The sequence below is a fragment of the Mobula hypostoma genome, chromosome 21 (genome assembly GCF_963921235.1).
Source record: "Mobula hypostoma chromosome 21, sMobHyp1.1, whole genome shotgun sequence".
NCBI lineage: Eukaryota > Metazoa > Chordata > Chondrichthyes > Myliobatiformes > Myliobatidae > Mobula > Mobula hypostoma.
In genome coordinates this window covers 27,062,427-27,134,293 of record NC_086117.1, presented here as the reverse complement: position 1 = coordinate 27,134,293, position 71,867 = coordinate 27,062,427, and the positions used below count along the sequence as shown (strand labels likewise).

General features: G+C 44.2%; 3 protein-coding genes across 3 annotated transcripts in view; 1 reads left to right on the top strand and 2 right to left on the bottom strand.

Annotated features, from left to right (window-relative positions):
• Positions 1–4,153, bottom strand: part of LOC134359645 (serine/threonine kinase-like domain-containing protein STKLD1) — a 48,044-nt gene extending 43,891 nt beyond the window's left edge. The window contains exons 1-4 of the mRNA XM_063073140.1: positions 4,139–4,153; positions 3,891–3,977; positions 2,957–3,001; positions 108–182 (exon numbers count right to left, since the gene is read on the bottom strand). Of these exons, the coding sequence (XP_062929210.1) occupies positions 108–182; positions 2,957–3,001; positions 3,891–3,977; positions 4,139–4,153 (222 nt within the window). The remainder of the gene's footprint in view (positions 1–107; positions 183–2,956; positions 3,002–3,890; positions 3,978–4,138) is intronic.
• A 7,799-nt stretch (positions 4,154–11,952) lies between these two features.
• surf4 (surfeit 4) lies at positions 11,953–31,108 on the top strand. Its single transcript, XM_063073739.1, has 6 exons — positions 11,953–12,113; positions 22,140–22,326; positions 22,413–22,489; positions 24,510–24,553; positions 26,469–26,655; positions 28,835–31,108. Exons 1-6 carry the CDS (start codon positions 12,066–12,068, stop codon positions 29,099–29,101), a joined length of 810 nt encoding a protein of 269 aa, XP_062929809.1. The 5' UTR covers positions 11,953–12,065; the 3' UTR covers positions 29,102–31,108.
• A 145-nt stretch (positions 31,109–31,253) lies between these two features.
• surf2 (surfeit 2) lies at positions 31,254–40,531 on the bottom strand. Its single transcript, XM_063073740.1, has 6 exons — positions 40,387–40,531; positions 37,791–37,942; positions 36,970–37,073; positions 35,395–35,574; positions 33,510–33,616; positions 31,254–31,861 (listed from the first exon to the last, which is right to left on the bottom strand). Exons 1-6 carry the CDS (start codon positions 40,489–40,491, stop codon positions 31,784–31,786), a joined length of 726 nt encoding a protein of 241 aa, XP_062929810.1. The 5' UTR covers positions 40,492–40,531; the 3' UTR covers positions 31,254–31,783.
• Between the last annotated feature and the right edge of the window lie 31,336 nt (positions 40,532–71,867).

Genomic DNA, 71,867 nt, shown 5'->3' with positions numbered 1-71,867 from the left:
CTTTTCCTGACAAAAAGTATGATTACAACTTTTGTTTCTGTTTCAGATACCCATTACCTACACATTTTTGATTTTTATGTTTACAAGTGAGGCATTACATTCCATACCTCTTTATTCCAGGCAACAAAGATCTCCTTGTATTTACAAATATTTGCATGCTGCAGGTCCAACAGGAACATGGCCTGAAAGGAGAAGAAGTTACAAGTAAAGAAGTCAAAAACGTATCAAAGTTGTATTAAAGTTCTTATTGTCAACTGGATTTTGGCCATGATTTCCATTTGGCTCACACGCTTGTCATCATCACTGACGAAACCCACCAGCAACTCGAACCCAACTGCCCCCCAACTGAACAAGTTAGTTACTAGAATCTTTTCCACACGGACAATATAAAGGAGAAGCATCACACCCAAGTATCAAATTCCTCCACAGGACAGCGTTCCCTCTACAATAGCAACACAACAGACTGTAGATGCTGAAAAAAACTCAGCATGTCAGGCAGCATCTGTGGAGGGAAATGGTTTGGGTGGAGACCCTTTCATCTGGGCTAATATCAAAACCATCCAGGTGAAAGATCTTGACGCAAAACGTCCACTGTCTATTCCCAACATAAATGTTACCTGACCCACTTTCGGCTAGCTCTGCTCTGTCCCATCAACCTGGCATGTGCCCAACATGCAGTGCTCCGACACGTGGCTAGAATTTGCTGCCTAAAACGAATTTGCTCTTGAAAAGGTAGTGTGCTGCTTCCTTGAATCCTCATGTACCCCTCACCAACTGCTATTGCATATTATCTACTGAATGCTGTACTGTTGTACTGCAGTCTATCAAACAAATACCACTGACTGTAAAAGAATGACTGCTGCACTATCTGCCAAACACTGAATGTAATAGTAGTCACCCAGCACTGAGCACCACTCCATCACTAACGTGTTGCACGTTGCCACTGCAGGTGTCATGTGTTGATCACTGTGTAATACACTACCCACCCTGCCATTAACTCCTGGGTGCTCTGCAGATTACAGAGCAGATACAACCATCGTTGGGCGATAACCTCGAGTGAAATGCCGGGAAGATCACCCATCACAATACATGGCTTTTCTTAACCACACTAAAGCCCTTGACTTCAAAAAGAGGGACACCGAAGCACACGCCTCAAAGTCAGCTGTCCACAGAAACTCTAACCAAAGAGCCCAACTCAGACCAGTCTCAAACGAGGCTGCGTCCATGCCCGATATTTTCAACTTCTGCCATCACAATGCTGCACCTCATTTCCAATAAGCTTCCCAGAGGACTGGAGTAAAGGGAAACCACCCAGCTTATGGCTGATTCCCAGCACCAGGATCACGCAGCCCCAGCAGGTGAGCTGACGTAGGCAGCCGGTACTTGTGTTTGTGCACACTTGGAGGCCAAACTCCAACCAGAGTGACTGGGTTCCACTCAGTCTGGACTTGTTTACTGCAGCATATGAAAGGACAGGGCTTACACTCAACAACAGCAAGACAAAAGCTCCCCTCCCAACTTTCCTCTAACCTTGAACATTCACAGCAGGACCCCAGAAAAAGAACTGAACATCTTCTTTCGTCTCAGGAGCCGCCTGGCAACAATGATATACTTCAATAATGAAGTTCATCACCACCTTCAAAGCACCAGCACAGCCTTTGGACGATGAACGAAAAAGGGTGTCTGAAGATTCAGACCTCTGACCAGGTGCAAAGCACCAGTGACCCCTGCTTTCCTGTATGCTTCTGATCCCTGCACTGCCTGCAGCAGGTGGTTCAAGGCACTGGGAATACACCGCCAATGGTGTCCCTACAAACTGCTCCAGATCCGCTGGAAAGACCGGTGAACCGACATCAGCGTCCTCTCCCTGGCTAACATTCCCAGCATTCCGCCAGGGCAGTGTAGCAGTTAACGTGATGCTATTACATCTCGGGGGGGGGGGGTTGGAGTTCAGAGCTTAATCCCGACGTCCTCTGCGAGGAGTCTGTACGTCCTCCTCGTGGAACACATGGGTTTTCCCCAGGAGCTCTGGTTTCCTCCCACAGTCCAATGACGTGTCGTACTGGGCAGGTCAATGGTCATTGTACATTGTCCCACGATGAGGTTAGTGTTAAATCGGGGTTGTCAGGGGTTGCTGGGGTGGTGCTGTCTGAAGGGCTGGAAGGGCTTACTCCGCACTGTATCAATCAATCAATCAATCAATAACATTTAGTCATTCCATTCATCAAAGATCCAATACCAGAGATTCCATCTGCACAGACAGAGCTTTCCAGGTAAACAGCAGAGAACGTTAGAGAATGTGCTCAGAGCTTCCTTGAAAGAAAAGCAACATTTCCACTGACTCCTGGGAATCACAGGAGTAATGGAAGAGCAGTTGGCATGGTATAGGGAATGCCTGATCCGTTAGCCAGGAGCGCACAGAAGCCCAGCACCAACTGGTAGAAAGAATGATTCACTCCTTAATCTGCTCACCCAGCACCCCATCAGAACCTGCCAGTCTGTCTGCAGTTCCCACAGTGGCTTCAATTGTTAATAAACTCGGGAACTGTGTAGCTCGGGTGGTTGGTGGTTGGGTTGAGTTGTTCTCTGATCCAGGTAATCCAATTGCAAATGTCTCATCGCCATACCAGGAGACTTCATCAATGCGCTGTTTACTTGCGGCAACCACAAATTAACACAACGCACCACTGATGTCCCCTCGTATGGCGACGAAATGCTTGCAAATGACTTTGCAAAGGTCGGAGAACAACTCAACCCAACCAGTGGCTGCAATAGTCACCTCGCAGCCCACAGAAATGGAATGGAAGCAAATCATCTTGAATCCTGAGGGAATGCCCATGAAGAACAGAGGGAGACCAGACCACTGTAGCTTGCTCCATTATGCAATATACTATGCCTGTGGCAAATCATACACTAACTGTTGCATCCTATTGTACAATAACTGTTGTGTACTTACTTCCCTTACGGTTTTGTTGGCCATTGCCTCATCCATGCATTCAACCTGTTTTCACAAGGTGAGTAAAAAAAAAGGTAAATGGTGAAGGCCAGGTACCTGAGACTGTATCAAGCAATAAAATTATTTGAGATGAACAAGAATTTTCCTTTAATGAAGCAAATCGTATCCATTCCTGCTGCTCTCATTATCTGCTAGGAAGCCCAAATCCAGCTTCAATAAACAATGGAAATGGAGTTCAAATATCCAGTTTGAGCATCTAGCTTCACAAAGCAAGAAGGAAGAAAGGGCCAAATCCCACATGGCAGGATATGGGGAGAAGTTCTTTCCCATAGGTAACACCATCAGAAGAAAAGCACAGTGCAGAACGTCAAGATAAGGAAAATCTTTGTTTTGCTAAGATTGTAGAGAGATTTTTGAGAGACCTCGTTTACCTAATGATGCGTGCACTGGTCTTGGAGTTAGTGCGTCATAGATTCACTCTGTTAATTCCTGGGATGAGGAGCTGCCCCGTGATTAAGGAAGATCAGCCATATTTGGTGCAGTCAGAGGAAGAGGTACTGACAAAGTAAATGTTGAGAATCTGTCCTGTGTAGAAAGTGTAGAACTAGAGGGCATGTTTTCAAGATAAGTAGTCAGCTGTTTAGGACTGAGATGAAGAGTTTTTTTTTATACGCACAAAGTTTTAAATCTTTAGAAAACTCTATCTCAAATTGGTGCTCGATCAATACAAAGTAGAGTGATATTCAAAGACAATTAGGGAACATTGGCGAGGAAGGGAACGTGACCGATCGTGATGCTCAAACCAACAGTTTACAAGGGAAAGGATTGGTCTTTCTTAATGATATTGGCTCAAAGAGCTTCATGAGGTGATGCCTGTTCTAATCTTTCCATACAGACCAAAGCCTCGGCGTTACCACGGGAAAACAAGGCTTACCATCTTGACAAGCACTTTCGTGTTATCTTTCGTGTGTTTCATCATTTGCAGAGCCCCATGAGCGTCCTGCGAAACTATTTCCAGAAACTAGAATTAACGTGGGCGGAGGGAAACAATAGACAAAAAAGGTGGAATTATTAATGACTAATTGGAATTTATTGAATAAACCGTTAACATCACATACTAAAAAGTTGAATAAGACAAGAAATCAGAGAAAAAAAAACAATGTGAAGTGCAGGCTAAATTACCTTGTAGTTCTCCATCGGGTCCAAAGCGAGCACCAACGCCCCCCGCCCCCAGCCCCACCTTGTTTACTCGTCGCCCGGGAAACCGGTGGGGCGCCCTAAACAGGTTTAAAAAATACTTAAAACCACTCTCATCCAAATCATTCCCCCCTCTCCCCCCAACGGGATTCGAGAATATTATAACATAAACAAGTTTCCGAAGATCGGCGTGTGGTTGTTACTGCACATGGTGGGGACAGAGGGGTGTGATCCCGGGCGGGCTGAAGTTTTTGTGGGGGTCTTTGCAAGAGTTAATACGTACCCAACTTGGCATGATACGCGATTTAGAGTGGCAACTGGGAGCGTACGTGATCTCGCTCCCGCTCCTGTACCTTACTTCGAGTTGTCATGGGAGAGAAATGATTTTTGAATGCTGAAGAAGCACTTTTGGCTTGAATGCAGTTTCTCTTAACGTTATCTTACAGACTTCGCAATTTAATACACTGCTCGTTTTTGTATATTGTGGACAGTTTTAATTAAATAAATTTTAAATGATATTTTAAAACTGACATCTGGAGGTTTATATTTAGTCGATAATGTTTTATAAGGATAGATTTAAAAAAAAACATATGGGGTGCACTATGTTAGTTGACTGTGCCTTTAAGAAATACTGTATTATATTTTGTGATAGTTTAAGGCAAATACTCAACACAGGCGGCATCTGGGGAATGAGGAAAATATTACTAGTTCCATAAAAATATTAACAGTTTGTTATTCCCTCAAGCCCATTCCATTCTTGGAACATTGCTGACTTGGACATTCTCATTTATCTGCCTTTATTGCATGTTCTTTTATTACAGTTGCCCAACACTTGCCAACTTAAGTTTTAAAACTTTGAATTTATTCCCAAAGAACAAAATGTTGGCGGTTAAACTTGCTAATTAAACCCATCCATTGTATAGAGAAAAGAGTTATTTTATGGAGAAATTGAAACTAGCTTGTACTTTCAGAACTTTAGAAAGCTAAATTTAATTTCTAAGGCAGTTACAATAAAATTTATACACTTGGTCTCTGAATTACTGGTTCAGTAATATTTTCCACTCCTATATGAAAGCAATAGGAAAACTTGCATTGAGATACAGTAGGGAATAGGCCCTTTGAACTGCACCATCCAACAACCCCAATTTAACCCTAACCTAATCACGGGACAGTTTACAATGACCAATTAACCTACCAACCGGTACATCTTTGGACTGTGGGAGGAAACCGGAGAACCTGGAGGAGACCCATAAGGTCACAGCGAGGACGTACAAACTCTTTACAGACAGCAGCGGGTCACTGGTACTAAAGTGTTGTGCTAACCACCATGCTACTGTGCCACCCCACCATGGAAATTGATCTGTACCCACCTTTTAAATGCTATTAATATCTCAGATCACCCAATACACACCTAGCTAATGTAAATTGATATCATCTTTCCAGCTCCTGCTTTAGAGCAGGAAGACAGCGTGAGTGCAGCAGGAGAGGGTAACAATTTTATACAGAATGACAGAGAAGCAGGGACAGATTTTTCTGTTTTGTCATTCAATGAGGTGACAGCTAAACTCATCATCACCCCAATACCACATTACTGTCTACCCGTGTTAACCTTTCACCCCCTCGGTTATCAAGAACTTGTCTTTCATTGCCTTAAAATATTTGAAGACTCGGCTTCCAATGTTCTTCAAAAGAAGAATTCCAACACCTCATAACTGAGTAGGGAGGGAGGGGGGAGAGGAGAAAAAAAGCCTCATTTCTGTTCTGAATGATTAATTGTTTATTTTTTAATAATGACTCTGGTTCAGGATTCCTCCACAAAATGAAACGTTGTCTCCACCATCAATGTGTCAAGAAACTTTGGACAACACACACAAAAAATGCTGGTGAACGCAGCAGGCCAGGCAGCATCTATAGGAAGAGGTACAGTCGACGTTTCAGGCCAAGACCCTTCGTCGGGACTAACTGAAGGAAGGGTTAGTAAGAGATTACTAACTCTTACTAACTCTTCCTTCATTCAGTTAGTCCTGATGAAGGGTCTCGGCCTGAAACGTCGACTGTACCTCTTCCTATAGATGCTGCCTGGCCTGCTGCGTTCACCAGCAACTTTGATGTGTGTTGCTTGAATTTCCAGCATCTGCAGATTTCCTCGTGTTTGCGTTTTAAGAAACTTTGGACTTTGTTTATTTCAGTCTAGTCCTTCTCGTTTGGAGTCCTCCCCCTCCTCCCTGTCTTCCTGCAATTGTGGTGTGCCTTCATCACAACGCTCTCTCACTCAATGTCAGCAAGACCAAGGTGCTCTTTGTTGACTACAGGAGAAGGAAACCAGAGGTCCATGAGCCAGTCCTCACCAGAGGATCTGAGATGGAGAGGATTGGCAACTTTAAATTCCTCAGTGTTATCATTTCAGAGGACCCTCCCTGGGCCCAGCACATAAGTGCAATTACCAAGGAAGCACGGCACTGCATATACTTCCTTAGGAGTTTGCAAAGATTTGGCATGACATCTAAAACTTTGACAAACTTCTAGAGATGTGTGGTGGAGAGCATATGGACTGGCTACATCACAGCCTGATATGGAAACATCAATGCCCTTGAACAGAAAGTCCTACAAAAAAGAGTGGGTATGGCCCAGTTCATCACGGGTAAAGCCCTCCCCACCTGTGCACACATGTATAGGGCACTGCCGCAGGAAGGCAGCAGCCATTATCAAGAACCCCTACCAACCTGGTCATGCTCTCTTCTCACTGCTGCCAACAAGAAGGTGGTACAGGAGCCTCAGGACTGTCACTACCTGGTTCAGGAACGGTTGTTACTCCTTAACCTTCAGGCTCTTGAACCACTTGCCCCATCAGTGAAATGTTCCAACAACATTCATGAGGGAGGGGCAGGAGCATTGTTGGACAAGATTGCAAACCCAGCCTGGGCTACCAGGCAGTGGCAGGCTACCACTATCACCCTGCCCTATCACCCAGATCCCTTATTCAGAAATAAGTTGAAAATCATCTACTTCCCTTCAACCACTCAGTTCTTGAACCAACCGGCAAAACCCTAATCACTAAAGTTTAGCAACACTATAACCACTTTGCACTGAAATGGACTTTTTCTTTGCTCCAATTTTGTTTTCTTGTATATAAAATCATGTAAAATTTACGCTTAGTTTATGTTTTCCTTCTGAATGCTTCTTATCTGATGCAATGTGCTTGTGAAGCTGTACATTCAATGCACCTGTATATATATGACAAAAAAAAACTGGACTTTGACTTTGGTTGTTAGACATGGAAGTGGGAAGTAACAGTGTGAACATGTTTCAAAACCAGCATGGATTTGTTTGAATACCATCTAGTTCAATATTGGACAGTTGCAAGAGTGGTCTAGTGTTGGTGGTCAGGGAGTTCTCTTTGAGGTGGGACAGAAGTTGTTCTCCCAATAACATGTTGACCTGTTTCTGTGCTGTACTTTTCTATGTCTCTATGGCTCAATATTTAATTGAATTGACTTTATTACTTACATGTACATGAGGAGTAAAATTCTTTACGTTACGTCTCTGTCTAAATGTGCAATGTGCAATTTATAGTAATTTATAATAAATACTATGTACAACAGGATAGTTAATTTAACATAGAAATACAATTATATCAGCATGAATTAATCAGACTGACGGTCTGGTGGAAGAAGCTGTCCTGGTTCCTGTTTGTCCTGGCTTTTATGCTGCGGTACCGTTTCCCAGATGGTAGCAGCTGGAACAGTTTGTGGTTGGGGTAACTCAGGTCCCCAGTGATCCTTCGGGCCCTTTTTGAACACCTGTCGCTATAAATGTCTTGAATAGTGGGAAATTCACCTCTACAGATGCGCTGGGCTGTCCGCACCACTCTCTGCAGAGTCCTGTGATTGAGGGAAGTACAGTTCCCATACCAGGCAGTGATGCAGCCAGTCAGGATGCTCTCAATTGTGCCCCTGTAGAAAGTTCTTAGGATTTGGGGTCCCATGACAAACTTCCTCAGCCGTCTGAGGTGAAAGAGGCCCTGTTGTGCCTTTTTCACCATACAGCCGGTATGTACAGACCACGTGGTAATGATGCTAACTAGAGCAAGCTTGGTGACGTGTGCAGGAGTAAGAATCTGTTTAGAGAGTTTCAAGCAAGGAGCACGTTGGCTCTGTATCTTCTAAGCAATCACTCATAACTGAGGACCATTTGCTTCCACTCCATTTCTGTGGCTCCAGAGGCACTGATGAGGCCGACATGGAACCCGTGGACTCAGCCACAGGAGAAGGAGGTGCATAAGAGGATAGGTGGGTGGGTAAGTGCTTAGTGAAGTGATGCACTCCTTAAGCTGGGCATCTGTATCCTCACAGAGAATGAACCTGAGGCCCTCAATGCCAGTTTGCCCCACTTGAGTGGTGTGCACCAGGGATTCCTTTCAGTTTGTGCAAATGTTGCCGTTTTTCCGAAGAGGTTCTGAGAACAACCTTGAATCGCTTCGTGGATCCAAAATGTTCTTCCGGTCCAAGTGCTTGGGACAGGATGTCAGCTTCTAGAGGAGAGAGGGATCTCGGCTTGGTGAACTTTCTGGCCTGCTGTTGGAAACAATTTAACGTAAGTGGAACCCCATCGCTGGTGTTGTTGCTCTTGGAGAGGATGCTGTTGTTGGTCTCTGTATCCCGCCAGCAGATTTGGAAAATTTTGCAGAAAGAGGATTGCTGATATGTCTTCCATGGCTTGAGGTGGGCGATGGGGACAGGCCCAGTCTCAGAGGCAAGTAGGAGGGCAAAAGGAACCTCTGGTAGAGGTTTGAGATGTCACTGTTTTACTCAGTGGCTGTGCTGATGGTGAATCTTAACATCTATGTATACCTTGGCTTTGCTCCTTAAGCATGGGAAGTAGCTCATGACTTTCAGGGTTTTATTGTGTACTTTTATTGTCAGAGAGTGGTGTTGGCCAGAGGGGCAGGCTGGCTGAGGACCTTCGATTTGCAGATATTGTCTAATGGTCATCTCAAAATGGAGCACAACTATTGAAGTTCAAAATGGCTTTGGCTTTGGACAGTTCTATAGATTGGTTCTGATATACAATTGCTGCTGTAAAAGAGAGCATGTGGGTGGCTCAGCATGAAGGGTATGCTTGTATTTGGTTCGTCACTGTGTTTACAGGACCATGACCAATACACTGAGACTTGATTCTTTTCTCCTATTTATTAAACTCAGAACTGAACAGTGTGTTTAACTTCTGCCGCCCCCAATACCAATGCATAACAAATGTATCTGTGGTGGATGGGAGTCCTTGTGTCTTTTTTAAAGAGATACAGCATGGCAACAGGTCCTCCCAGCCCAACGAGCCCAATTACACCTTCTTTCTATCTCTCTCTCGCCTTCCCTCCCTCCATCTATCTCTATCTCTCTCCCTCTGTCTCTCTATCACCCCCTCTCTCTCCTTCCTTCTATCTCTCCCTCCCTCTATCTTTCCCTCCCTCTGTCTCTCTACCTCTCTTATCTCCCTCGCTGTCTCTCTCTCTCTATCTATCTCTTTTTCCATCTATCTATTTATTCCTCTCTCTCTATCTCTTGTGGAATAGGCCTTTCGGGCCTTTTGAGCCACACTGCCCTGTAACCCCGATTTATTCCCAACCTAATCATGGGACAATTTACAGTGACCAATTAACCTACTACCCCTTTGGAACATGGGAGGAGACTGAAGCAGCAGGGGGAAATATGTGTGGTCACGGGGAGAACGTACAAACTGCTTCCAGGCGGCGGTGGGATCTGAACTTGGGTAGCTGGTGCTGTAATGGTGTTACACTAACAGCTCCACTGCCATGCCACACATTTCTTTAAGGGCAGTGTTTCCGTGCCATGTGCGGAATGGGGCACTCAAGGCCAGCGACACACAAAGGTGCTGGAGGAACCCAATAGGCCAGGCGGCATCAAAGGAGGGAAATGGCCAGCTGCTGTGTCGGGGCCAGACCCCTCATCCATCCCTGTTGTGCCTTTGTGTGTTCCAGCATCTGCGATCTCTTCTGTGTCCAGTATGCAGGGCAGTTCCTGTCTTGTGTGTCCAGTATGCAGGGCAGTTCCTGTCTGTGTTCCTGTCTTCTGTGTCCAGTATGCAGGGCAGTTCCTGTCTTGTGTGTCCAGTATGCAGGGCAGTTCCTGTCTATGAATGTGCAGTGTGTGTATACTTAATTTCAAAAATGAACTTTAATCACAACTATATAAACAAGAACAAAAAACTGCAAAACTCTTTACATTTTTACTGTCATTTGATCAGTGCATTCAACAGCGTTACTTCAAAGTTCAAAGTGAATTTATTATCAAAGTACAAGTATGTCATCATATACAACCCTGAGATTTATTTTCTTGCAGGCATACTCAATAATTGCCTAATTGAATAATAACCATAATAGAATCAATGAAAGACCACACCAACTTGGGCATACAAGCAGTGTGCAAAAGACAACTAACTGTACAAACACACAAAAAGAAATAATAATAATAATAAATAAATAAGCTATAAATATTGAGAACATGAGTTGAAAGTGAAGTGGTATTTTAATGATGGGGCAAGGGAAGCTAAGTGAAGTTATCTCCACTGGTTCAAGAGCCTGATGGTTGAGGGGTAATAACTGTTCCTGACCTGGTGGTGTGGGTCCTGAGGCTCCTGTACCTTCTTCCTGATGGCAGCAATGAGAAGGGAGCATGGCCTGGGTGCTGGGGGTCCGCGGTGATGGATGCTGCTTTCCTGCGACAATGATCCGTGAAGATGTGCTCAGTGGTGGGAAGGGCTTACCTGTGATAGACCGAGATAGATGCACTATTTTTGTAGGCTTTTCCATTCAAGGACATTGGTGTTTCCCTATCAGGCTGTGATGCAGCCGGCCAATATACCCTCCACTATACATCTACAGAAGTTTGTCAATGTTTTAGATGTCATGTTGAATCTTTGGAAATAGATGCAGCGCAGTGCTTTCTTGCTAATTGCACTTGTGTTCTGGGCCTAGGGAAGGTCCTTTGAAATGATAACACAGAGGAATTTAAAGTTGCTGACCCTCTCCACCTCTGATGAGGTCTGGCTCATGGACCTCTGGTTTCCTCCTCATGAAGTCGATACTCAGCTCCTTGGTCTTGCTGATGTTGAGTGAGAGGTTGTTGTTGTGGGACCACTCAGCTAGATTTTCCAGCTCCCTCCCGTATGCTGATTTGTGACCTAAGGCGGTGCTTTTGTCAGCAAACTTGGATATGGCATTGGAGCTGTGCTGAGCCACACAGTCTCAAGTGTCAAGTCAGTAGAGCAGGAGCCACACACTTGAGGTGCACCTGTGCTGATGCAGACTGTGAAGGAAATGCGAGTGACTGGGGTCTGCAAGTGAGAAGATCAGGGATCCAATTGCACAAGGAGGTAGTGAGGCCAAGCTCTTGAAGCTTATCGATTAGTTTTGGGGGGATGGTGGTATTGAATGCCGAACTGTAGTCAATAAAGAGCACCCTGATGTATGCATCTTTGCAGTCCAGATTGTTCCAGGGTTGAGTGAAGGGCCAATGAGATGTCATCTGCTGTAGATTTCAATCGCTTCTTTAAAAAGCCATGGTACCATTGCCGTTCATGCAGCCCCTACAGAGAGACATCCTTCCCCTCTTCCAGGTGGGCGCCGATACCGTAGTGCGCCTGCGCACTGTTCCCAGGACAACCGGTGCCCTGAGTGACAGCTGGCAACGCGGCGCGCGTGGGCGGACGCATGAGTGCGTCACCCGCTCACGCCCCGCCCCCACCGGTTCGCACAGCCCCGACGTGGCACCTGCGTGGCGCCGCTGTGTGTTCTGGGAGACAGACGGACTCCGCCCCGCCTCCCCAATCGGTGGGAGCGGGGATCACTTCCGGTGGGGAGCCCGAGCGGCGGGAGCGCGGCATCGGCAGCGGCGCCATGGGTCACACCGATATCATGGGAGCGGCGGAGGACATCGCCGACCAGGTACCGGCCGGAGCCCCCGACTCTCCCCGAGATCGAGCCCCAGCCCGGTGGGAGGCTCGTCGGTTACCCCCCCCACCTCTCCTCCCTCAGCTTTAGCGGAACTCCTAATTTAGTCAAAATAACGACCCCAGGCCTCTCCGTGGCCCAGCGTCCCGGCTCCCACCGCTCCGAGCCTCTGCTCTCTCTCCCCGGCCCAGGTTCCCCTCCCTCGACCCTCTCCTCCGGAATGCCGGCCGTCAAGCCTCAGCCCCTCTACCCCCGGCAGGGGACCCCAGCAGACGCCGCAGTGACGAGCTCCAGTTCTCGGCCGTCGTCCCCCCACCCTGCACGCTGTGCCGAGAATAAATCACCACCAATTTCATTGTAATCATAAAACTGTAAAAGAATAGCTTAATTACAGAAGGTAAAGTAATCTAAAGTCAGGTTTGCTATCACTGTGTCGTGAAACGTGTTGTTTCGTGGCAGCAGTTCAATGCAAGACATAAGAATTAAGTTACCAAAAAATAGTCTAAAAAAGCAACAGTGTAGTTTAGTGGACCAATGAGACATTTAGTGGTGGAGGGGAAGACTCTTACTAAATCATTGAGTGTGGGTCTTCAGGCTCCTGAACCTCCACCCCGGTGATAGTAATGAGAAAAGGGCATTCCTGGAGAGTGAAGCTCCTTAATACCGAATGCCTCCTGAATGAAGATGATGGGGAGGGTTGTGGCCATGGTGGAGCTGGCTGCGTCCAAAGCCCTTGCAGCCTCTTTCTATCCAGCACTTCCATACCAGGCAGTGGTGCACCTAGTCAACGCTCTCCATCGCACATCACCACCACAGCAATAAATTGGTTTATTATTATCACGTATACCAAGGCGCATTTGAATTGGTTAGAATGCCATACAGATTATTTGACAACGCAAGGTAGTACCAGGGAAAAGCAAAACTGAATGCAAGATAAAGTGTTACAGAGAAAATGCTGGGTGAATAGACAATACCTTGCAAAGAACACATAACAAGGTAGACTGTGAGGTTTAATAAATTGCTTTATCCTTTTATGTGTATATTTTCTAATTTTATAGAGTTTGCTGATATAGATCTACCATTTTTAAACTCCAGTCTCACATTGGAATCCCAAATGTAAACATACCCTTATCATTGTAGTATCTTCTAACCTTCAGAGTGCTGTGGTTCCAGTTTAACACCATGCATTGGAATGTTATATTGGCTTATTGTGACTGTGACAACGCAGTCTGGTTCAGACTTTGGTAATCCATTAACAAATATACCTCAAAGTCACAAATATGCAAACTTCAAAAGAGAGTGGAAAAGCAAAATCCTGCAGATTGCTGGTGTTCTGAAAATGTTGGATGTGTCCAGATGCGATGAGAGAAACACAGTTAGCATTTCACGTCAATATCCTTGGAACAGTATGGAGAGTTAAGTGACATCAGTGAACTCTGGCAGAGTGCCAATTGTTAGAGTCATGTAGCTCTACAACACAGAAACAGCCCATTAGCCCATCTAGTTTTATTGAACTTGCTCCCTGTGTATTTGTGGAAATATCCTAATGACACTGAGATATGCCCTCATTGGCTACCTACACAACTGCAACGTTTCTCAGCCAGTGGCAGTACTTAGAATACAAGAAAGGCAACAGTTTCGCTTGCACACAGCTAGGCACATGTACTGATTGGCTAAGCTGGTTTCATTGAGCGTGGCTGGAGGACAATCTTTCTTGCTGCTGTTCAAGTTTGTTCTTAGGAGTTGCATGCATTTTTAAAGAGGGCAAATGGTCCCATGAAAGGATGAGAGCATTTTTAGTTGTTCCATTGTCCCTTCAGTATTGAAACAGGATCTATGTTTCACTTGGAGGGCAATGAAGCTTTGATTACATGCTCAAGTTGAGTTAAAATTAAGGCACTTTACAGTGGTTCTTGCTGACCCATTCTGCCCTAACTTGGTACTATCCACAAGAAAGACATTTAAGATCTTTTTAAATTTCTGTTTTGCTAAAATGGCGGTTGAGCATTTAGGTAAGTATTGATTGCTTAAATAATATCTCTGCTCTCTCAGACTTTACCTTTCCAGAGTGAGCAATGTAAATGTCACTCAATTGGATGGAATTTTTAAAAAAGCGTAGTGTCTTAGAAAGCAGCAGCAATCTGTAGTTCGGTGGCTCATAATGATCTCTAGCAAACAGCATTTTCCTCATCTGTTGTAAATTAATGGAGTGAAGAATTCCATTTGTTGTCATACCACGAGCTGTTACTCCATCCAAGAGAAGAACAATAATGATTTTCCCCTGTTGCACTAAGTTCCAAGGAGCTGTTTACAAATTTAAATATTGTTTTTTTTGGGGGGGTAATTATAGCTGACTCAGCCATTCATAGAAATAATTGTACAGTTCTTTAATAATATTGGAGGGTTGGCTTCCAAATAACTTAAAAGCAGGAAGGTATGATTTAATAAAATTGTAGCTTGATTTTTTTTAAAGCTAGTACTTTGGAAGATTGTAAAGCTGTACTTGAAGTTTGTAAAGCTCCAATAAAGCCAAAAGTCTGCATGGTAGTCCCTGGGATTGAAGATAAACTGTTTGCACAACACTTCAGAATTCTGAGGTAGTCACTGGTGTCAATGTGGACTAGGTCCACCCTTCAGGACAAATAGGAAACCTTTCACCCTACTTCACCTCCACTCCAGAACCAAGTCATCCCAGTGAGGCCTCAATACTGAGCTGCTTGTGCTTGGAGTTGGACTCCAAGTCAATGGTGTCTCGGTTTGCTCAAGTCTTGCACTGCAGAAGAAAGGTCTGTTACCAGCATACATCTCCTCTAAAGCACCCAATTCCCAAAGTAAAGAAGCAAGGTCAGATTTCAATCAATATGGAATGCTTCCCAGATCTCAAGGGAAATCGCCCAGCGATGGCAGACATTACTGATGCGATTCAATACCTGCAGTATTTCAGGAAAATAGTTCTTGAAGATCAAGGTCTCAATCCCAGTATGAAACTCTCATTCTCCCTGGACACTAGTGATTCTGAATGCTTCGGAGATTTGTACTCTACACCACACAATACACAGCTCTGGAATGGTAACACAAGTGAACACGTACTCTGCCAAATCTTCTGAATGACTGGGGAACTCACAGGAAACTCACATAGATGCCTGAAGGAGTAGATCATCTCATGAGCTACCAGTGTGGCTCCCACTTTTTTAAATTTTAAAGAACCATTTTATCCAAAATTAAATTATATACAAATGACCTGTACTGTTGTGTGTTCTAATAAACTGAGTCAGTACATTCAGTAGTGTTAACTTACTTTTTTTTTAATGAACATGGCACCATTACCACTCATCTGGTTCACTGGGCTGATGCAACGGTTAAATATTTGAGGGTGTCCCCACCCATTTCAGCTCCTCCACATCCAGTAGCAGAAGAACCCTAAACTGTGGTCCTTCCCCACTGAGTATTTACAATGGCTGCACTGAGATTCAAGCTGTCTCTCAGCACTGGAATGGCCAGTCAGCAGCATCTGCTTACAGACATCTTGCTGTGCTGGAAGACCACCATGTTTCCAACCAAACTGTCTTTCAGTTGAGTTGATGGTCTTCCTGCAGCAGTTGAAGTCCCCTCTGTGTGTCTCTGGAAGCAGCCCCTAATTCCGAGTCCCGTGTTACACAGCTGCTCAGGGTAAACTGTGAGGAGGGTTCTCTTTCATCACCTCAGCCCGTGGAACTGAAATTGAAGGAACGTCCTTATCCCCGAGGGGCAATCAATAAGTTGATTTTTCTTTCTGTCGATACTGCTGAGAGCGTACTGATTTGATCACCAGCATATTGGAAAAATTGGCATGTCCATTTCATATTTTAAGGCAAGGACTGTGGTTGAAATGTTAATTTTGTGATAATGAGATTTGAGGAAGGTGAATGGAATACAAATTGTTCCTCATGCTACTGCTCATTGCATACGTTTACCAGTTCGGTCCTGTTTTAGTTCCCTGCGTTTACAGTGCTATCCCCGCGTCGTGGAAGGAGACTGGTAATTCCGTAGATAGCTGGTTGGTGGGGTCAGAGAGATGGATTTGTCTCAGTGGGAGTTGCAGGTTACAAACACTGTTTGCCAGAATTCAAACTCAGCAATCAATTGAAGTAAAATGATCAGCTCACTTTAATCCCAAAGGTATGATGTTCGGTTAACTAGTTTCTGTTAACAGCTCCTAATGGAGGGAGTAGCAGGCAAAACAATGGAGGGTTGGGGAAGTTGAATGTGCTGTGAGAAAGAAAACAGTGGTGGAGTGAGATACTGGTGATGCTTTCTGGCTTTACTAGTCAATGTAGACTTGTAAATTGTTGGTTAATTATTATCACATGTACCAAACTTGTTTTGCATATCAATTCTTTACCACGGGGCATTGATGTATGCAAGATAAAACAATAACTGCAGAATAAAGTGTTACTGAGAAAGTGAATTGCAGGTAGGCAAATGGTGCAAGGCCATAATGAGGTAAATTATGGTCAGGAGTGTGCCATACATTGGGGAACAGCAGGATAGCGGAACAGCAGTACATGCTTTCAGGTTGGTGTATCTTCTGCTCAGTGGTAAGAGGCAGATAAGGTGGATTGGGGAAATCAGGTTGGTGCTGGATCATGGGAAGGAATTTGCAGAATGACCATAAATGGCTTTTTAGAGCAGCCTGTAATTGGACACACTTGGGAGAAAAGGAAATGTTGGATTGTGTGTTGTGTAATGAAGCAGATTTGATTAGGGACCTTGAGGTAGAGGAACCCTTAGGAGGCAGTGATCATAGAATTTATCCTTCAGTTTGAGAGGAGGAAGGCCCCGAGTCCTCGGCTTTGCTTGTTGCTCGGCGGCCAGGGCAAGATTGAAGCGCTCGGCAGAGATGGTGCTCAGTGTCGGAGGCTCGAAGTTTTTGGACGGACTCAGAGTCAGGCTGTGGTCGGGTGCTTCCAGGATGCTGCATCGGCAAGTTTGCGGCGCTGGAAGCTCATGGCAGGGAGAGTTTCTCCCTTTTACCATCTGCGTGAGATGTTGGGGCTGTCGGGACTTTGAGACTTTTTTTTACCGTGCCCATGGTCTGTTCTTTATCAAATTATGGTATTGCTTTGCACTGTTGTAACTATATGTTATAATTATGTGGTTTTTGTCAGTTTTAGTCTTGGTCTGTCTTGTGTTTCTGTGATATCATACTGGAGGAACATTGTATCATTTTTTAATGCATGCATTTCTAATGACAATACAGAATTACATTGGAGTAAAGGTAAAGAAAGGAGCTGGCCAAAGTTGATTGGAAGGAGTGATAGTATTGCAGCAATGGCTGGAGTAACCCAGTAGATGTAGGATTAGTTCATTCCAAAGAAAAAGCATTCTAAAAAGAGAATGACGCAGTTGTGACCAATAGGGTAAGTCAGAGAGGGCATACGGTGTAGCAAACACTAGTGAGAAGCTAGGGGATTGAGAAACTTCTTAAAAAAAAACAATAGAGGCAACAAAACGACAATAAGAGAAAATGTGATGTGTAAGTAAGTTGGCCAATAGTATAAGTTTTTTCAGATATATAAACAGTAAGAGGCAAGAGTAGGCATTGGACTATAGGAAAGTGCTGGAGAGGTAGTAAATAGGGAACAAAGAAATGGTGGGCAAAATGAATAAATATTTTGCATCACTGTGGAGGGTAGCAGCAGTTTGAGAGTGTCAGCTGGCAGAAGTGAGTATAGATGTTATTACTAATGAGAAGATGCTTTGGAAGCTGTAAGTTCTGAAGGTGAGTAAGTCACCTGGACCAGATGGACTACACCTCAGGTTCTGAAAGGGGTAGCTGAATAGATAGTGGAGGCATCTTTCAAGAATCACTAAATTATGGAGTGGTTTTGGAGATCTGGGAAATTGCAAATGTCACTCCACTGTTCAAGAAGTGAGGGAGGCAAAATATGGGAAATTATAAGCCAGTTAACCAGACTTCAGTGATTGGCAAGATGTTAGTCCGTTACTATGGATCGTGTTTCAGGGTACTTGGAGATGCACAGTAAAATAGGCTGAAGTCAGCATGGCTTCCTTGAGGGGAAATCATGCCTGAGGAATCTGCTGAAATTCTTTGAGGACATAGCATGCAGGATGGACAAAGGAGGGTCAGTGGATGTTGTTTACTTGGATTTTCAGAAGGCTCTTTTCCACATGTGAGGCTGCTGCACGCGTGAAAGCTGAGCATCAATGAGTCTTGCATGCAAACACGCCTGTTTCGGTGCACAGAGGTTGAAACATGTTGATGTTTAATCTTTAACTTGTCAATCAAGTTGTGTTGATGTTTGTGGCCAGCAGAGAGCAATCTCCTTATCATATTGCAGTATAATGTATCCACGGCTGAATTCTCAACAGTTTTCTTCATGCAAACTTAAGCACCATGTGTGGTTTCAAATAAGCTCCTCCTGATCTCTCTTTTTACTGGAGCAAGTATTTTAAAACTAACTCTTAAGAAGAAAAATGCAGGATGCTTTCATTCTTAAAGAGAAAAAAAGTAGTTGTTGGAAATCTGAACTCAAACAAAAAGTGCTGGAAAAGCTTAGCAGTTCAGTAACATTTATGGAAAGAAAAATGGTTGATGATTTGTGTTTGCGGTCCTTCATCAGAACTGTTGAAAGGTCACGATTTCAAACTATTGATTCTATCTACGATGCTGCCTGACCTGCTGAGTTTTTCTAGCATTTTCAGTTTTTATTCCATTCTTGAAGTGCCTTGCATAATGTTAGTCTCCCCAAAAGACTTCACCAGAGAACTACATGCATTAAGTGTTACCTCTGTTATTATCTCTGCATTGATTTCTGTTTGTATCCTAGTTTTCAAATAACTCCCTTTTTCATTCCCTTAAAGCATAGAACCCTCCTCCCCCCCCCATCACCAGCGAGCATTGCCTTCATTTGACTCCACAAAAACCTACCTCTCGGGCCAAACTTTGTTTTTCGACTTTGTAGAGCTCGGTACTGAATAATGCTCCTGTGAAATGCCTTGGTAATTTGTACTTCATTAAAAGGTGCTATGTAGTTGGAATTATTGTTGAGTTTGTTGTTGCTTTATTTGGTGTTCTTGTGCTTGAAATTGTTGGCAGAGGAGGGTGAAATAATATAATGATTTTGTTTATCGAGCACTTTTCATCCAGATGTGATTCAAAGTGCTGCATCTTTAAGTGCAAACATGAAAGTTTAAATGAAAAACTAAAAATAAATATGAAAATAAAAGACCAGGATGTTAGTTAAAAAGCAAGATTAAAATAAATCGGCTTTGAGCTGGCATTTCAAAGTGTCAACTGAGTCTGCATCCCTTACTGTTTTAGGTATTGAATTGCACTGTTTAGGAGCATAGTTCAAAAAAGCTGCCCTGCTAGTTATCTTTTGAGGGAAATTGTTTAATTTTAAAAGACCAGCCAAAGAAGACTTGGAGAGCTCACGCAGGATTATAAAACAAAAACACTTCTGGGATGTACTCTTGATCCCGCACCATTAAGAGCTTTAAAAACAAGTAAGAGAACTTTAAAATCAATTGTAAAAGATCCAGGAAGTCAATGTGGAGTAGGTAGTATGGGAGTGATATGTTCCCTCATCCTGGTTTTGGTTAAAAGTAGCGTCCTGAAAGAGTTGACGTTTATCAGTAGGTTACTTTGGAAGTCCAGCATAAAGGAGTGAATTAGTTTTTCAGCAGCATTACGTGACAGAAATTAACATACTTACGCAATATTTCTTAAGTATAGAAATGCTGCTTTGGTTACTTTGTGAGATTTAAAATTCAAATCTGAATCGAGGGTAACACCCAGGCCAGTTACTTCTGATTTTACAGAGGAGCCGATTTCCCAAGTTTATCTCTTTTGGCTTTGGGACCAACCAAAAGTATTTCAATTTTTATTTTTATTGCTCGTCCATTTGTTTATAGCAGCCGTACCAGAAATCAGAAAAGATAGGGTGTTATCACCATCAGGCTCAACCGAAATATGCAAACGTGTGTCATTTGAATAACTGTGGAAATCAAATTTATGCTCTCTAATGTCTCCAAAAGGGAGCGTGTATAAGGAGAAGAGCAGGGGACCAAGACAGCTTCCCTGAACAACACCAAAAGGTACATTATATCTTAGAGAAGTGGTCTCCAAGACAGACAGGAAATTCTCTTCAGGAGAATTAAGCAATTAAGAGCACTACCAGAGAGGCCGACCCAGTTTGCTTAGCAATCTTGGAGAATGTTGTGGTCAGTCGTGTTAAAGGCAGCACTTGGATCTCGAAGAATCAGAACTGAGACTGTTAGCATCAGTGCTGAGCTTAACAGCACTGGCGGTTTTGATAAGGGCAGTCTCTGTGCTGTGGTTTGCTCTAACACCTGACTGAAACTTTCCTAGAATATTGTTCTCAGAGTTGGTTTAAAATGACTTTCCCAAGAACCTTGCCTGGGAAGGGAAAATTTGATACAAACCTGTCCTTAGCTCACTTCTCATTGTCAAGGTTTAGCTTTTTAAGTAGAAGTTTGACAGTCACAGTTTTAAAGGCATGTGGAAAAACTCCAGTTAATGATATTCCTGGCAGTCCTCAAAAGGTGTGATAGGGTCGAGTCAGCAAACAGACTGTTTACTTTTATAGAGCTCTCAGTCAGAAATACTTGTAATTTTGATGTGGCTGCTATCTTTTTAAGATGTTGGCTGTACAGGTTTCTAGTATCTGTAGTTGTACTCTTGCTAATGGAAATAATTTTGTCGATTTAAAAAGTTGCATTTTATGGCAGATGCTTGACTGGCATTACAGGCTGGGCAGGGTCAGCAGTTGATTTATAGTTGAGAACAACATTCTTGAATCACTGCTATTCTCTATAATCTTGGAAAAATTGGCTCTTCTTGCAGAGCATATAGCAGCATTAAAGGAGCCTAGTTTATCCTAGAAAATATTATGGCTGACTTCTAGTCCAGTTTCCCTTCATCTTCTCTTAACACTTTGCAGGATCTTGTGGGTTTTCACTGTGATCTCTTTGTAATCCCAAGTAGGGCCACTGTGTTTAATATGATTGGGTTACTGCTGAAAGAATCAACCATTTTATTGCCCAGTTTAAGTCACATGGGTTAGATAAACTAGCCAGCTCAGAGAATTTGTTGCATTGCAGCATGAAGAAACATTTTTAAATAGTAATTTCTGTGGTCTTGGTTCCAGGCAGGAGGGCATCAAAAGGTATATAAAAATGATCAGAGAAAGTGGTATCAGACAGACATTAATAGTATTTCCAAGTCAATGGGCTGGCTCAGTAACATGCTGGGTAGGATCTAGTCTATCTTTTAAGCTCATGAATTCAGCCACTACAGAGTCTGCATTTGAGAGATCATTCATATGAATATTGAAATCACCAGAGATGAGAATCCTGTCATAATTCAATGTAATAGAGGATAAGAGTTCTGAGAGAAAGCAAGCGTTGGATTTAAGAGGGCATTAAATGTTAACGCAGAGGACAGCATCTGTACCACAAATTTCCATACACAGTGTATTGTTATCTAGGTGCAGCTCCAGCTCTCCGCAGAGCAACAGGGCCTTTTGGGTGGATTTGTTTACTGGGGAATGACTTGTTTACACCAGTAGGGAATTCCTACCTCTGTTGCTCTTTTCCAGAACATGTCTTCAGATGTTGAAGTGGCCTTTGATATGTGCTGAGTGGAATTAGGTGAGGTTTTCTTGGTGAATGGGAAATTGCATCTGATAATAAATGCAAGAGATTCTGCAGATGCTAGAATTCCAGAGTTACAGATTTCAGCGGCAGTTAGGCAGCGGCTGTGGAGTGGAATAAAGAGCTGACATTTTGGGTCGAGACCCTGCTTCAGCATTTTGTCTCTGCATTTGATAACACTGCGTTTCAGTAATGGGTGCTTAGGTCTGTCACAATAACATTGGGCTTTGGTGCTATGATTCAAAAATCTGTTCATTTATAGCACTGGGGTATTGTCTTGAAGGGCTAGGAACTATTGCAATAAAGTTTTAAATTTTCCTTGCTCCAATTTATATTTTCCAGTTTCTGCGAATGACCAAACAGTATCTGCCGCATCTTGCCAGATTGTGTCTAATAAGCACCTTCCTGGAGGATGGAATTCGTATGTGGTTTCAGTGGAACGAGCAGCGGGATTACATTGAGGTCACCTGGGGTTGTGGCTACTTCTTGGCTACCTGCTTTGTGCTGATTAATCTATTCGGGCAATTAGGTAAGCGACAGCTAACTACCCTTTTTCATCTTTCCCATGATGTTTTTCATTTTGTTCTATTTATTTCTTTGTTTTCCATTCCCCAGGGGGATGCATCCTGATATTAAGTAGAAATTTTGTACAATATGCCTGCTTTGGACTATTTGGAATTATAGCATTACAGGTAAGCATTTGAGGTAGCTAATGCTTTTTGTTGGTTTGCATCGGAGACCAGTAGCTGAAGATGTGATTCCGTTGACCCCTTTCTATAATCTCCAGTGCTCCCGGAATAAAGAACACCTTGATGTTTAGGTACTTCCGTCCCTTTCCACCATCAGTGAGGACCAGTAAGATCTCTTATTTATGCATGTGCTCTGTGCCATGTGTTGATCCATCATTCCTCTGATTTTATTCACATATACAAGATTTCTTCCTTAACCCGAAGGCACAAATTGGCTTTTGCATTGCCTGGTTGTAGGGGAGAAGGGCGAGGAGTGGGAAAGGGATGAATCCAACAATCTCCCATCCACAATCCTTCCTTCCTCTGCCATGCCACATACAAAGGTAAATTGTAAGAACCTTTTTCCCCACCGAGGGATTTTCTTGAGACGAGGGCATAGGATTGAGGTGAGATTCATGGGGGGTACTGAGGAGAAATTGTTTTCACACAGAACTTGAGTCTGAAGCATGCTGCCTGAGGGAGGTGGTGAAGGCAGATCTCTTCAAAACATCTAAGCTTCTAGACGAGCTCTTGAATTGCCAAGACACCAAAGGCTATTGGATCTAATGTGGGAAAATTAGGTTAGTATAGATGGGTACAATGGTCAGCAAGGATATGTAGGGCTGAGGGGGCTGTTGCATATGATTCTGTAATATAGGGGCATTTATAGGAACAGGACTTTAGTCCTATTCTTCTGATCATTCAGTTGGTGACTACACAATCTCAACAGCTCCGCTTATTCCCTAATAAACTAGGAAGCCATTTGACCCAACGAGAGTCCCAGCTCTTGTAACAATCCTAGTTGCTATCTTGTAACCTATTCTATCTCAGGTCCCCACAAACTCCCTGCCACTCACCTCCAGTAGAAGTAATCTTACAGGGTCATTTAGTCTGAATTGTATGGCTGCCTTTGGGAAGTAGGAGGGAACTGGAGCATCCAGAGGAAACATGTTGGAAGCTGGGTGGCTGGAGTAGTGAGGCAGCACTTCTGTCTGCTGCACGACTGGGCTGCCCACTGCTTTCCTACTTTAATAAGCCCACAAGCTCTCAGAGTGGAATTGGACCATTCAGTCTTTTTGGTCTGCTCCGCTATTTGACCATGGCTAATTTATGTTCTCTCTACCCCATTCTCCTACTTTCTCCCTGTATTGTTTCAAGTCCTTACCGACCATGAGCATATCAACATTCACCTTAAATATACCCAATGACGGCCTCCACGGCCATCTGTGGTAATGAATTCCACAGATTCACCAACCTCTGGATAAAGAAATTCCTCGTCTCTGTTCTAAAAGGACGTTCTTCAATACTGAGGCTGTGCCTCAATATTTGATAGGTTTTAATGAAGACCACCCCCCATTCCTCCCTCTTATCTCCCCCCCAATCATTCTTCTAAACTTCAAATACAGGCCCATCAAGCGCTCTTCACACTAACCCTTCCATTCCTGGATCATTCTCATAAACCTCCTCTGGACCCTCTCCAGTGCTAGCACAGCCTTTCTTAGATGTGGGGTCCAGAATTGCTCAAATATTCCAAATGTAGTCTAAGTAATACTTTAAAAAAAAAGTCTCAGCATTACGGCTCCACGTTTACTTTTGCTCCGCTTAAAATGTGAAACTTGCAAACATTTATTGACTTGGTACATGGTTGCTGGGTAGTTAGCTTATCACGTTATAGTCCCATCAATCAGCAATTGTTCAGTTCCAACCTGTAAAAAGCTTGTATTGCTCGTGTTTCCTCCCTTATTCCAAAGATGTATGAGCATGCTCTGGTGCTGATTCGAATTGATGCATGTTTCGATGTACATGTGACAAATAAAACTCAGCTCTCCATCTCTTTTTTTGAATCTTTGCAAAGTGACCATTTCCACTCAGGCACCCTAGTGAGGCAAAGCTCCATTCAGTATGAGTTGTACTTTATTCCCCTGCACCTGGAGGGGGTGAACACAGGTTGGTGGACACTAACCCTTTGTTTCTTTGATTCCAGACTATTGCCTACAGCATTTTATGGGATCTGAAGTTCCTGATGAGGTGCGTCTCTTTTACTGGTGTAGTGTGCTGCATCTTGTACCTTATGCCTTTGCACTCCTGTGAAACTGCATCCTTTAGAGGGCAGCTCCAAGGATTGGGCGATAAATGCTAACATTTTGAGAATAAGTCAACCCCTAGCGCAGGGGTAGGCGAGCGATTTTTTTCCTTATTGTTAGTATTTCAGGTGACCACACTGATGGACATGCGTCCTGTTACACTGGCCCCAGGTTCCGTTTCGTTCCAAACCAAACACTGGTATATACGAATGACGGGAAGGCAGACTACCTTATTAATGTGTATTAGATACTCTCCATGCACGCGCAGGTTTTCAGATGGGATTGTTCAAATTTGTAAACAGAAACAGCGTCACTGTGTTTTAACAAGAAATCCACGCTAAATATCCAGATATTTACATGTGCTACAATACTTGCTGAATAACTCCCGCTTTGAAATAAAATTGAAGGGAAAAAATTCCAATGGCAATGAATGCAAAATGCAGGAAGTTAGACACTGAGTGCCGAAATTGCCAAGATACTTAGACACTAGATTACTACTTCATCAAGCAAGCTGGGAAACCAGTTTCTCTCATTTGCTTAGAAAATGTTGCTGTGAAGAAGGTGACAAATATCAGGCGACATTACGAGACCCGCCATAGTGGGAATTTGAACAAGTTTACTGGGCAAGCAAGGAAAAATGAAGTTGAGCAAATGAAGGCTAGTTTTGGAAAACAAACGTCATTTTTTTGCCAAGAAAAGCAGTGAAAACTAAGGAAATACCCGTGCCAGCTATGAAGTCTAAAAACGTATTGCAGAGAAGATGAAGCCTTTTACAGATGGAGAGTTTGTCAAAGAATGTTTACTGGCAGTGGTGGATATTGCTTGTCCTGAAAAGAAATCTTTATTTGCATCTATCAGCCTGTCAGCAAGAACGATCACACGGCGAGTTGAAGAAATATCAGCAGATGATAAAATTTGTTTAAGGGATGCCTGCAACGAATTGCAATTTTTTTCAATTGCGCTTGATGAGAGCTTGGTCGTTTTGCTGATTTTCACTTGCATGCAAATGAGTTCAAGTTGTTTGCTACTCCATTTGATGTGGGAGTGGACACTGTATCAGATATTTTTCAAATGGAATTGATTGAGATGCAGTGTTACAACATATTGAGATCAAAATTTCATTCCGAGGATGTGTCAGTGCTTGACTTCTATAGAAAATATATTCATCCAAGTGGGAAGTAGCCTAACTTAGTTGACCATGAAAACAAGATAGCATCATTGTTTGGCAGCACTTATCTGTGTGAGCAATTATTTTCAAAAATGGAGCACACCAAGAACCATTTGAGAACAAGATTGACTGATGCCCATCTAGATAATGTCTTTCTCTTAGCATCAACAAGTCTGACACCCAATATTGAGAAGGTTCAAGCAACAAATAGTAACTTTCACATTGTTTTATTGACTGCATTAAAGTTTTATGTTTTATTATACTTAATTTACCACCATTCAGTGCATCGTGTTCATACGTTTTATTCTTTGTGTCCTTTTAATAGATTCATAAGATGCTTTGATTGAAATAAATTACAACTAAACTGAGTTCTTTGATTACTAATTGGCATCCTTGGTTAATTACGAATGATTTTCTAGCATGTGTTATTCATTAATTTGAGGCAAAACGTAACTAGATGTATTTAAATGGATAATTCCCATATTCTAAGTTTTTTATGGCATTTATCTGACCCACCGTCCGCTCAGTAATACGCGATCCGGCCCACAAAGGCAAAAAGGTTGCCGACCCCTGCCCTAGAGTAAACACCTTGTTGTTGTCAGCGATGTAGAAGCATGTTTCTACTTAACGTGTCAGTGTCCTAATGGAGCTGCGTATTAATTCCCTGATCTCCCCCCTCTGCTGTTATTAGGAACCTCGCACTTGGAGGTGGTTTGCTGCTATTGCTTGCTGAGTCCCGGTCAGAAGGTAAAAGCATGTTCGCTGGAGTTCCAACAATCAAGGAGAGTTCACCGAAACAGTACATGCAACTCGGGGGCCGGGTGCTGCTCGTCCTGATGTTCATGACCTTGCTGCACTTCAACTCTAGTTTCTTCTCGGTAAGTCTGGTGACCAGGGCAGCGTGTGCAATTGATATATTCGTGCAAGATTTGAACGAACACGTAGCTAGCAGAACTTGGAAGCAATGCACAGTTCCAGAGTGGTCTGATAATAAAGCAAAAACAACGTACCTTCTGGTGTTCTCTCCTTTTCCTTTCCACATTTGGGACTTGTGTCATATCTTGATACTTGTATAATAATCCCATTTAAATTTATATAAGATTATTGGATGTGGTATCTGTCTAAACATCTTGAATTTAAATTAGCAAAATGTCCCCAGGGAGTACAATAACAATGAGCACCAGATCACACAATTATGGGGACAGTTGGAAGGGTGAACAGGAGTGATCTTTATGGACTTATTCCCAATTTTTTTTTAGCAGCAAGGTTAATTTTTTGTAAAAAGTATTTAATGTATTTTGGCAAAGCTGAAAATTAGAGTGCAAGTCTTGCATTATGTGGACAAATAGCTCTTTTAGGAAACAATATAGTTCAGTTAGCTACTTTGAAATAATATTTGGGCATTTGGATATGATAGCACTCAAATCCAAGGTAGAACAGCCTGACTTGGTATCGATTTCAGAGTATTTACATTCCTCTGTGTTCTCCCTAACCGTTCTCACTTTTTCTTGGTTTTCTTTTTGATTGACTCCATCAACCCCCTTAACCAGGCGACCCCTACAGTTATTCCGTGGCCTTGAGATTCTCTTTGTACTCAACGTTCCTCTCCCACCCTCTCTGCAACTGAAAACTAATCTTTTCTCTGTGCTGATGAAAGGTCAACTCTGTTTCTCTGTTCCAATATGCAGCCTAATACGCTATGTTTCCAATATTTTCTGTTTGTATTTGAGATTCTTCAATTGTCCACTTGTCCTCTTTCAATGCACAATGTTTGGTTATTTTCTGGGACAATATATCCCCAGGTTTATTTGTTGGCTCCAGGATGAGGGATTTATCTTGAATGGTCGTTTTGTTCTAGCTTTCCCAAAAATCCAAAATTGTACAGCCAATATGTGATTTTGACTATTCTGACAGGTAGTTTATTCCCAAGGCTCATACATCAGAGTCCCCTCTTGGTCTGACACTCTCGCTTGCGTCCATTGAAGGGACCGATCAGTAACAGGGCTGGATGGAGGCTGGCGTGTGAGTGATTAGATCTAAGGTAGTTGGTATGAGGGTTAGAAATTATTTGGGAGAGAAAAATAAATCACCCAAGGGGTGGTGGGAGTCGGAACTTGAGGTATGCAGTATTAGGGCTGGTAGCCTGGGCTAGCAGCGGTTGTGTATTTCTTTCTGTTGACCTCAGTGCATGAGGGGCTTGTAAGTACACTTTTCATGTAGGGGAGACCAAAATTAAGAGCCAGAATTAAAAGTAACTGTAAAACAAAAAAGGGTTGTGACAGTGCCAGGCCTTAATGTCATGGAATCATATTGTATTTGCCTCATTCTGCCCATCTCTACTTTTCATTCAGTCGTGTGAATCTACAAATTCTGTTAATGAATTAATTATTTTTTAACTTGTTACATTTGTTTTTTTTTACCATCTTTATGGGCAACACATTCCGGAACATAATGTTTTTTTTTGTTTGAAATGATAACTTCCCTCCTGTAGCCTTTTTTTTTCTGTAAATCAGTTTGTCCTGTGTTGTAAATACAATTCTATGGGCAGTCATAGAGATTCAGCCCTCTGAGCTTGGATTGACCATCGAACTACCATTTACACTAATCCTACTTTGATGCTTTTTTATAATTCTCCTCCCACATTCTTATAGCTCTTGACAAATTCTACCATTTGCCTTCACGCCAGGGGCAGTCTACAATGACCAATCAATGTGCCAGCCCACATTTTTTGGGATGTGGGAGGAAACCAGGTCACCTGGAAGAAACCTACATGGTCACAGGGAAAATGTGCAAACTCCACACAAAGAGCAGCCAGCTCTGTCACTAATGCACCTAATGAAGCTGCCACAATATTCTAAATATGGTGCTCTTGTGGCTGAGTAGCCTACTGGCCCACTCTACTAGCCTCGCACACTGAGACTGCAGTACTCGCTGAGCAATCCTAGTTCAGAATCAGCGTATCGGGGCTCAGTAATGAGTCTTAGTGTACTTTTAAAGTTGATTATTTATCCCTGTTGGCACTTGCAGTATGTTTGATTTTGATTCTTTCCCATGCAGATTATCCAGAATGTTGTGGGAACAGGATTGATCGTCTTAGTGGCAATTGGATTCAAAACCAAGCTGGCGGCTCTAACCCTGGTCATCTGGCTTTTCAGTCTCAATCTCTACTTCAATGCGTTCTGGACTGTCCCCACCTACAAGCCCATGCATGACTTCCTCAAGTATGACTTCTTCCAGAGCATGTCTGTGATCGGAGGGCTCCTTCTTGTGGTGGCCCTGGGCCCCGGTGGTGTGTCTATGGATGAAAAGAAGAAAGAGTGGTGATTGGTGTAACGTCTCCAAAGCCACAGCCCTTTCATCTCCCTTCTTTCCCCTGCTCTCTCTTTGTTCCCTCAACCTCCCCTCTTTTTCTCCTCTCCCCAGTGAACACTATTTTGTACTGTTTGTGTGATTCTACCCAGACTTCAGTGTATTTGCATATTCAGGGTATATACTGCTCCACTATTCATTTTGGTAACATCACAGAACAGAGCCTTAATCTTTGATTTCACCCATTGAAAAGTAAATTAAAATCTCACCGTAAGATCTATTTATAGTTCACACTTTAAACATTGTGTGATTCTGTAATAAAGAGTGAGCCCACCCCTTAAAAAATGAAGTAAACCCACAATTTTGGCTCCGGCTGTTGTGGAGTGAGCTCTCTTTATATATTCATCTCTTGAGAAGAACTGAGAGAAGATATTGAAATTTTTCCTGTTCTCTTAGGTTGCAATCTGCAGCTGGCTGACAAAAGTCTTAATTACTGTAGATTACATTTCAGTATAATGGTTACATTCTCAAAAGGGGTTGCAACAATATCCCTCAATACAAAAGAACACTATACCATAGTTGTGTACCCTATCTTATCTCCTACCCCGACAGCTTTTGTACGCAAGATAATAATTAGGATTGGGAGATCTGATTAAAAGTTAATGTATCCATTTGGATTGATATTTTTAATTATATGTTACATTTACACTGCCAAAGCTCTTTATCCCCCCACCCTCTCATTCCCCAGAGCAGAGGTAGGTGGAGGCTATGAGTCAAGCTTTTACAGATTGTGGTTCACCAAATCCAACCTCTCACAGCAAGATTTAAAGTTAATAATGCAGGCTGCCCTATGATCACGTACAGCAGGCCAGGCAGTTCCGAAAGGTTGACAGTTCTGTCCATCTGGCCTGTGTTGAGATAGATAATGGAAACTGAGGGTCCCATTGCCAGGATTCATTTCACCTGGTGGTCTATGCCAAAAAGGTTATGTGCATGTTCAGCTTGGTTTTATAACAGTAATTATGTTAATGTGTGCACTGATTAATGTACTTCAGTCCATCTTCATTGTTGAAAATCCTGCTGTCATTCTCTGTAGTCACGCAAGGAAAATGGCTCCCTTGTTTGAGATTCCAAGTGATGACCCGTGCCCACGAAACCCACATTCCAACGTAGACGATGCCCTTCCGAAGAAAGATAATATCAGGTTTCACTAACCAGCGTAAAAGAGGTGAATTGCTAAATGAAGCCTGACCATCTTAACAAAGAACATCTACATTGCCTGCACTGTCAATCAATGATTTGTGAATTGGAGGAACATGGGGGAACCTATACACTAATTCCCAAAGGGCAAGTCTTGGTCTCGCAGTCCAAGATGTTACTTTAACCACATCTTCTTTTCTTTTAGCTTGAGTTTTGGTTTCTACAAGTGAGCTGTGGGGAAGCAGCAAGAGAAGCTAGTTGACAGGTGGCCCCTTAAAAGTTTGTCTCCAAAGAAAATGGCACAATATTATTGTGCAGTTGCCCTAAACAGTCCCTGGCTGTATACTGCTGATTGCAATGGCTCCTGCAGGAACTTGCTTGTGCAGGTTCGACTTGGATATAAAGCCTTGTGTATTCATACAGTTCATTCTCACTCCTGACACTAGCTAGCAGCTTTGGGCCTGGAGGTCCTTGGCAGGATGTGGGAGCGGAGACAAATTATTTATATAATACAGCAATAAGGATGGACTCTTGCTCAAAACACTGTGGAGTAAATTGTCAGTATTAGTCAACGTGCCTGACTGGGTGGGGAAGGGGAGGCGAAACTGCATTCAGCTGGAGAACCTTCACACAGGATTGCGTTTTGTTTTTACGCATCAAGTACAAGTTCCTTGGTGCTGATGTGCGCTCTGTCATACAGTCTGCTCCTGCCCCTGCCCCAGGGGCAATAAGAGCTACAAAAGGTCAGGAACCTTCAGAAATTGTGATGTCAAGTTTTAGCTGTTGAAATAAAAGCTTTGATTCCTTTCCCCACCCTTCATATTGTTGATGTGTGCAGTTTTATTTCCAAATGAATTGCTGTGGAGTTATTTGCACTTCTAGTCTGTGTTGGATCAATTCAATATTCCTGGATAGCACCTTCCACACTGGCCAGGACAAGGGCAGCAATAAACTGATAATCCTTCTCTCATATTATCCTGATTGAGCAGAACCAGGTTGCTCCTTCCATCATCACCCTGACTACTGTAAATGTTCATTGACTCTTTCATGGGAAAGTGCAGCTCAGTGACCTTTCCGAGAGGTTACCTAAATTACTTGGCAGTATTATAGGTTTTTGTGGGCATATCTAATTTTCACAATCAATTTACCTTTTTTTTTACATCTCTGCTTATATTGACAGAATTTAAATTCCAAAACATCAGCAGTTCGATTTGAACCAAGTCAAGTTCAAAATCCAGGCTCTTGGCTTACTGATGTAATACCACGGTAACCCCCATCAACATCCCAGTGAAATTCAGCATTGTTGTGAACAAGAGGAATAAATTTTTTCCACAGCAGTCCAAAGACCATGCGGAGGAAGAGAAAGCTCAGCCTTTGCATTTACCAAATCTGCTTTACTTTACAAAAACTGTACAATGAACATGTATCCTGCATGGCAGCAGACATGTAGAAAATGTTATCTTCCAGAATCAGTTCCATTTTCCAGCTTTGTCGTTTCTAAAACTTCCTGCCGTTGCTAGATTTGCCAGCAACTCCTTTCTTCAATTTCTTCTTAATAAAATGATTCTCCTCTGTCTGTATAAAAGGGATGAGGAGAAACAATGGTGTAATAAGTAATAATTTTTACTGCAAAAAATATTCATTACAGGTTATTCAGCTTCTCAACTGGCTCGGCCAAGACAGCATTGCTTTTCTGCACCTGGAGAACTTGTCTATTAATTCTTCCAGATCCTCTCATTTGACATTTGAGGTGCACTGGACTGGGGAACAGGAGTGGTTTGGGTGACACAAAGATGAGCCCATTGAGATATTATGATAACAGTGACAATACTGTGACGGGGTCCTAAATTACCCCTGTGAACTGTGCTTTTGAAAACAGAGGTGTATCTAACACCGACATCTTGACATCAGTCCAAACAGGACTGGTTTGGGTGACACAAAGATGAGCCCATTGAGATATTATGATAACAGTGACAATACTTAAACTCTCCTTGGATCTTTTGAAATTATGAAAGGCGATATACTTTGTGGAGTGATTGCTGGTAACAAACAGTGGTTTGAGTATCTCTGCAACTGCTGATCTAGGATTTTCATACACAACAGTCTCGAGTTTACAGAGAATGGCGAGAGAAATAGCCAGACTGGTTCAAGCTGTCAGGAAAGTAATAACCATGTTACACAGAAGCGCAGAATATCTCAATGTACAATGTGTTGAACCATGAACATGCACTCAATGGTGACTTTATGATGTCCAGGAGTTACCTAAAGTGGCCACTGCAGAAATTCAAATCCGTCACTAAAATTGGGCCAACTCACACAAGCTGAAACAATTCATATCAGAGGTTGCTACTTCCAAGCTGTTCCAGATCAATTCTCCATTTTGACAAAGGATTTAGATACTGAAGCACAGAAATCACTACTAGCTACTTAGCAGTGAAATCTGGTTGAGCCCCATTTAGAGTGATACTGTCAGTTCTTGGGTGGTGCGTCGCAGGAAAGGAACGTTTGCAATAGGACGGGAGGCAGAATGCTATAGTCCAAATTGCATCAGGACAAGTATACAAGCTCATCTTGTAATTCCCCAAGGGTCGAGGACGGCCGGTGATCTAATTGAGTGATTTAAGATTAAAATGTGAAGGAAGAATACAAAATAGGGGGTCAAAAACTTTAAACTGATCGGAAACGTCAGAATGTAGTCAACTATTAAAATCAGGGCCCCCATCCCTTTATAAATAATAATTTAGAGGATCAATTGAAAATCTCAAAAGTGGTGAGTGGAATTATTAATCAGGGCAGGTGAAGATGGAGATCAAACGTGATCCAATTGTGTTTCCCAACAAGCTAAAGAGGCCAAGTGACCCCAACAGTACCCAACATGGCTAACACGAGAGGGCACAGTTTTAAGGTGCCTGGAAGTAGGTACAGAGATGTCAGGGGTATGTTTTCTTACACAGAGAGTGGTGAGTGTGTGGAATGGGCTGCTGGCGACGGTGGTGAAGGTGGATATGATAGGGTCTTTTAAGAGACTCCTGGACAGGTACATGGAGCTCAGAAAAATAGAGGGCTATGGTAACCCTGGGTAATTTCTAAAGTACGTACGTGATCGGCACAGCATTGTGGGCCAAAGGGCCTGTATTGTGCTGTAGGTTTTCTATGTTTCTAGTGCCAAAGAACTCAGACGTTGAGTAGTTTTGCTCTTGGTGAGCAGAGATACGATGCTTACATTTTTCCGCTTCCTTGGCGATGGTGCCACGACCTCCATCTCATCAGGGATATGTTCATTCATTTCAGCCTCCTCCCCCGTTGCTTCTTGCCTGCTAAACAAGTGCTCTGAAAGGCAAACTTGAATTGTTAGAGCGCCCCTTGGGGGTTCGCGCATGAATAATGCCAGTAGAGATGGGTAGTCAGGGTGCTGAGGGAATAAGAGCTGGATTAACAGAGAGGCACTGATGATGGGAGGGGTTACTTGGTCATTGTACTGGGGATTATCCATTCAGTAACAGGTTACCAGGGCACAGTTAACTGAATGACTGAGGCAAATATCATCGGGGGAGATCAGTACCATAACGGAGTGTGTATTTACCCAATAAACCATTCAGTAAGAGTTATGATTTACATGGAAAGATCCCATAAACTGCAATGCACTCTTTACAGTAAGAGGGGATAAGGAGCAAATTTTTGACTGCAGTGATTTATTCTGAACAGGAATTCACTGCCGGGAATTATAAGTGGGACAGGGCATTGAGAAACTTTCAAGTGCATGGCAGCAAGAATGGGGAGATGGGCTGACCAGATAAATTTTTAAAAAGGGTCACAAAATTTACAATGGAGTGACCTGGGCAGGAGGGTTTGAGGCTGGGACTATTCCACCTCCCCCCACTCCCCCCAAGAGTACAGGCAGCCAAGTACTGACCATTTAGAAGCATAAAAAAAAATCACGAGGCAAAGATGAGGTGAATGGTTACTAGGTAGGGGGATGGGAGTCTAAAACTAGAGGGAGTAGGTTTAAGGCAGCAGTCCCCAACCACCGGGCCGCAAAGCATATGCTACCGGACCATGAGGAAACGATATGAGTCAGCTGCACCTTTCCTCATTCCCTGTCACACACTGTTGAACTTGAACATAAGGTTGCCAACTATCCCGTGTTTGCCGGGACATCCTGTATATTGGGCTAAAGTGGTTTGTCCCATATGGGACCGCTCTTGTCCCGTATTTCCCTTGCTAATGTACAGCGTTCCTATGAAACCTTTCGTGCCGAAATGGTGTGAAGACAAGAAGCAATTACCATTAACTTATATGGGAAAAATGTTTGAGGGTTCCCAGACCGAAAAAAATAACCTACCAAATCATACCAAATAACACATAAAACCAAAAATAACACTAATGTATAGTAAAAGCAGGAATGATATGATAAACACACAGCCTATATAAAGTAGAAATAATGTATGTACAGTATAGTTGGGAAGATGAAGGCAAAACTGATTTGTGGAAAAAAATTGGCACGTACACACATATGCACACAGGTGCCCACGCAAGGCTTCATGGTCATGGTAGTCTTTCCTGGGGGAAAGTGTCCCGGGATTTGACTGCTACTTTTGTCCCTTATTTGGGAGTGAGAAAGTTGGCAACCCTAACTGTAAAAGACATGTTGAGGTGAGTTTAACCCTACTTGAACACCAACCCCACCTCCCCCACCCCACCGGTCGGCCAGTCCGTAAGAATATCGTCAGTATTAAACCGGTCCGCAGTGCAAAAATGGTTGGGGACCCCTGGTTTAAGGTGAGTGGGAGATTTAAAAAGGGACCTGGTGGCAGCCTTTTCACAGGAGGCCAGTAGATCACTGAAAAGAACTGCCTTGAAAAGGTAGAACTACAAGTGTAAAAGACTAACTTACTAGGTAGGTGGGTAAAGTTTAGGGGGATATGGCCAAACACAGACACATGGGACGAGCACAGGCAGGCAGCTTGGTTGGCATGGATGATTATCAAAGGCCCTGCTTCCATGCTGTCTAACTGCATCCATCGGCCTTCTTCATTAACAAACACATGGCTCGATCAACAGTGAAGTTCAGATTAAAGGCAGCACCCCCCAAGTCAGCAGATACTCACCTGGGTACAGATCGCTCAAGCTGTCATCTGAATAGTCACTCTCACTCCGTCCACTCTCACTAGGCTCCCAGAACTCCTTAGATTTGTGGCGAGATTCCTTACTAGGCTCTTGAGTCCGATTTTTCTTTTGCGATAGAGGCGCTGGGATGAAGGGGACCCCCAGAGCTACAGCCTCCTCATCTGGACAAGGGTACAGGAACAAGGCACCAGGTCAAGACTAGCCCCTGGAGTACAATAGACCTGCAATCAAGGCCCTCCCAAGGAGCCAGTTACTAGCTGGGATCCAGCCCAGGGATTAAAATTGTTGAGAGGATGTTTATTTAGTTGCAAATACCACGACTGCCCGTAAAGCATTAAGCAAAAAGCAATACTGGCCACAAAGATTCAGTAAGTGCCCAGATACAATTTAATGTGGATAAATGTGAGGTTATCCACTTTGGTGGCAAAAACAGGAAAACAGATTATCTGAAAGATGGCCGATTAGGAAAAGGGGAGGTGCCACAAGACCTGGGTGTCACTGTACACCAGTCATTGAAAGTGGGCATGCAGGTACAGCAGGCAGTGAAAAAGGCGAATGGTATGCTGGCATTCATAGCAAGAGGATTCGAGTACAGGAGCAGGGAGGTACTACTGCAGTTGTACAAGGCCTTGGTGAGACCACACCTGGAGTATTGTGTGCAGTTTTGGTCCCCTAATCTGAGGAAAGACATTCTTGCCTTAGAGGGAGTACAAAGAAGGTTCACCAGATTGATTACTGGGATGGCAGGACTTTCATATGAAGAAAGACTGGATTGACTAGGCTTATACTCTCTGGAATTTAGAAGATTGAGGGGGGATCTGATTGAATCGTATAAGATTGTTCCCGATGTTGGGGAAGTCCAGAACGAGGGGTCACAGTTTGAGGATAGAGGGGAAGCCTTTTAGGACCGAGATGAGGAAAAACTTCACACAGAGAGTGGTGAATCTGGGGAATTCTCTGCCACGGGAGACAGTTGAGGCCAGTTCATTGGCTATATTTAAGAGGGAGTTAGATATGGCCCTTGTGGCTACGGGGATCAGGGGGTATGGAGGGAAGGCTGGTACAGGGTTCTGAGTTGGATGATCAGCCATGATCATACTGAATGGCGGTGCAGGCTCGAAGGGCCAAATGGCCTACTCCTGCACCTATTTTCTATGTTTCTATGATACTACACCACCAAAATATACAGTGGCAAGAAAATTAATGCAGAAAACCAGGTATTTGCAAAGGGCTCACAAACCTTTTCTTGCAATTGTATATCTGAGATGGTGTTACAGGCTGGAATCGAACCAAAAATCTGGGAGAGAGGATGGGGGGGAGGGGGAAGAGGTTTAAATACAGTATAATATATCTGGAAATAAGTTCTGAAGTGGATTGCCAGTATGGCAACAATGTTTATATCGGACGACAATTACTTCAGAGTGAATTGCAGAATAGTTTGTTTGTGGAAATTGAAATGCACATAGCAGTTTACAATTAGTGAAGCCTTGAAGTTATCCAGCTTGTGCGCCTTCTCCTCCCCGTGTCCCCTAAACTGTTTCGCACGGCTGACTCACATTTCTGCAGCGCTTTCTGATACCGTTTCCCGCCCACATGCCGGAGGACGTGCTGCGGAATCCTGTTAATGTGGCGGACTGTTAACTTGCAGAACAGCTGTAGTCTGAGAGAAAGAAAAAGCACAGTGAAAGCTAAAGGACATTAGCATGGAATCACCGATAATCCCCATGTGCCCCAGATGCTTAAAAGCCAATGAAGATTGATCATGTTCAGCCATTTAAAATGGCAGGCAGGCAGGCAATCTGTGACCAGCAGTGTTCCCAACCTGGGATCCAGAGATCCCTCAGTTAATAGTAGTGTCCCATAGCATAAAAAAGGTTGGGAATCCCTGCACTAGAGTAATTAAATAAACCACTAAATGTTGACTTTGGTCAAGGGATAAAAATTGCCTCTCAGTTTCTTTACACTCACAGTTTGAGAGACATCACATCTATTAATGCAGCACTCCATCTACCCCACACTGGAAATAAAAGTCTAGAGTTGTGGGACTTCTAAGTGTTTGCTGGGTCAGCTGAGAGACTTGTTCTATATTCAGTCCATGCTTTTAGCCGGCCGGTGGTTTAGTGGCAGCCGCACCAGACTTAGAGGCAAGCGGTCCCGGGTTCGAATCCAGCCGGCTCCTTAAGCGCTTTCTATCCCGCACTGGGTTGAGTGTCAGGCTAGCAACTCGGCCTTGTTTTAACAAAATAATAGAAAAGCGCTGAAGAAACAGCAGGGTTGATGCCTGACGCAGCGAGCAACAGCAACAGTCCAGCTGGAGCTGCGTAATGTTTGGTTGCCTTAAACATGCAACAGATGAACTCAGAATTCTTGCACTTACGGATTTTTCGTGCTGGGCACGATGTGTGGCTCGAATTGACTGTAGTCAAATGGCTCTTTCGTCATCAGACGCTGGTATTTCTTGCCCTTCGTGTAGGCCTGTAAATCAGCCAACCGGTATGGCAATTCATGCCCGGTCAGGGAACATTTCACCTTAAAAGGCACCAGAAACAAACACATTTACAATCCATAGTTTACACCAACTATCTTTGTGACTCTATTTAAGTTTAGAAGCTGACTTGTCTCAGTTAACATCTTGACCCCCATCTCTGGATGTTTGCCACCCTCGTAGGGCAGTACTACCATGGAACCATCATCTGCTCAGATTCATGGGAAGAGCAAAGGTGGTTCTCTGGTGAACTGGACCAAGACGTCTCTCTAAATCAAAATGCACAATGGATGGGATCTTTCTGTGTGCAGTTTGCAAGGATGACTCTACTCCACGATCCCAGCACGTCTGTGCACGACCTTCTCCCCGAGATCCCGGTGGGAGGACTCAAGTGTCCTGCAGAACCAATGAGGGTCTGTGAATCAGTGATTCATCTCTCATTATGCACAGCAAATTCCAACCCAGTTTACATCAGAAATTACTGCCGAGTCCCACCAGTATTTTTGTAATTATTCCAATGAACTCCTAAAGCCAGCATTCCTTTATTTTATCAGTATTTTTAATCCAGCACTCTAGTGCTGGCTAAGACTCTCGGTAAATCAACAATTTTAACATTTTTTTAAAAATCCTCAAAATCCCCCTTTCTAATATCCTTCATTTCTCACTTTTTCTTCATCCTTAGACTTAACTCTGATTTAATATGTTTCCAGCTGACAACATCTTAACTACCCAAGCCTCCTCTCCACCAGCCGGGACAGCCTTCCTTTCTTCTAAGGAATTCTTTAAAACCTCGTTGTTGAGTGCCATTGAGTCATCTCATGGCGACCCTATTGATATCGTAGTTATCCCATGGGGCTTTCCTGGCAAGATACAGAAGTAGGTTGCCAGGCCTTTCTTCCGCACAGGTACTGCTGCTGCCCAGGATGGAAGGCAGCCGGATTCGAGCTCAGGACCATCTGCCCCGAAGTCCAGTGCTGATGCCTCAACCCCACCGGCCGGCTCCTTTAAAACTATGACATCTTTAAAACATCATCTAAACATCTGTCCTGATATTTTGTGTGTCATTTTCTTTTAACTGTAACTGTAAAGTAATAAGACTTTTACTGCAATAACACTCCTGCATTAAAAGTTGAAGTGCCTCTTACCGAAGCTTGTAAAGAAGCAACCACATTGCTTAAGGAATGGAGCCACACTCAGGTAAACATGGCAGATTTCTCGTTCCGAGGGTGCATTAGTGAATTAATTTGCCCTTTACAAAAATCCAGCCGCTGCATTGTCACTTTTACCATGACGGGTGCCACAGCAGTGTGGTGGTTAGCTCAACACTATTACTGTTCGGGATGTCGGGAGTTCAGAGTTCGACCTCGGCATCCGCCATACAGAGTTTGTACGCTCTCCCCGGGGAACGTGTGGGTTTTTCTCTGGGTGCTCTGGTTCCCTCCCACAGTCCAGAGACCTACCGATTAGTAGGTTACTCGGTCATTGTAAATCGTCCCGTGATTAGGCTCAGATTAAATTTGGGGTTGTCGAGGGTTGCTAGGCAGCACAGCTCAAAGGTCTGGAATGGCCTATTCCCTGATGTATCTCAAAATGAAATAAATAACAGAAACAGCAGGAAAACCAAGGATTTGACAAGCATTCCCAATAAAGTGCTCAGTACTGATTCAAAGCAGCTTTCAAAAGGTAACAGTTGTTTCAAGAAAAATATTGCACTGATATAAATGTAATGGAGTGAGATAAGCAGGTTGGCTCTTCCAAAGGGTTACCATGAATGGAATGAATCGCCCTACGGTAATAGTTTATGACAATAACTGGGAATATCTGATGAAGGCTCTGGGTGTAAAATGTCAGCTCTTTATCCATGCTGCCTGACTTGCCGAGTTCCTGCAGCATTTTGTACGTGTCCCTAGATTTCCAACAACTGCAGAATCTCGCGTTTCTGATAGTTGTCGGCACTTTTACAGACTGATGGGGTGACAGATGAAGTAGCAATACAAATAGCGGGAGAGTATCACCAAGGGCATGCTGTTTTTTTTAACATATGTATAAATATAGGAAGCGATTACACAGCTGATGTTCAGTTTAATTATCATTCAACCGTACACATGTATATTGCCAAACGAAACATTCCACTGGGTCTGGACCAAGGTGCACAACACAGCACATATAACTCACACACATAACACAAAGTAATATTACCACAAATAAATTAACAAATAATAGGAAACAAACACGACACAAACTAAGTTACATATCCAACACAAATTAACAATATAACAGCATTCAGCGTCAGGAATTGCTATTATCAGGAGCCAAAACAGGGGAATTTAACTGTGAGACCACATATTTATCTATAATGCCCAGGACGATAGCTAAGAGCTCCAAAGAGCAAATGTTTATTCCCGAACGTCCTTCTCCAATATTAAAGAAGGTTCGCTGGTTTATTCCTGCGGAGTGAGGGACAAAGGGTCTGGGTGCCTCCACTCACCCGGTTGTTACCGCACGGCTGCAGGGTTGGATGTTGCTGCAGGAAGGCGGTGAGGTCCGAGGACTCAGAACTCGGACTCGGACTCGGATCGGACAGCGGCTCCATCTTCGCAAAGTCAATACTATTAGAACTGAAGGTAACTTAATTTCCGGGTCAAACACGAGGCCCACGAGGAAATGCAATTCGCACCACTTCCGGTTTAAAAAGCCACCGAGCCAGCAAAACCCGGATTTAATAGGTGATTTTCAGTCAGAATCTCAAAACTATCTTGATACTGCCCATGGATTAAAACTATATTTAAATTAGCACCTCATTTCACAAAGGTTTTTAAACTTGCATTGCTATAGCACTATAAGCCGTTCGGAGCATAAAGTAATTGGAGATGGAGAAACCTAAAGCGAACTTCCGGTAATATGGCGACTGTGAAAGTGCCCTATCTCCCACACAGTAACATGTAGCGTTCACTCAAATTTAAAGATTCAAGAATTGTGATGACATTTTCAGTACGCAAGTGTAAAAAAGAATGAAGTAATTGTTATGCTGGATCCGATGCAGCATAAAAAACTCGATAAAATAAAGAACACAATAATAATAAAATCACCATAAATTTATGGTACCTTGCAAAAGGCTTAGTCAGATATATAAAGCTAGGGTGCCTAAGCCTTTTGCCCATTACTGTAAAGACATGATATCTTATATACATAGATATGTCCACAGAGTGATGCTAGACACAGGAGTGTCAGTACTTAAGGTGACTAGCAGGAAATGATAAAGTAGTGGTTGGCTGGTGTGGAGGGATGGGTTAGAGGGTGGAGGTGTTGATCAGCCTTACTCCTTGGGGAAAGTAACTGGTTTTGAATCTGCTGGTCCTGGTGTGGATGCTACGTAGCCTCCTCCCTGATGGGAGTGGGACAAACAGTCCATGAGCAAACAAGAGAAAATCTGCAGATGCTGGAAATCTGAGCAACACACACAAAATGCTGGAGGAACTCAGCAGGCCAGGCAGCATCTATGGAAAAGAGTACAGTCGACGTTTTGGGCTGCGACCCTTCGGCAGGACTGGGTGGGTGGATGGGTGGGTGGGTGGGACCCGAAAGGACGTTACTGGCTCTTTTCCCGTACCTTCAGTATGTAGGTCCTCAATGACAGGTAGCTGGTGCTGGTGATGCATTGGGCAGTTTTGGCTACCCATTGCAGAGCTTTACTGCTGCAGTTTTCGTACAAAACATGTCAGGATGCTCTCGGTAGAGTACTTAATATTTCAGTAATATTTGAATAATATTGTTTACATAATTCATTACAGGATATATGTAGGAAGTATGTGAATGGCATACATCATTACGACACCACATCATATGTGCACTTCCTCACTAAAAGTAGAACTAAGAGTACACACAAGTTACCTAGCTCCATTTTTCTCTTTCAATTAGTTTTTAGAGTTACAAAACATAACAGTGGCGATGAGTAATTTTGAAACGAACATGAGATGGCTACTCACTTGTTGAGGCACAGAGCATTTCTTTCTTTGGAAGGGGAGAAAGATGTTTGAGTTTTTTTTAAAGTGCAGCATGCCTTTCTTTGAAAGGGGAAAGAGATGATCAAATTCTTTTTTTAAATGCAGAAAGCCAACAAAGTACATGGGAGCATAAACAGTGAGTACCAAGAACGTAAACAGTGAGCACTGGGTGATAATAATCATGAATAAATAAAGCACAGAAATGGCTGGCTGAATCAGAAAGATAGATGTGTTCGATTTTACAACAGATAACTGGATGATGTATACCGAATTAATTGAGCAGTATTTTGAAGCAAATGAAATAGCCAATGAAAAATGAGTGCCAGTGTTACTGAGTGTAATAGGTGGAAAAGCAAACCAACCAAACCAGCTGAAATTAGTTTTGCTGATATTGTGAATGTAATGCAGGAACATTTAGAACTGAAACCATTGCAGAGTGCTTTAGGTTTCATAAGCAGAATCAAAAGAGAGTCCATTTCAGCTAACGTGGCTGAATTGAAATTGTCCAAGCATTAACAGTTGAGTGATGGGCTTAATAATTCACTGAGAGATTGTTTAGTTTGTGGAATCTTACAAGAAAGTGTTCAAAAACAGCTCCTAACTGAAGTGCACCTCAGTTGAAATCACTTTATCAATGGAAGCAGGACCAGTAACACGATAGAATTGCAGTCAGAAATGAAAATGAATATTAATGAAATTGTAACATCTAAACAGAAACTTGCCTGACTGAACACATGATGTTACCATTGTGGCAGGGGCTCATATACACCAGATCAATGCAGATTTACAGAAAGTGCAACAAAGTAGGATGTATACAAAGAGCACATTGGGCAGACAAAGATATATGGACTGCACAAGAAAAAGATAAAAATTCGACTTGCAGTTTCAAAAAGAATATTAATCTGCATATTGTTGATGAAAAATCTGACAATGATAAGAATGATACAAGACTGAGTAGCCTTGAGATTTACATTGTGAAAACTAAGTTAACAATAACAAGAAACAAGCAATATAGCTTACAGCAGAGGTGAAAGGAAAATTAATTAAAATGGAATTGGACACTGACTCAGTCATTCCACAAAATGAGTTTGAGCAACTTTTCAAAGATACCGAACAGAAGACTGCTGATATCTAACTAAGAATTTATACTGGATTAAAAAAATCTCCTGTGGGAATGACATTCATAACATTGAAATACAACAACCAACAAGCCACATTGGGCTTGTAAATGGTAAAAACAGCAGGGCCAGCATTGTAGGGATGTGATTGGCTGAGGCAACTACAACTTAATTGGAGATCCATCCACTATTTGCATGCCACGTCCTCTGTTACAGAGGAAACTGAGAGCAATTTTTTTTTAAGTTACTGGATGATGCCACAGCAGTGTTCAAGAATGGCACTGGAAAACTCAAGTATGTCAAGGATAATGCAGTTTTAAATGAAAATGACACACGTTTCACAAAGCCTGTCTGTGACAGAGAGCACTTGGTAAACACTCTCCTTACACATGTACATTTACAGTATATATACACACACACACACACACACACACACACACACACACACACATACACACACACACACACACACAATCACACACACACACACACAATCACACAAAACACACACCTATATACAGACACACACATTCAAAAACACACACACATATACACAGACGCCCACACACACAGACATTGCCTTGTCATTCTGCTGTTATTGCACTGTGTGTGCACACTTCAATGTCTTTCCCCAGTATATCCTCATAACAGGTCCTAAATTGATATGATGTGCTTGGGTTGGCCTTTCCCACCATACACAGTGGAAAATTTCATTCCTTTAGTAATGGGGATATGTAAGTGTGCATATAATATTTATACACTGTATTTAAGGTACATACTTCTGATTACTCTGTAATATAATTGTAACTACATTGTGAGTTGCATCATATTCCAGTTCATGTGTAGTTTTAAATTAACTGTTGGTAATTACAGATGGTTATGTCCTAGTGCCAAATAAAAAGGAGCTCTTTTCCCTCAATAGGGGAGGGTGATTGGGGCTGCCAGGATTTCACAGAGGACAAGAATAGTAAGGAGCTATTATTATGTTTTCTGGTAGATTAGGTTTTGTAAATATTGGCAGTTTTCTTTTCACTATCTTTGCTAATTTTTGTAAGTTTGAGTTTTGACACACCTAAAAGTGCTGAGTGACTCCAGTCACTCTTTCCTTTGGTCATAACCCACGTGCAGTATTAACACCATCCAGTTCCTTACACCATTCATGATAAAGTAGCTGGTGAGCTAGATCACATTGAGGTTGAAAGAATTTTTTCCAAGGATGAGTGGAGCCCATGGGCAATGCCAATGGTCCTAGTAACCAAGATAATGGGGCTGTCAGGATCTGTGATGACTTTAAGATTACCATCAAACCAGTCCTAAAAGTAGATCAGTACCCTCTGCCCAGTTTAGAGGATATCTTTGCAAACCTTTCTGGAGGGAAACACTTCAGCAAAGTGGACTTAGCTGATGCCCACCTACAGATGGAGATGGAATAGCACTCACAAAGGGTTTTATCACTATAATTGGCTTATTTTTGGAGTAGCATCTGCTCTTGCACTCTGGCAGAAAGCTATGGAGGAAGGAGTTTGTACATTCTCCCCGTGACCACATCGGTTTCCTCCGGGTGCTCTGGTTTCCTCCCACAATCCAAAGAAGTACCAGTTGGTGGATTAAATGGTCAGTATAAATTATCCTGTAATTAGGCTAGGGTCAGTGTAAGTTGTCCTGTAATTAGACTAGGGTCAGTGTAAATTGTCCTGTAATTAGGCTAGGGTCAGTGTAAGTTGTCCTGTAATTAGACTAGGGTCAGTGTAAATTGTCCTGTAATTAGGCTAGGGTCAGTGTAAGTTGTTCTGTAATTAGGCTAGGGTCAGTGTAAATTGTCCTGTAATTAGGCTAGGGTCAGTGTAATTTGTCCTGTAATTAGGCTAGGGTCAACATAAATTGTCCTGTAATTAGGCTAGGGTCAGTGTAATTTGTCCTGTAATTAGGCTAGGGTCAACATAAATTGTCCTGTAATTAGGCTAGGTTTAAATTGGGGGTTTCTGGGCTGTGTGGTCAGAGGATCTGGTACCACACTCTGTCTCAGATAAATGAAAAGTGCTGCAAGGCTGCCCAGGTACTCAGTGTTACCTGCATGTCATCATTGTTACCGGTGAGGAAGACAAGGAACATTTCCAAAATTGCAAGACAATTGATTAGAAGATTATGAGCTCAGAGCAGGACACAACATGTGAATTCTTTAAACCAAGCATCACTTAGTGTGGTCACACCATTGACACACAAGAAATTACACAAGAGTGCTGAGAAAATTGAAGCTGGGGTGGATGCCCAAGGCCAAAGGACGTGCCACAGTTGGGATCAATTTTAGGATTTGTCAACAGTTTCCTGCCAAACTTGACTCCTATGTTCCACCTCTTGAACTCATAACGACAGATCGAGAAGAAGTGGAAATGGACAAAGCAATGAAAGGTGGCTTTCCAAAAGGCAAAGGAAATGGTGATGTCAGACTCTGTTCTCACAAATGATGATCGACAAGTTTGTCTGTGGCGCCTCACCGTATGATATAGGTACAGCAATGTCACATGTTATGAGTGATGGAAGTGAACGCCCCATAGCCCCATCACTTTCCCTTACCGCTGCAGAGAAACATTATGCACAGACTGACAAAGAGGCCTTGAGTCTGGTTTAGGATATAAAATGTTTCAATCAGTACCTGTATGGGAGGGAGCTTACCCTCATTACTGATCATCAACCACTGGTGTCCATTTTCAGCCCACAGAAGGGAGTTTCACTAACAGCATCAGCACAAATGCAGAGATGGGCTCTGTTTTTCCTGGAGGACACAATTACAAGATCAGATTCAAGACGACATTTTATAATGGAAATGCTGATGGGATTGCCCCGATTACCCGTGTATTCTCCCTAATGCAAATCAAAAGTCTCCCTATATTGGCAGAGATGATCCATAGAGAAACCAGAAAAGACCCCGCACTTTCTCGGGTGCAAGTTCAAAGTAAACTTATTATCAAAGTACATATCTGTCACCATATCCAACCCTGAAATTCTTTTTCTTGCAGGCTTACTCAAAATGGCTGGAATGTGTGGTAGAGATTCCAGTTCCCCTAATCTTTACCAGTGCCGATCTGAACTTGCCCTATGTGGGGATTGAGAGTTGTTGTACCAACCAAGCTGAGAGCTAACCTGTTGGAGGAGCTACATGCCGGTCATCTAGGTGTGGACAAAATGAAAACGTTGGCTCAAAGCTTTGTCTGGTGGTCTGGGATAGATCAGTAGATCCAGCAGCTTGCCGTGCACTGTTCGGGATGCCAACACATCCAGAAGATGCCAAGAGCAGCACCTCTCCATCCCTGGGAATGGACTGCATTGCCCTGGCAGACGATTCATATGGAGTTTTCCAGACCATTCTTGATGTGCACAAATTTCTTGGTCGAGGTGGATGCAGCTACAAAGTGGCCAGAAGTGTTCCCAATAGCCTTCACTACAGCCTTGTACACTGTTGATGGGTTGAGAAGCTTCTTCTCAAGGACAATTTTCCAGAAGACTTAGTCAGTGACTATGGACCACAGTTTGTTGTGGAACAGTTTCAGTCAGTCCTAAAAGTGAATGGAATGAGACACATTACATCTGCACTGTGCCATCCAGCTACAAATAGCTTGACTGAAGGGTTTGTCGTGAGTCTAAAGAATGCCCTGAGAGCAATGTCAGCAGAATGCACCACATCAACACTGAATCAGAAGATCTCCAGGTTCCCCCTTGCAAATCGCAATGCAGCACACCCCACAGCCAACAACTCACCAGCCATCCCTTGCCTTCGCACTTGGACCTCCTCAAGCTGAATCTCAGAAAGAGAATGCAGGACAAACAGATGATGCAAATTGCAGGATCCTCAAACAAGGAGGTTCGATGTTTCACTCCCGGACAAGCAGGTGTCAAAACTACAGAGGCGATCAAGAGTGGATATTTGGAAAGATTAAGGACAGAACCGGACCTCATCCCTACACAGTGGAGATTGTATCTGATATCATTTGGAGATGACACATTGATCAGTGGAGGAGAGAAGAGTCAATTGTTGGAGAAGAAAGGTGTCGGGAACTGTCGGAAACATTTCCTGCAGGCCCAGAATCAACTCCTACAACCACTGCTGAGGAGGCCCCAGAATCTGAGATGGTTTCACAGCCACGCCTCACCTGCCAAACAGAGTGACACCTCTTGTCAGGAATGATGTTATCCCACAAGAAGACTGGAAAACTGCAAATGTCATTCCACCATTTAAGAAAGGAGGAAGGCAGCAAAAAAGAAATTATAGACCAGTTAGCCTGACCTCAATGATTGGGAAGATGTTGGAGTCCATTGTTAAGGATGAGGTTATGGCGTACTTGGTGATACAGGACAAGATAGGACAAAGTCAGCATGGTTTCCTTAAGGGAAAATCTTGCCTAACAAACCTGCTGGAATTCTTTGAGATTACAAGTAGGATAGATAAAGGGGATGCAGTAGATATTTGACAACGTTCCATACATGAGGCTGCTTACCAAGTTAAGAGCCCATGGTATTACAGGAAAGTTACTGGCATGGTTAGAACATTGGCTGATTGGTAGGAGGCACTGAGTGGGAATAAAAGGATCCTTGTCTGGTTGGCTGCCAGTGACTAGTGGTGTTATGCGGGGGTCAGTGTTGGGACTGCTTCTTTTTATGTTGTATATCAATGATTTAGATGATGGAATAGATGGCTTTGTTTCCAAGTTTGCAGATGATATGAACATTGGTGGAGGGGCAGGTAGTGTTGAGGAAACAGGTAGGCTGCAGAAGGATTTAGACAGATTAGGACAGTGGTCCCCAACCACCGGGCCGCGGACCGCTACCAGGCCGCAAAGCATGTGCTACCGGGCCGCGAGGAAGCAATATGATTTGGCGATATGAAACGATATGAGTCAGCTGCACCTTTCCTCATTCCCTGTCACGCACTGTTGAACTTGAAACAACCTACCAAATCATACCAAATAACACATAAAACCTAAAATAACACTAACGCATAGTAAAAGCAGGAATGATATGATAAATACACAGCCTATATAAAGTAGAAATAATGTATGTACAGTGTAGTTTCACTTAGCAGAATTGGGAAGATTAAGCCAAAACCGATTTGTAGAAAAAAATCGGCATGTACATGTATGTGCATGTCATGTATGTGCATGTCACGCATGCGCACACAGGTGCCCACGCAAGGCTTCATGGTCATGGTAGTCTTTCCTTGGGTAAAGTGTCCCGGGATTTGACTGCTACTTTTGTCCCTTATTTGGGAGTGAGAAAGTTGGCAACCCTAATTGAACACCCCCCGCCCCCAAGTCGGCCGGTCCGCAAGGATATTGTCAATATTAATCCGGTCCGCAGTGCAAAAAGGGTTGGGGACCCCTGGATTAGGAGAATAGGCAAGAAAGTGGCAAATGAAATACAACGTTGGAAAATGCATGGTCATGCATTTTGATAGAAGAAATAAATGTGCAGACTGTTTTCTAAATGGGGAGAGGATCCAAAAATCTGAGATGCAGAGGGACTTGGGAGTCCTTGTGCAGAACACCCTTAAGGTTAACTTGCAGATTGAGTCGGTGGTGAGGAAGGCAAATGCAATGTTAGCATTCATTTCAAGAGGTCTAGGATACTAGATCAGGGATGTGATGCTGAGGGTTTATAAGGCACTGGTGAGGCCTCACCTTAAGTAACGTGAACAGTTCTGGGTTCCTCATCTTAGAAAAGATGTGTTGGCATCAGAGAGGGTCCAGAGGAGGTTCAGAAGGATGATATCGGGAATGAAAGCGTTAATTCATACAAAGAACGTTTGATGGCTCTGGGTCTGTACTCTCTGAAATTTAGGAGTATGAGGGGGGATCTCATTGAAACCTTTCAAATGTTGAAAGACCTAGACAGAGTAGATGTGGAAAGGATGTTTCCCATGATGAGGGAGTCTAGGACAAGAGGGCACAGCCTCAGGATAGAGGGGCTTCCATTTAAAACAGAGATGCAGAGAAATTTCTTCGGCCAGAGAGTGGTGAATTTGTGGAATTTATTACCACAGGGAGCTGCGGAGGCCAGATCATTGGGTATACTTAAGGCAGAGCTTAGGTTCTTGATTGGACATGGCACTAAATGTTATGGGGAGAAGGGGTTGAGGAGGGTAAGAAAAAAATCAGCCATGATTGAATGGCGGAGCAGACTTGATGGGCCAAATGGCCTAATTCTGCTTCTATGTCTTATGATCTTATGGTCTAAGAGTAAGAAATCCTCCACAGTAATGAAATCTTTAGACCTGAATGGGACAATTTAGAATTTACTATGCTGTTTACATAATTAATCACGGTTATTGTAAGAAGTAAGTGAATAGCACATGTCATTACACCACTCTGTCAAATGTGCACTTCCTCACTTAAAGTAAAACTAAGAGTACACAAATTATCCTGGCTTTGTGTTTCTCTTTCGATTAGTTTTTGGAGTTACAAAACAAAACGTTCTCTACCGTGCACCTGCAAAATGACGTGTATAAATGTGGAGAGTCCAACTCTCTGCAGCCTCAGAAAGTAGAGGCATTGGTGAGCTGTCCTGTGTAGGATGTGTTCTGGGACCATGAGAGGTTGTGGGAGATGTGACTCCCAGGAGTTTGAAACTGCCCACAGTTTCCACTGCTGTGCCGCCAGTATAAAGAGGGGTGTGAGTGGTGTGAGTTCTCCTGAAGTCGATAACCATCTCCTTTGTCTTGTTGACGTTGAGGAAGAGGTTATTTGCCTGGCACTGGGCCTTGAGCTCTTCCATCTTCTCTCTGTAGGCCATCTCATTGTTGCTGGTGATGAGGTCCATCACTGTTGCGTCATCGGCAAACTTGACCACGTTATAACTCGGGTGTTTGGCCGTACTGTGTTGTGTACAGCAATGGAGTCAGCACACAGCCCTGGGGGTGGGAGCTGCTCCCGTGTTAAGGATGATGGGGAGGGAGGAGCGGTTATACATCCTGACAGAACGTGATTCATATACTGTATGAAGATTGATCAGGCTTGGGGTATAACACACATCAAATGCTGAACTCAGCAAGTCAGGAAGCATCTACATGTGTGAATGTTCCTCAAGATTTTCAGCATCTGCAGAATTGTTTCTGTTTAGGGTTGGGATGCCTTCAATTTCAGAAGCTTTTTTTTCATCTTTATAATGATTGGATAAAGTAGAATTCAATGATGAAGAAACAGAACGAACAGCCCCAAGGTTTACCCTATACATTTTCCCAATTTCTGCCCACCCTATTGAAATCTCCTCCCCTTTCTCTTTTGTATCGGTATCTGGCATTTTTAAATGCCTTTCTTCTACCTGTCTCGAGTTTTCTAACATAAGAAATGGAAACAGGAGCAAGCCACTCAGCTCTTGTTGCCTGCTGCACCACTCAGTGAGAGCATGGATGAACTTTTATTTCAGCACAGAGTTCTGCACTAATCACAGCCCATAATTTCATCAATATCTAAAGTCCACCAGTCTCTGCTTGAAGAAGTATTAAGAGTCCGAAATGGGTAGAACATACCAAGTATTCTCTACACTCTGGGAAAAGGAATTTCTTCTCACCTCTATCTTCAATGGCCAACCCTTCATTTTGGGACTATAATCCTTGGTTCTAGGAAACCAGCAGGGGAGGCAGCAGCTCTGAATTGACCTCGTCGATCCCTCTAAGTTTCCTAAACTCAGGAAAGTCCAGGCCTATTCTATTTAATATTTTCACACTCACCCCAGAAATCCACTTGGTGAATCTTTTTTTGCACACCAATCATTATGTCTACCCTTCCTTAAGGAGATCTGATCTGTACACAATATTCCAGGTGTGGTCTCACTAGGACTCTACAGAATTGGATCGAGACCTCTCCACTTCTGACTCAAACTGTTTCGCCTTTCTAACATTGTGCTAAGCCTGGTAATTCCTGTACAGTGATAACCAGATTCCTCAGGACAGCAACAGCTTTCAGTCTCTCAGCCTTTAAAAAATACTCCGTTTTCTGCTCTTTCCACCAAAGCGGGTGATCCCCCATTATTCCTCATTATAGTTGCTGTTTCCCTGTATCTTCACATCCAAGCTGACCGTCCAGTAATCATCTATATCAGGGGTAGGCAACCTATGGCCTGCGAGCAAATATTGGGATACTATGCTTATCCAGCCCGCAAACGACTTTTCCTTATTCTGAGTGTTTCACGCGACCACACTGATGGACGTGCATGGCGTCTTGTTACACTGGCCCCAGGTTCCATTTTGTTCCAAACCAAACACTGGTATATATGAATGACGGGAAGGCAGACTATCTTATTAATGTGTATTAGATACTCTCCGTGCACGCGCAGGTTTGCAGATGGGATTGTTCAAATTTGTAAACAGAAACAGCGTCACTGTGTTTTAACGAGAAATCCACGCTAAATATCCAGATATTTATATGTGCTACGATACTTGCTGAATAACTCCGTTTCGAAATAAAATTGAAGAAAAAAATTCCAATGGCAATGAATGCAAAATGCAGGAAGGTAGACACTGAGTGTCGAAATTTCCAAGGCACTTGGACACTAGATTATTACTTCACCGAGCAAGCTGGGAAACCATTTTGTCTCATTTGCCTAGAAAATGAGACAAAGGTCCAAGATTTGAGGAAAGAGTTTTCATCTCGTTTTGCTGATTTTCATTTGCATGCAAATGAGTTCAAGTTGTTTGCTACTCCATTTGATGTGGAAGTGGACACTGCATCAGAAATTTTTCAAATGGAATTGATTGAGATGCAGTGTTACAACATATTGAGATCAAAATTTCATTCCGAGGATGTGTCAGTGCTTGACTTCTATAGAAAATATATTCATCCAAGTGGGAAGTAGCCTAACTTAGTTGACCATGAAAAAAAGATAGCATCATTGTTTGGCAGCACTTACCTGTGTGAGCAATTATTTTCAAAAATGAAGCACACCAAGAACCATTTGAGAACAAGATTGACTGATGCCCATCTGGATAATGTCTTGCTCTTGGCATCAACAAGTCTGACACCCAATATTGAGAAGCTTTCAAGCAACAAATAGCAACTTTCACATTGATTTATCGACTGTTTGCATTAAAATTTTATTTTTTGTTATACTTAATTTACCACCATTCAATGCATCATGTTCATACGTTCTATGTTTAAAGACCCTTTGTGTCCTTTTAATAGATTCAAAAGATGCCTTGATTGAAATAAATTACAACTAAACTGAGTTCTTTGATTACTAATTGGCAGCCTTGGTTAAGCACAAATGATTTTCTAGCATGCGTTATTCATTAATTTGAGGCAAATCATAACTAGATGTATTTAAATGGATAATTCTCATATTTCAAGTTTTTTATGGCATTTTTCTGGCCCACCGTCAGCTCATTAATACGTGATCCGGCTCACAGAGGCAAAAAGGTTGCCGACCCCTGATCTATATTCAGGTAGATGGAGTGTTAACTTGCAGCTCCAGTGCTGAAGGACTGTTTGTGCAGAACTGGTTTAGAGACAAAATCAACAATTGCTTACAGATATTCTCCCTTGAGGTCAGTTGTACATTATCTCAGTGAATTATGATGATTAGTTAGAGAAAGGTAAGGATTTATGGAAACAGCTAGTATTCAGAATGGGAAATTTAATGCATCATCTAGTCTATTGTCATTAGAATCAGGTTTAATTTCACTGACATATGTCGTGCAGTTTGTTGTTTTGTGGCAGCAGTACAGTTCAAATTAAATAATCCGTGCAAAAAGAGAACAAAAATCGCGAGATAGTGTTCAGAAGTTGGTTCACTGTCCTTTCAGAAACCTGATGGCAGAGGGGAACAAGGTTCTCCTAAAGGCTCCTGTGCCTCCTCTCCAAGGGTAGTTTGGGTGTATGGGGTGTCAAGGAGGGGTAGCACCTCTGGTGGGGGAGCATGTCGCGTCCTTTTCAGGGCGGTTAGTCCACCTTTGGTCCCCACCTGGCACTCAGCTCTCACCTGTGGCTCCCCGTAGCTATTTGCATACGACAGCAGCCACACCCCGGGCAACAGCTTCGACAAGCCGGCTAAACCAGGTGAGGGTAGCCGACGGGTCTCAAACCCTCAGTGAGATAGGGAGTTGTCTATCCCAGCATGTGAAGACAGACTCTGGCGGATTGAGCAGACGAGACCAATGGAAGTTCCAACGGTCAAGAAGGCGGTCTCTGCAAGCGTCGTGGAACGTGTAGAGCAGGACAAGACACAGAAGACGTCCTGATCATCCACTGCGCCTAGTCCCATCTCCAGCCGTCTCGACTCTGTCTTGCCACTGGATCCAGATGGGAATTGGGAAGAGACAGTGAGACTGACACTGCACAACTCTCCCTCACTTAAATCCAAACCACGCGCTAGTCTTGACATATAATGGTGTTGAGGTCTTCATCGACGACGACGATGGACGAACAAACAAAAAGCAATGAGAAGAGGACATGTCCTGGGTGATGGATGCCGCCTTTTTGAGGTATTGTCCTTTAAAGATGTCCTCGATGTTGGGGAGGCTGGTGCCCATGATGGAGCTGGCTGATTTGCAACGTTCTGCAGCTTGTTTCCGATCCTGTGCAGAGACCCCTCCATACCAGACAGCGATGCAACCACTCAACCACAGAATGCTCTCCATGGTACACCTGTAGAAATTTACACAGGGTATGAATTCTGTGAAAATTAGCTTTTGGTAGCAGACCATGGTTGTTGCATCCCAGCGATCTATGTGATATACACCAGCCAGGCCAGTACGATATGGAGAGCAAGCTGTTGCCCATGTAGCAAGCTCCCCCTCTCCACGCTGTTATGGGATCCAAAAGGAACGGCAGAGTTTGCCACCAGCCGCTTCGCAGGATTTTCCAGCAGCATTGAACTCAATGTAGGACTACCTTAGGGACTCCAACTCTGGATTTTTCCTCGGGGTTTACTCCCCTTGTCTTCCCCATGAGTCATTATAGCCACAAGGGAGCAGAGGTTGAGATCAGAGTTTTCCTTCTCCTAGATGAGCTGTCGATCGCGTCTGATGAGCCCCATCTGCCCGAAGTGACTGGTTTTAAGGCACCAGTAACCCAACTTTGTCCCTTCTCCTGTCAGTAAGACCATAAGACCATGACATAGGAGAAGAATTAGGCCATTCAGCCCATCGAGTCTGCTCCGCCATTCCATCATGGCCGATCCTGGATCCCACTCAACCCCACCTAGACCTGCCTTCTCGCCAATATCCTTTGATGCCCTGACCAATCAGGAAACGATCAACTTCCGCCTTAAGTATACCCACGGACTTGGCCTCCACCACAGTCTGTTACAGAGCATTCCACAGATTCACTACTCTGGCTAAAAAAAAATTAATCTTTAACTCCATTCTAAAAGGTCACCCCTCAATTTTGAGGCTGTGCCCTCTAGTTCTGGGTACCCCCACCACAGGAAACATCCTCTCCACATCCACCCGATCGAGTCCTTTCAACATTCAGTAGGTTTCAATCAGATCCCCATGCATTCTTCTAAATTCCAGTGAGTACAGGCCCAAAACTGCCAAACGCTCCTTATGTGTTAACCCCTTAATTCCTGGAATCATCCTTGTGAACCTCCTCTGGTCTTTCTCCAAATACAACACATCCTTTCTGAGATATGGGGCCCAAAACTGTTGACTATACTCCAAGTACGGCCTGACTAATATCTTACAAAACCTTTGCATTATGTCTTTGTTTTTATATTCTATTCCTCTTAGAGTAAATGCCAACATTGCATTTGCCTTCTTTACCACAGACTCAACCTATAGATTAACCTTCTGGGACTCCCCTTGCATGAGGAATCAAGTCCCTCTGCACCTCTAATGTTTGAACCTTCTCCCCATTTAGATAATAGTCCATAGTATTGTTCCTTTTACCAAAATGCATTATCATACATTTTCCAACACTTGTCATGGTCTGGATCGGGGTCTCTTTAAATTTACTTTGTTTATGTTACGATCCGGACCGTTGACTCCCTGTTTCTCTTTGGTTCCCTGTTTTCCCGTGTCCCTCGGCCTAGGTGATTAAAGGTAATTTACTCTCGGCTGAACTGGTAGTTTATAGTCTCCGGCTTTCAGCTGTTCGGTGCGGGAGCATCTGCAAAGTCACCAAAGATACGGTGTGCTGATGTCATCTGGCCAGAGCAAGCCTAGTCTCAGCCCAAAGCGAGTGCCAGTAATTCGCCTTTCCTCACCGGAGCAACCCTGTCAAGTTACCTCGCCAAAGCGAGCCTGCAAAGTTTCCTCACCGAGGTCAGTTAACCTGCCGGAGGGAATCAAGAACCGCTGTCTACTGTTCCTGGGCAGAGTCGAGAGCTCGCCACTACCTGGCATCATCCAAGTACCCAGTCAAGTCCTGGCCCTGGCGGCATCCAAGTTCCGAGTCAAGTCCCGGCCCTGGCGGTCTGTGATTCCTGTCCTACCCCCGCCCTCGACTGAATCCCTTCTCTGCCCCTCTCACCTCCAGACCTTGTGTGCGGACCTCGCCTGCACCTCAGTCTAGTTCTATCGCCAGAGCTAGATAGGTACTCTCTGGTGTTCTTTCGTGTTGGTCTTGTCTTGTCCTCACCTCTGTGGGGTAAGTCAGGCCGTCTTGCCGTTGCCCTGCGGGGGGGGGCATGTCTTGTCGTGTCTTGTCCTCGCCTCCGTGGGGTAAGTCAGGCCGTCTTGCCATTGCCCCGCGGTGGGGGTGGGGGGTCATGAGTCCCGGCCCTATGTCCTGTTCCCAAGGAGGGGTCCTGACTCTGTGTTCCGTGTATGTGTCCATGGTTCCATGTACCTGCTCTCTCGAGACCGAGGCTCTGTGTTCCCATGTTCCTCCTCTCCCTAGCCCATGTCATGTCCATGCCTGGTTCTGGGGTCCGAGCCCGAGGCAAGACCCAGGTACTGGGTCCTTGCCCAGTCCCTGGCTTGGAGTCCATACCCTAGCCTCTTCATGTCTCCTCTAGTTCTGGGATCCGATTCCGAGTCCAAACCCGGACCCTTAGTCCCAGCCTAGTCGTAGTCCTCAGTCCTTGTCCAGTTTGCTATTCCTGCTCCTGCTTTGCTCTCCTGGTATCGAACAATAAACTCAATCTAAGTAACCTCACAAGATGTGTCTTGCATTTGGGTCCACCCTTGCTCCCTATGCCCCCCCATTGTGACAACACTGTATTCCATCTGCCACTTTTTTGCCCATTATTCCAATTGGTCCAAGTCCTGCTGCAATCGTATTGCTTCCTCAGAGCGAACTACCTATCCACCTATCTTTGAATCATCCTCAAACTTTGCTATGAAGCCATCAAGTCCGTTATCTATGTTAAGGGGATTTCGCATTTTATGTTATTGCGGAGGCTAATTAAAATGGTGTCTTTGTTATGTTAATCTGGGGAATGCGGCTTTGTTGTGTTAAACGCTGAGAAAGTTTGCGCTAGCGGCTTGTTTTGGTTTAGAGTGCGATAAGAGAGTGCTATTAACCAATTGGGATAGTTGTTATGGTTTTGGTGTATTTGAAGATACTGTATGCGCGGGGTTTTGGGGCAGAAGGCGGGAGAGCGAGACAGAGGATGGACCAGGTGCTGTGATGTCTGCTAACGGGGTCGGACCCCAAGGAGGGCGTTCGGTGAGGAGACGGAGACGGACTCGTGTGGAGCGTCTGGTCGACCACCGTTGTTGGTCCCAGGCGGCCAGTCGAGGTGGTCCGAGGGGTCGCAGGGTGAAGAAGTAGGTCCTTGAGCTCCAACGGTTTTGTGCACGAAGAGATTGAATTTTGATAAGTGTGGCGCCTTTTATTTTCCTTTCATATTTTATTCTCTCTTAATTATATAGTTCCAGTAATATCTATAAACTGTAAGTCATTTAATCGTATCTGGTGTATTGTCTGTTATTTGGGCGGGGTGGGGTACATCACACAGCATCCACACAAACAAATTACCCACTTTGGCGGGGCCGAGGGCTGTTTCCCTAGACGACAGTGAGCCAAGCAACCCTGAGGGTGGCCGGGGGGGGGGGGGGCTACATCTAAATCATTGACAATGTGAAAAGTAGCGGTCCCAATACGGACCCCCGTGGAACACCACTAGTCAATGGCACCCAACCAGAAATGCCCTCCTTTATTTCCACTTGCTGCCTCCTGCCTGTCAGCCATTCCTCAATCCATGCCAGTTTCTTTACTGTAATGTCATGGGATTTTATCTGGTTAAGCAGCCTCATGTGTGGCACCTTATCAAATGCCTTCTGAGAATCCACGTAAACGACATCCACGGCCTCTCCCTTGTCCACTCTGCTTGTTACTTCCTCGAAGAACACCAACAGATTTGTCAGGCAAAATTTCCCTTTACAAAATCCATGCTGACTTTGACTTATTTTGTCATTAGTCTCCAAGTACCCCGAAACCTCATCCTTACTAATAAACTCCAACACTTCCCCAACCCCTGAGGTTAGGCTAACTGACCTATAATTTCCTTTATTTTGCCTTCCTTCCTTCTCAAAGAGTGGAGTAACATTTGCAATCTTCTAGTCCTCTAGGACCATGCCAGAATCAAGTGATTCTTGAAAGATCATGACCAATGCATCCATGATCTCATCAGCAACCTCACTCAGGACTCTGGGCTGTAGTCCATCTGGTCCAGGTGACTTATCCATCTGAAGACCTTTCAGATTGCCTAACACTTTTTCCTTTGTAATAGTAATGGCATTCACTTCTGCTCCCTGACACCCAAGGACCTCTGGCACACTGCTAGTGTCTTCCACGGATGCAAAGTACCTATGAAGTTCATCTGCCATCTCTTTGCCCCCATTGCTACCTCACCAGCATTATTTTCCAGTAGTTCAATATCAACTCTCACCTCCCTTTTACTCTTTATATAACTGAAAAAACATTTGGTATCCTGTTTCTGTTGGCTAGTTTGTCCTTATTTCATCTTTTCCCTTCTTATGGCCTTTTTAGTTGCCTTTTGTCAGATTTTAAAAGCTTCCCAATCATCCAACTTCCCACTCACTTTTGCTACCTTATATGTCCTTTCCTTGGCTTTTATGCAGTCCTTAACTTTCTTTGACAGCCATGGGTTTCCTACCCCTGCCATTTGAGAACTTCTTCTTCTGTGGGACATATCTATCCTGCGCCTTGTGAACTATTCCCAGAAACTTCAACCACCTCTGCTCTGCCATCATCCCCGCCAGTATCTTCCTCCAATCCACCTGGGCAAGCTCCTCTCTCGTAGTTGTCTTTATTCCACTGCGATACTGACACATGTGACGTGCTTCTCCCTCTCAAATTGCCGAGACGGTTCTGCTGGAACTCAGTAGCTGAGCCACACGTGAAGGCCAAGAAACTGGACTTGATTATCAGAGGCTGTTTGAGATGCACATCATTGAGAGCATTTAATATGTAGAGGGAGCTTATCCTCACGACCTCCCCCCTCCCCCCGATACATTACCAACATGACAAATATAAGTTAACAGAAACCTAAATTCAAATAAATTATACATAGCACCTTTGGGACTCATGTATAGAACCTGTTCTTATTCAGACCTCATTTCATTATCCATTTAGGATTCTGATCTCTTCAAGGTTCCTGTGGCACCTCCACTGCACCCTCCTTCCCCGTGGCCCGAGTCCACCCTGGAATCAGAATCAGATTTAATCTCACTGATTTAGATTATGTTAATTTCATGTGACCTTTTATTCCACTTTTTAATTATTTTCAGAGGAGGCAGCTTGAAATTAAATTTATCTTCAGAGTTCAGAGATTGGTAGACCATCTCATATAGCAGAGGTTAGGGTGTTAGCAGGGAACTAGGAGTTAATTATTTCTCAAGGATTTTTGTAACTCGTTTCTCAGATTCAAATATGTTTGTGTTGCCTATCTATAAACTTGTAGGTATCTGATGGAATTTGCACAACATCTCTACTGAGCCATCCTCTGTTTACAGATTAAACAGTTTTGCAACGATCATTCTACATAATTTTGCTAAACTGAGGTGTATCACATGAGAGTGTAAAAGCTAGCTGATAAAGTTGTATTCTGGAGTTAGAGTATGCAGCAAATATTTACTCCATCAGCAGCCAACCTTCAGACATGAACATGGATTGTAGATTGAATTTAAAATGCAGCCCTGAACATTCTGGAGCTGTGCACTGGAGGTGATTGCAAACTAGACAATGCTGATTAATGTTCATTTTGGGTGTCTGGAGTGTGGGTGCGAAGAAGGAAGTGTTTAAAAACTGTACGAAATTCAAAGGAAGCACTATAGATACATTTTAACTATGGAATAGTCCTGCAATTTGATCTTTAGCATATAAAAATGTCATGCAATATTGGGTTAGGAGGCCTCTTCCCCCAAGCGTGTCTCATTTTTTTGAATAAAACACTTCTGTATCCACTAGCTTTTGTATCACTCTGGTGGCTTTGCTTTCCTTACAACAAAAGTGACAATGATTCATTTAAAATTGGTAGGATCGAGTGACACAATAGTGTAAAGGTTAATACTGCTGAATCCTGACCTTAGTGCTTCTGTGAGGGGTTCACCCATTTTCCCTATCTGTGGGTTTCTCCGAGTCCTCTGGATTCCTCACGCACTGATAAGTGGGCCACTGGAAATTATTGCAAGTGGGAGGCAGGAGATTGAGGGGAAGTGAGAGGGAAAATAAGCTACAAAGAATTAAGGGGAAGTGAGGGACTGCACAGACTTGATCGGCCACATTGTACTCTCTAAGCTGCGTGAGTGCCTGGCCGCACAGTAACTGAAATGCTTCCACGCACATAGCCTTCGTTGTTGTGCAGCTGGAATTTTCTTTCATACAGAGTTAGTATAGTTGTAAAATTATAGTTTTGAAATTTATTTTAATATAATTGTGAAATGTCCTGTAATTAATTATATGTTAATGAATATGATCCATACATTTTCCAAATAATAAATATACCACAAACTTTACTTTGAAACATTTTAAAGCTTCAATATATTTACATCATCAGTGTTCCAAGTTACAACACTGTTACAAATTGTAACAATAAACACAGAATGGAAGTCGGTAGCTCATTATTAACAAACCACCAGCCCACTGAACACCAACGCCGTCCAGACAAATCACTTTACTTTTTACCATTGTGCCTGTCAGTTGCTTTGACTGGCTGATATCTTTTACTTGTGTTGTGAATTGCAGTTTGATATGAAAAATTTTACATTCTGACTTTCTTGCTAAGTAATCATAAGTATGTGCTTTTTCAATTTTCATTCTAAATATTATAGTGTGCATATTATATATTAAACAATTAAAGTGCTGCACAGTTTTCAGGCCATGTAATGATTTCCTGCTCAGAGCAGTGGTTGGACTGTATAGCTGGAAAAAAATTAGAGGGATTGTTGATGGACTGAATAACTTCCTTCTCTGTCATGAGAAGATAAGGATTAGATAATGATTCTGCTGCTAGTACAGTATACTGGAAAGTAAGCCAAACTTTTGCAACTAAACTCTCTGTAGTGGTATTTAAACCAATGAATGAGAATTCAATCAGGCGAGACTTGGCTACCACTTGCTCACAACCATGCTATTGTAATTGACTCCAAGACGAGCCTTCACACCATGTGACCATGCACGCTTTCATTCAGGTGACTTTGTCCCATCTCCAAAACATCACCTAATTCCTCCCATGCTTCAATTCAACTGCCACAGAAATTCCTGACCTCGAGTTTGCTACCTCCACATTCGATCAAATCAACAAACTCCCGGCTGGTTCCCTTTATCGTGCCATCTATTTAATTGTGGTTGCTTAGTTAGTAACAATAGGTGGAGTAAAGTAAAAAAAACTGCTGCAGGAACTCAGGGGGTCAAGCAGCATCTGTGGAGGGAAATACACAAGATGCTGGAGCAAATCCAACAGGTCTGGCAGGAAAATGGAAAACAACTCAAACTCTGCAATTACAGGATTTGACCAGGGGGTGGCGGTAGGAACCAAGCAATAACCTGCCAGTAGACAGGCAAAGATCAACCAACCAAACCACGACAGGTTAAAGGAGTCATACACTGAGAGGGTATTAGTGTAGGGTGTGGGGTAAATCAGTGTTACTCTGAGGGATGTGGGGTATATCAGTGTTACACTGAGGGCGAGGGATATATCAGTGTTACACTGAGGGTGTGGGGTGTATCAGTGTTACAGTGAGGGTGTGGGGTAAATCAGTGTTGCTCTGAGGGGTGTGGGATATATCAGTGTTACACTGAGGGTGTGGGATATATCAGTGTTACACTGAGGGTGTGGGATATATCAGTGTTACAGTGAGGGTGTCGGGTGTATCAGTGTTACACTGAGGGTGTGGGGTAAATCAAAGTTACACTGAGGGGTGTGGGGTAAATCAGTGTTACACTGAGGGGTGTGGGGTGTATCAGTGTTACACTGAGGGTGTGGGGTATATCAGTGTTACACTGAGGGGTGTGGGGTGTTTCAGTGTTACACTGAGGGTGTGGGGTATATCAGTGTTACACTGAGGGGTGTGGGGTGTATCAGTGTTACACTGAGGGTGTGGGGTATATCAGTGTTACACTGAGGGGTGTGGGGTGTATCAGTGTTACACAGGGGGTGTGGGGTAAATCAGTGTTACACTGAGGGTTGTGGGGTATATCAGTGTTACACTGAGGGTGTGGGGTGTATCAGTGTTACAGTGAGGGTGTGGGGTAAATCAGTGTTGCTCTGAGGGGTGTGGGATATATCAGTGTTACACTGAGGGTGTGGGATATATCAGTGTTACACTGGGGAGTGTGGGGTGTATCAGTGTTACACTGAGGGGTGTGGGGTGTATCAGTGTTACACTGAGGGTGTGGGGTAAATCACAGTTACACTGAGGGGTGTGGGGTAAATCAGTGTTACACTGAGGGTGTGGGGTATATCAGTGTTACACTGAGGGTGTGGGGTAAATCAGTGCTACACTGAGGGGTGTGGGGTGTATCAGTGTTACACTGAGGGTGTGGGGTGTATCAGTGTTACACAGGGGGTGTGGGGTAAATCAGTGTTACACTGAGGGGTGTGGGGTATATCAGTGTTACACTGGGGGTGTGGGGTAAATCAGTGTTACACTGAGGGTGTGGGGTATATCAGTGTTACACTGGGGGTGTGGGGTATATCAGTGTTACACTGAGGGGTATGGGGTATAGTGTTACACTGAGGGTGTGGGGTAAATCAGTGTTACTCTGAGGGGTGTGGTTAAATCAGTGTTACGGTGAGGGTGTGGGGTATGTCAGTGTTACACTGAGGGTGTGGGGTGTATCAGTGTTACACTGAGGGGTGTGGGGTAAATCAGTGTTACACTGAGGGTGTGGGGTGTATCAGTGTTACACTGGGGGGTGTGGGGTAAATCAGTGTTACACTGAGGGTGTGGGGTATATCATTGTTACACTGAGGGGTGTGGGGTAAATCAGTGTTACAGTGAGGGGTGTGGGGTAACTCAGTGTTACACTGAGGGTGCGGGGTGTATCAGTGTTACACTGAGGGTGTGGGGTATATCAGTGTTACACTGAGGGGTGTGGGGTGTATCAGTGTTACACGGGGGTGTGGGGTAAATCAGTGTTACACTGGGGGTGTGGGGTAAATCAGTGTTACACTGAGGGTGTGGGGTATATCAGTGTTACACTGAGGGTGTGGGGTAAATCAGTGTTACACTGAGGGGTGTGGGGTGTATCAGTGTTACACTGAGGGTGTGGGGTATATCAGTGCTACACTGAGGGGTGTGGGGTGTATCAGTGTTACACTGAGGGTGTGGGGTGTATCAGTGTTACACAGGGGGTGTGGGGTAAATCAGTGTTACACTGAGGGGTGTGGGGTATATCAGTGTTACACTGGGGGTGTGGGGTAAATCAGTGTTACACTGAGGGTGTGGGGTATATCAGTGTTACACTGGGGGTGTGGGGTATATCAGTGTTACACTGAGGGGTATGGGGTATAGTGTTACACTGAGGGTGTGGGGTAAATCAGTGTTACTCTGAGGGGTGTGGTTAAATCAGTGTTACGGTGAGGGTGTGGGGTATGTCAGTGTTACACTGAGGGTGTGGGGTGTATCAGTGTTACACTGAGGGGTGTGGGGTAAATCAGTGTTACACTGAGGGTGTGGGGTGTATCAGTGTTACACTGGGGGGTGTGGGGTAAATCAGTGTTACACTGAGGGTGTGAGGTATATCATTGTTACACTGAGGGGTGTGGGGTAAATCAGTGTTACAGTGAGGGGTGTGGGGTAACTCAGTGTTACACTGAGGGTGCGGGGTGTATCAGTGTTACACTGAGGGTGTGGGGTATATCAGTGTTACACTGAGGGGTGTGGGGTGTATCAGTGTTACACGGGGGTGTGGGGTAAATCAGTGTTACACTGGGGGTGTGGGGTAAATCAGTGTTACACTGAGGGTGTGGGGTATATCAGTGTTACACTGAGGGTGTGGGGTAAATCAGTGTTACACTGAGGGGTGTGGGGTGTATCAGTGTTACACTGAGGGTGTGGGGTATATCAGTGCTACACTGAGGGGTGTGGGGTGTATCAGTGTTACACTGAGGGTGTGGGGTGTATCAGTGTTACACAGGGGGTGTGGGGTAAATCAGTGTTACACTGAGGGGTGTGGGGTATATCAGTGTTACACTGGGGGTGTGGGGTAAATCAGTGTTACACTGAGGGTGTGGGGTATATCAGTGTTACACTGGGGGTGTGGGGTATATCAGTGTTACACTGAGGGGTATGGGGTATAGTGTTACACTGAGGGTGTGGGGTAAATCAGTGTTACTCTGAGGGGTGTGGTTAAATCAGTGTTACGGTGAGGGTGTGGGGTATGTCAGTGTTACACTGAGGGTGTGGGGTGTATCAGTGTTACACTGAGGGGTGTGGGGTAAATCAGTGTTACACTGAGGGTGTGGGGTGTATCAGTGTTACACTGGGGGGTGTGGGGTAAATCAGTGTTACACTGAGGGTGTGAGGTATATCATTGTTACACTGAGGGGTGTGGGGTAAATCAGTGTTACACTGGGGGTGTGGGGTAAATCAGTGTTACACTGAGGGGTGTGGGGTATAGTGTTACACTGAGGGTGTGGGGTAAATCAGTGTTACCCTGAGGGGTGTGGTTAAATCAGTGTTACAGTGAGGGGTGTGGAGTAAATCAGTGTTACACTGAGGGTGCGGGGTGTATCAGTGTTACACTGCGGCTGTGGGGTATATCAGTGTTACACTGAGGGGTGTGGTGTAAATCAGTGTTATACTGAGGGTGTGGGGTATATCAGTATTACACTGAGGGGTGTGGGGTAAATCAGTGTTACACTGAGGGTGTGGGGTGTATCAGTGTTACACTGAGGGTGTGGGGTCTATCAGTGTTACTCTGAGGGTGTGGGGTAAATCAGTGTTACACTGAGGGTGTGGGGTCTATCAGTGTTACTCTGAGGGTGTGGGGTAAATCAGTGTTACACTGAGGGTGTGGGGTGTATCAGTGTTACACTGAGGGTGTGGGGTATGTCAGTGTTATACTGAGGGTGTGGGGTGTATCAGTGTTACACTGAGGGTGGGGGGTATGTCAGTGTTACACTGAGGGTGTGGGGTAAATCAGTGTTATACTGAGGGTGTGGGTTGTATCAGTGTTACACTGAGGGTGTGGGGTATGTCAGTGTTATACGAGGGTGTAGGGTAAATCAGTGTTACACTGAGGGTGTGGGGTGTATCAGTGTTACAGTGAGGGTGTGGGGTATGTCAGTGTTACACTGAGGGTGTGGGGTATGTCAGTGTTACACTGAGGGTGTGGGGTAAATCAGTGTTACACTGAGGGTGTGGGGTATCTCAGTGTTATACCGAGGGTGTGGGGTGTATCAGTGTTACACTGAGGGTGGGGGGTATGTCAGTGTTACACTGAGGGTGTGGGGTATCTCAGTGTTATACTGAGGGTGTGGGGTAAATCAGTGTTACACTGAGGGTGTGGGGTAAATCAGTGTCACAGTGAGGGTGTGTGGTATGTCAGTGTTATACGAGGGTGTAGGGTAAATCAGTGTTACACTGAGGGTGTGGGGTATGTCAGTGTTACAGTGAGGGTGTGGGGTATATCAGTGTTACACTGAGGGTGTGGGGTATGTCAGTGTTACACTGAGGGTGTGGGGTAAATCAGTGTTACACTGAGGGTGTGGGGTATGTCAGTGTTATACTGAGGGTTGGGGGTGTATCAGTGTTACACTGAGGGTGGGGGGTATGTCAGTGTTACACTGAGGGTGTGGGGTAAATCAGTGTTATACTGAGGGTGTGGGTTGTATCAGTGTTACACTGAGGGTGTGGGGTATGTCAGTGTTATACGAGGGTGTAGGGTAAATCAGTGTTACACTGAGGGTGTGGGGTGTATCAGTGTTACAGTGAGGGTGTGGGGTATGTCAGTGTTACACTGAGGGTGTGGGGTATATCAGTGTTACACTGAGGGTGTGGGGTATGTCAGTGTTACACTGAGGGTGTGGGGTAAATCAGTGTTACACTGAGGGTGTGGGGTATCTCAGTGTTATACTGAGGGTGTGGGGTGTATCAGTGTTACACTGAGGGTGGGGGGTATGTCAGTGTTACACTGAGGGTGTGGGGTATCTCAGTGTTATACTGAGGGTGTGGGGTAAATCAGTGTTACACTGAGGGTGTGGGGTAAATCAGTGTCACAGTGAGGGTGTGGGGTATGTCAGTGTTATACGAGGGTGTAGGGTAAATCAGTGTTACACTGAGGGTGTGGGGTGTATCAGTGTTACACTGAGGGTGGGGGGTATGTCAGTGTTACACTGAGGGTGTGGGGTGTATCAGTGTTACACTGAGGGTGTGGGGTAAATCAGTGTCACAGTGAGGGTGTGGGGTAAATCAGTGTTACACTGAGGGTGTGGGGTAAATCAGTGTCACAGTGAGGGTGTGGGGTATGTCAGTGTTATACGAGGGTGTAGGGTAAATCAGTGTCACAGTGAGGGTGTGGGGTATGTCAGTGTTATACTGAGGGTGTGGGGTGTATCAATGTTACACTGAGGGTGGGGGGTATGTCAGTGTTACACTGAGGGTGTGGGGTGTATCAGTGTTACACTGAGGGTGTGGGGTAAATCAGTGTCACAGTGAGGGTGTAGGGTAAATCAGTGTTACACTGAGGGTGGGGAGTATGTCAGTGTTACAGTGAGGGGTGTGGAGTTTATTGGTGTTTGTCTGGTGTTACACCGGGGATGTGTATGTGTCATTTGTCCTGAAGAGGTAAGTTGATAGTTTACACTGAAATCCCTGCAGGTGATCGAAGCTGACCCTGGTTTGCGACGTGCCTGCCGGGCAGCCGATGGGAAGCTGATACCGCTGTGCCGCGTTCACATCTACATCTCTCGGGCCACACGAAGGGAATGGAGCGTCTGCGAGACCCTGTGACTGATGGACGTGGAAATAGCCAGCGGGTCGGGCAGCGCCCGTGTGGAGAGTGCCGGTTTTCAGGACCAGGTCCTCTCAAGGGGAATGGAAGATCAGCACCGTGGAGTTTAAACTGCGGGGAGATTGAGAAAGGGTGGTGGGTAATCTGAAGCGACCCGCCTGGTGTAAATCTGGAGGGTGGTGGGGCGCCGACAAGGAACTGGAGACGAAAGATTCTGCAGACGCTGGAAATACACAGCGACTCATACAAAATGTTGGAGGTACTCAGCGGGTCGGTCAGCGTCTGTCGAAAGGAATGAACAGTCAACGCTCCGGGCCGAGACCCTTCATCCCATCTCAAACGCCCCGAGCCGTGATCTGCGGGACTTCGCTGAAGGAAAATTCTCCTGCGAGTTTTGGAGCCGGGATGTGTTTACTGAATTCCAATCTGTTCCCGGAAAATAGAGGGAAGGAGAGAAATTGTCTGCCGACGCTGCCGCCGTTATCTCTGTACAAAACCGCGTTTCCTGTGCGGCAGGACGGTCTGCCGATGGATATTTACCTTGGCGCCGGCACCGTCCCTCCTGTACGCGGACTGCGGCCAGCCGCCCACCATTGTTCACCTGTTTGCACAGGCGGCAGCTTTCCAAAATACTGTACTCGTTTTTTTTCCGAGTTCCCGTCCCAGCAAGAGAAAGGTTTGAAAAACATTTCACAGGGGCGCGCCGACCCAGAACGAGGGGATCACACACACTCAGGGGAGAGGCGGGGGGAACTTTCTTCAGCGGCGGCTGGGGGGCGCGGAGCGGTCAAGCCCCACTGAGGGTCAGGGAGTCGAAGTATGTGGGGTTAACTTTAGGAAAGTGGTCCTATGGTAATAGATCAAAAGGTTTGCCAAAGAGACTGGTTTTGAGAAAAGATGAGTCGGTCAATAATGTTTTCCCCCAACTTCGGGAATCGCACAAACACTTTGGCGAGGGAGAGCATGGTTGGTTGTTTTTGTGCAAGTCTGTATATGCAAAGGGGTCTGGTTGCGGCGTGGATCAAGCTTCAATGTGATGACCCATGTAGTTCAACAGCCTGCAGCTGGGTTATTGAACTGTGAGATAATCGTTGCCTAAGGACATCTTCTATTTCAACTTTTCGATGATTTTAAGTTCCCTGGCCCCCACCGCTTTATTTTCACCATGCATGTCCAGTCCCTATATACTTCCATCCCCCATCAGGAAGGTCTCAAAGCTCTACGCTTCTCTTTGGATTCCAGACCTAATCAGTTCCTCTCTACCACCACTCTGCTCCGTCTAGCAGAATTACTCCTTACTCTTAATAATTTCTCCTTCGGCTCCTCCCAATTCCTCCAAACTAAAGGTGTAGCTATGGGCACCCGTATGGATCCTAGCTATGCCTGCCTTTTTGTTGGGTTTGTGGAACAATCTATGTTCCGTACCTATTCTGGTATCTGTCCCCCACTTTTCCTTCGCTACATCGACGACTGCATTGGCACTGCTTCCTGCACGCATGCAGAGCTCGTTGACTTTATTAACTTTGCCTCCAACTTTCACCCTGCCCTCAAGTTTACCTGGTCCATTTCTGACACCTCCCTCCCCTTTCTAGATCTTTCTGTCTCTATCTCTGGAGACAGCTTATCCACTGATGTCTACAATAAGCCTACTGACTCTCACAGCTATCTGAACTATTCCTCTTCCCACCCTGTCTCTTGCAAAAATGCCATCCCCTTCTCGCAATTCCTCCGTCTCCGCCGCATCTGCTTTCAGGATGAGGCTTTTCATTCCAGGACAAGGGAGATGTCCTCCTTTTTTAAAGAAAGGGGCTTCCCTTCCTCCGCCATCAACTCTGCTCTCAAACGCACCTCCCCCATTTCACGCACATCTGCTCTCACTCCATCCTCCCGCCACCCCACTAGGAATAGGGTTCCCCTGGTCCTCACCTACCACCCCACCAGTCTCCGGTTCCAACATATTATTCTCCGTAACTTCCGCCACCTCCAATGGGATCCCACTACTAAGCACATCTTCCCCCCCCCTGCATTCCGCAGGGATCGCTCCCTACGCCACTCCCTTGTCCATTCGTTCCCCCCCCCGCCCCATCCCTCCCCACTGATCTCCATCCTGGCACTTATCCTTGTAAGCGGAACAAGTGCTACACATGCCCTTACACTTCCTCCCTTACCACCATTCAGGGCCCCAGACAGTCCTTCCAGGTGAGGCGACACTTCACCTGTGAGTCGGCTGGGGTGATATACTGCGTCCGGTGTTCCCAATGTGGCCTTCTATATATTGGCGAGACCCGACACAGACTGGGAGACCACTTTGCTGAACACCTACGCTCTGTCCGCCAGAGAAAGCAGGATCTCCCAGTGGCCACACATTTTAATTCCACATCCCATTCCCATTCTGACATGTCTATCCACGGCCTCCTCTACTGTAAAGATGAAGCCACACTCAGGTTGGAGGAACAACACCTTATATTCCGTCTGGGTAGCCTCCAACCTGATGGCATGAACATTGACTTCTCTAACTTCCGCTAATGCCCCACCTCCCCCCGTACCCCATCTGTTATTTATTTTTATACACACATTCTTTCTCTCACTCTCCTTTTTCTCCCTCTGTCCCTCCGACTATACCCCTTGCCCATCCTCTGGGTTTCCCCCCCACCTTGCCTTTCTCCCTAGGCATCCTGTCCCATGATCCTCTCGTATCCCCTTTTGCCAATCACCTGTCCAGCTCTTGGCTCCATCCCTCCCCCTCCTGTCTTCTCCTATCATTTCGGATCTGCCCCTCCCCCTCCCACTTTCAAATCTCTTACTAGCTCTTCTTTCAGTTAGTCCTGACGAAGGGTCTCGGCCTGAAACGTCGACTGCACTTCTTCCTAAAGATGCTGCCTGGCCTGCTACGTTCACCAGCAACTTTTATGTGTGTTGCTTGAATTTCCAGCAGCTGCAGAATTCTTGTTGTTTGTGTCTTCTGTTTTGTATTGGTTCTGTCAGCCCTTTGGAAGATCTTTACTTGGAGCTACAGATAGATAGATGGACAGATAGATAAATAGATAGACAGATAGATAAAAAGCTAGACAGATAGATAGGTAGGTAAATGGATAAATAGATAGATGGAAAAATAGATAGATAAATGGATAAATGGATAGATGGGTAGATAGATAGATAGATGGATTTTTAGGAAAACAGCTAGATAGATGAATAGATAAATAGATGGATAGATAGATAGAGAAAATGAATGCCTGGTAGATATCAACACTCATTGAACCCACTCCCCGGCAAATGAGGGAAAGTGTGTGTGTGGGACCTGGTCCACCAGTGAGGGTGAGTATATTATTGGTACCCATCCCCTAGTAAGGGTCAGTGTGTGAGGAACTGTCCCGCAATGAGGGGTCAATGTGTGTGGAACCGTCTCTCAGTGCGGATCTGTGTATGTGGACCCCGTCCCCTAGGGGTTCAAGATGGCACTGGTGGTGAAATACAGCAAAATTTTGCAGGCAGCTTACAAAATTTCTAAATATATTTCTTCTGAACCACTCTCACTGCAAAATGCAGCCTGTAATTTCCCTTTAAGTAGCATAGTTTTGAACCACCTTAGCAAACTATCAATTTCACAATCTTCTGAAAGACTCAGCAGACTTAACTCTCAGGAATGTAGGTACGGCAACTTCAAGTGGATGAAGGTATATCACCATGGCCAAAAGAGGAGGAGGACTGAAACACCGGGGAATTAAACTTCCTCTTGTTGGCAAATGTACACTCACTGGAGAACAAAACTGAGAACCTAAGGGCAAGATGGCTGTATCAGAGGGAAATGAGAGATTGCTGCATTCTGTGTTTCATGGAGACATGGCTCACTCCAGACATGCTGGATATGTTAGTACATCCTGAGGGCTTCTTGATACATTGAATGGACTAGATTGCTGATTCGGAGAAGGCAAAAAGTAGAGGTCTGTGTTTCATTGTTTCATGATAAACTCTTTGTGGTGCTTGGATACACTGGTCTTGTTGCACTCTTGTTCCCCTGACCTGGAACACCTAATGAAAAAGTGCTGACCATTCTACTTACTAAGAGAACTCTCCTCCATGATCCTGACCTCAGTTTATATGCTGCCCATAGCCGAAGTTAGGCAAGCAGGTACTGATTGCCGCCATCAGCAAACAAGAAGCAGCCTACCCCAACGCCTTTCAAATCACTGTTGGGGTCTTCAATCAGGCTTGTTTGAAGAAATATCTGTCCAATTATCATCAACGTATCAACATGCAGTACCAGGGGCCCCAACACACTCAACCACTGCTGTACTATGATTAGGAATGCCTACTATTACATGCCTACACTGGATTTTGGGAAATCTGATCCCTTGGCTATTCTCCCCCTATCTGCATACAGGCAGAGGCATGCAGACCAAGGCTGCAGAAGTAAGGACAACAAAGTGGTAATCGCAGGAGATAGAGGAACAGCTAGGGGATTGCTTCAAGTTGGTGGACTTGAACTGCTCTGTACCATGAAGGGAGAGCCTGCCGCTGCACCTGGAGAGTGTTGCCCAGGTTTTTTCTGTGTTTTGGATATGGACTTGGACTATAGACTCTTTTAATATTCTGTGTTCTTTGGCCCGATCTTCTCATTTTTTTGTGCGTGGGGAGAGCTGGATTTGGGGGTCAATGTGCTTGATCTGCTTTGCTCAAGTTTTGTGCAGGAGGTGGGATTCGGCGGTTGATGTTCCATTTTTGTTCTTATTTGTGGGGAGGGGGGATTTTGGGGGTTAATGATCATGCTGCTTTTCTTCTCTTTCTTGGTCTCATGGCTACTCGGAGAACTGAAGAATTTCAGAGCGGTATACTCTGATAATAAATAAATATTTGAATCTTTAACTGGGTGGTATTTAAGGACTCATCAAAGGAGTTCTCACAGACTTTATAAAAACAGTTGTAGACGAGTGTGTCCCCACAAAATTATTCAGATTCTTCCCCAACTAGAAGCCCTGGATGAACCATGAGATCTGCAAACATCTGAGGGTCAGATCAGTGGTGTTCAGGTCTGACTACCGAGTAAAATGCAAAGGGTCCAGGTATGATCTCTGAAAAGTCATCTCAAGGATTCAAAGTACATTTATTATCAAAGTATGTATGCAGTGTAAAACCCTGAGATTTGTCTTCTCACAGAGAGTCACAAGACAAAGAAAAACCATAGAAGTCATTCAACGAGAACACCAAACTGCACCCCTCCAACGTGCAAAAAAATCGTGGAAATGGGGAAAAAAATAGCAAAAAAGACAGAACACAAAAGACAAAATTGAAAGACTCCAGGTATATTCAGTTCAGCTCATCTCTAGTTCAATCCAGTACAGTGTCTTCCACTATCTGCAGGCTGCTCCTATCAAAAATCACCCAAAATAGCGACAAAAAAGGAGTGACCAGAAACCAGAAACACATCATAATGTGACCTACAGAATCCAACCCACAAACCGTGTTGATTAAGCCTTGCCAAAGACCCAGGACTCC

Coding starts and splice junctions, on each gene's coding strand:
- surf2 (XM_063073740.1), bottom strand. CDS start 40,491: ATGGAGCCGCTGTCCGATCCGAGTCCGAGTCCGAGTTCTGAGTCCTCG. Junction 35,575..36,969: donor TCAGAAAGCGCTGCAGAAAT/GTGAGTCAGCCG, acceptor ACCCTTGTCCAG/ATGAGGAGGCTGTAGCTCTG. Junction 33,617..35,394: donor CTTGAGCGATCTGTACCCAG/GTGAGTATCTGC, acceptor TTTGCCTTTCAG/AGCACTTGTTTAGCAGGCAA.
- surf4 (XM_063073739.1), top strand. CDS start 12,066: ATGGGTCACACCGATATCATGGGAGCGGCGGAGGACATCGCCGACCAG. Junction 22,490..24,509: donor TTGGAATTATAGCATTACAG/GTAAGCATTTGA, acceptor CTTTGATTCCAG/ACTATTGCCTACAGCATTTT. Junction 24,554..26,468: donor GATCTGAAGTTCCTGATGAG/GTGCGTCTCTTT, acceptor TGCTGTTATTAG/GAACCTCGCACTTGGAGGTG.